Source organism: Sminthopsis crassicaudata, chromosome 1, assembly GCF_048593235.1.
Source record: "Sminthopsis crassicaudata isolate SCR6 chromosome 1, ASM4859323v1, whole genome shotgun sequence".
NCBI classification, from domain to species: domain Eukaryota; kingdom Metazoa; phylum Chordata; class Mammalia; order Dasyuromorphia; family Dasyuridae; genus Sminthopsis; species Sminthopsis crassicaudata.
Window position 1 is genome coordinate 62,912,902 of NC_133617.1, and position 51,609 is coordinate 62,964,510.

The window sequence follows — 51,609 nt, forward strand, 5'->3', positions numbered from 1 at the left end:
GTCAATTTTTGTCAAATATTCAAAGAATAGTTACCTTTTTACTTTATGTTACAAATATGGTCTTGATATCTACACATCAGCAAGAGAAACAAAACAAATTACAGCACCAATATACCTAATGAACATTGATACAAAAAGTTTAATAAAATATTAGCAAGCAGCTTATTAAAACATATTAGGACTATGCTATGACTAGGAAGACAGGGTTGGTTCAATAAAAGGAAGACTATCAATATAATAATGTTAATTATAAGTAGTAAAAAGCATTTGTATTTTATTTAAAAACTTTTAAAATGTAAGAATAAATGGATCTTTAATATATAATATGTACTATAATATACATTTAATATAACTAATAATAAATACAAGAACAAACATTATATGTGATGGAGAAAAGTTAAAAGACTTTCCGATAATAGTCAGGATAAAGTAGGAATGCCAATTATCAACATTCCAAAATGTTTATATTATTTTTGTTAAATTAAACTTTTCAATCAGAAAAAAAGTTCATCCCTCTTCTTTCCACCCATTCTTCTCTCTTCCAAAATGAATTTTTTTTTTTTTTTTTTTTTTTTTTAACAAACATGTAGTCAAACAAAACAAATTTCCCCATTGGCCACTTAAATTTTTTTTTCCTCATTCTATACTCTGAATCTTTCACCTATCAAGAGGTGGGTGACATGTTTCATCTCAAGTTCTCTGGACTGTTGTGATCAGTGTTCTCATGTTTTTCAAACTTGTTTGTCTTTAAGATATTGTCCTTGAACAAATTGTTCCCCTTATTCTGCACATTTCAGTCTCCTTCAGTTCTTAGAGGTCTTTTCAGATTTCTCTGAAACCATCCCCTTCATTTCTCACAGCACAGAAGTATTCCATTTTATAATATGTATGTCACAACTTATTCAGTTATTTACCAATTGGACAGTACCACCTTCAGTGTCTTTTTTTTTTTTTTTTGACTAAGAGTGGCTATAAATATTTTTGCACATCTTTAATTAGAATTTATTTTGCTTAGAACTAATCCCTCCCTTAATGTAACATCTCTATTATTTCTCTGTCTTCCTTCTTCCTCCTTTTTTCCTTGTACCAAATTGTGTATATAGATATTCTTCCTTCTTTTGACCAGTTTCTCCTGTCTCTTTCTCCTCCTCTGTATAGACTTTTCCTTGGGAAAAGATTAGATAAGATAATCTTCCCTAACCTTCCTTTTCCTTTTCCTTCCCAGTGTATTCCATTTCCTTCCCTTTCCCTTCTTAAAATAATTAAGACTTTACAGAACTACACTCTCTCTCAAAATCGGGACAAAGAAACCTTGTCCCTACACCGGAGAATAGTGAACATTCTATTACTAAACATACACTCTCCACTTCTGGTTGTTTGCTGTCCTTCTTCTGGAAAAGGACCAAAATGACATCACTATATTAGAGTCCAGTTACCACGTGTCCGACTGAGGTTGTTCAGACCAATAGGAGCTCTGAATGTTCCGCCACAGGTCGGACAAAATAATCCCCATGAACAGTTGGGGTAGATTCTCTAATTTTGTGTGTCTGGCGTTTCTTCTGAGCAAATTCAATTCTGCTTTGCCGGCCTCTTCACTTCCCCGGCCCCCTCCACCCTCCCCAAAATATTGCCATTCAGTTCTACTAACTCAAGCAAACATAGTTCACCTAATGAAACTGTTCCTGCTTGGGTGACTACTTTCAATTACAATATTTCAGCCCCTCACAATTCCCTAAACCAGTAAATACGCAATACAAAACAAGATTTAAAAACTGAAACCACAAAATCTAGTGGGACTCAAAGCCCTAAGGGTCAATCTGGGTTTTAATTTTATTTAGAAGAACTAGGATAGCGAAAGAAAGAAAATTATGTGGATTTACAATTATTATGTAGAAATTTTGTTTCAAATTAAACTTTAAAAAAAAAGAATATTTTGTAAATAGATTGATTTTTGCTAGAGAGTCTTTATTCTGGAAGCCATATTTTATAGTATACTTTGTCTTTACTGGTGATATTTTAGAAAGGTACTAGATAATTTAGAGGGACATTGATAAAGAAAGTATATGTGTACAGTACGTCTTACATTACTTAAGTAGCATCCAATCCCATGATTCTTTATTTCATTGCTTGTCTCAAAATAATGAACATCAGAGAGAGAGGATACAAATATATTGCTATGTATCAATCATTTCTAGGTTATGAAATGGCTAAACTAACAATCAGGGAGAAATTGATATTATTTATGCAAAGAACAACACAGTTTAGTATCCTTAAGAGTCCGTCTAATCCAAAAACTAATCATGTGACTGTGAAATTCACAGTAATGTAGTTCCTGATGAACGAATTTTCTCATCTTGCTCTTCTGCATGAATGAAACTGACGGTTCAATTTTTCAATTTCTGATTAATGCTTAATGAATTAACATTAATTAATGATGAACAGTACTGTAATAATATAATGTGCAAAGAAAAGTCTGATGTAAAAATTTATATCAGTTTGTGGTTTTAAAAAAAAGGAAATCTGGGTGACATTAATTTTAAAAATTAAATTAAAAAGAAAAAAGAAAAACTACTCTGAGATCTTTTATCTTATTAAATTCCCTTGATAACCTTGTTCATTTGTTACAATAGTGCCTGACTTTTCATGACCCCATTTGGGGTTTTCTTGGCAACAATATTAGGGAAATTTGCCATTTCCCTCTCCAGCTCATTTTAAAGATGAGGAAACAGACAAAGAGGCTTAAGTGATTATCCTAGTGTCATAAAGCTGGTCTGAAGCTATATTGAACTCAGGGAAATGACTTCCTAACTAACCTGAAAGGTGGTACTCTGCGCCCTATGGCGCCACCTAGCTGACTCCTGGAGATAGTAGCTGTATCTCCCTGTATTAAAATCTAGTTTATCTGTGGTTAGTTGTAACGAGCTGTCGTCTCCAGAAGCTGCTGGATCGCTCTCTGGGAAGAGATCTGCTGTGTCTTCTACTCAAATCTCTCCGACAGATTCTTCTTCCTGTAATGAACCGTTGTCTCCAGGCAGTTGCTGTTAACTCTTGTCCAAAGAAGTGACTTCCCTTCCTGCAGAGAGCTCCGTCAAGCCTGATGCAATTCAGAGTCTCCTCTTTCTCTGAGAGTCCTCTTCTTTTATTCTCCCAGAGAATGGGCGTGGGATAATGCAAGGGCTTCTGGGAAGAACCACCCCAGCCAATGAGCTTGCCCCCTCTGTCAAGTCAACCTGAGTTCTCACCTTGTAACTATCCAGACAACCTCAGTTCTCACTTAGTAATCCTAACATCTCCCCCTTTCTTTTGATTTAGAACATAGGACAGTCATGACCTTGAAACATAAATCCATCAATATGGGAAGTATTACAGATAATTACATAAATTACATAAGCACATAGTAACATAGTAACATAACACATGCTAGAAGTATATAACATAATCATAATCAAATAATCATAAATTGAAAATTTATAAATGTCCATAAGTCCATTGTCCATTAGTCTCATCTTGTGTGAGGAAGTCCAATGATTCCTGCTGGTTTTTAAAGTTCTTTAACAGTCTTCTTATTATCCATGATCTTTCAGTGTCAGATGTTTCTTAGATCTTCTCCTTTATTTTGAGGTCTTTCTCTTTTTTCTGTCTCTCTCTGGTGGACAAGGCGAATATGACTCGTTGGCACCCATCTGATTCCTTCTCCTGCTGAAGAAATACAAGCAAACCCTCTCCCCCAGGCAGTTAACCTATCTGGTCCCTTCCATTCACCACTTTCTGGATCTCTCCACATCACCTGGCGATTATCTAAGGACAGTGGAGCTGCTCGCACTGGACACTGCCCTTCTGGTGGGTTATAAAACCTGTCTGCTGGAGCCAGTGCATCTTTGTCAAAAATTAGAAAATTAATGGTATAGAGAACTAAATTTAGAAGTTCTCTAGGGTTACCTGTGGCTCCCCCTTTCTTTTGTTTTTGGAGGAGTGTCTTAATATCTCTGTTTCTTCTCTCTACTATTGCCTGCCCTTGAGGATTAAAGGGTATGCCCGTGGTATGTAAAATCTTATACTGTGCACAAAAGTGTGTAAAATGTTTGGACGTATATGCAGGTCCATTGTCTGTTTTTATTGCTTGTGGCACACCCATAATTGCAAAAGCTTGTATAAGGAATTCAGTGACCACTCGGGCTGTCTCTTTTGCTGCTGGCATTGCAAATGTGAATCCTGAAAAGGTGTCTACCACGACATGAATAAAAGATAGACGACCAAAAGATTTATAATGGGTCACATCCATTTGCCAGATTTCATTGGGTCTCAAACCACGAGGATTCTTCCCTGGAGGGAGTGTAGGAGCATGGAAAGGAAGACAAGCTGTACAGCTTTTTACTATGCTCCTAGCTTCCTCTCTTGTGATTCCAAATTGTAAACGTAAAGCTCGAGCAGCCTGATGATATTTAGAATGAGATTCTTGTGCTTCCTGAAATAAAGGACTACTGGCTAACATGGTTAGAAGGCTATCTGCCTTTGAATTTCCATCAAAAATGGGACCTGGAAGTCCACTATGTGAGTGGACATGCAAGATATAAATCTTGCCTGGATGTTTTCTCACTTGCTCTTGAAGTTCCTTAAAGAGCTGATAAATATTGGAGGCTGCAAATTTTATTTGGGCTGTGGCAATTCTTTGTACTACACCTACTGAATAGGCTGAATCAGTAATTATATTTACGTCTCCTGGGTAATAAGTGAGAGCTAGCATGATAGCAAATAATTCATTCTGTTGAGTGGATTGAAAAGGAGTCCTGATTACTCTCTTTATGGTTAAATCATGAGAGTATATGGCACAAATATTTTCTTTGGAGGCATCTGTAAAGATTGTTGGTCCTTTAAGAGGAACCTTAGAAACCTTTTCTTCAAAAATCCATCGCCAATTATGTAGTAGCCGGGTAATCTTTAATGGAGATCCATGTGCAAAATTTGGAGCGGTGGCCAATAAAATTTGCCATTCTGGGATGTTCTCACAGCATACATTAATCTGTGCGTTAGTATAGAATGTGTATATTTTTTCAGGACTTATCCCAAATAATTGTGTTACTCTCTTAATAGCCTTTAATAAAATCCTAGCCACAAGCACTGGGTAAGGTGTAAGGCTTTGTTCTGGTTGTGCTGGGAGGTTCACCCACTCAATCACTCTGTCTCCTTGATGAAGGACTGCTGTGGGTGCCTCTTTTGTAGCAAAAACTGATATTTCCAAGGGTTTTTGAGTGACTCTTTCAACCACATTGGATAAAGCCAGTTCAACTTCTCTCAAAGCCTTTTGTGCTTCTTTTGTAAGCTGGCGTGGTGAATTTAAAGCACTGTCTCCCCTTAAAATATCATATAGTGGTTGCAATTGACAGGTAGTCAAGCCTAGCACGGGACGCATCCATTGGATATCTCCTATCAATTTCTGGAAGTCATTTAAGGTGTTTAGCTTCTCTGTTCTTAAGGAGAGTTTTTGTACTGTAAGCACCTTAGGATATACTTCATATCCTAAATATTGAAAAGGAGCATGTCTTTGAATTTTTTCTGTAGCTATATGCAGTTTGTAGTACTTTAATGTTTCCATGGTCCTTTGTAGACATGCCTCTAACATTTGTTCCTCAGGTGCACATCCCAAAATATCATCCATATAATGTAACAATATTACTTTTGGAAAGGCTTTTCTTACTGGAGCAAGAGCAGCTGCAACATACATTTGGCACATAGTAGGGCTGTTTTTCATTCCCTGTGGCAAAACTGTCCATTCATATCTTTTATAAGGCTCAGCCAAATTAACACTAGGCACTGAAAAAGCAAATCTTTTCATATCCTCCTTATCTAGAGGAATAGAATAGAAACAATCCTTAATGTCTATAACCCATAGAGGCCATTCTCTTGGCAACTGAGTAGGAGATGGAAGTCCAGGCTGAAGAGTTCCCATAGTTTCCATCTGTTCATTTACTCTTCTTAGATCAGTTATCATCCTCCATTTTCCAGATTTCTTTTTCACCACAAATACTGGGGAATTCCAAGGACTTAGAGAAGGCCGCAAGTGTCCTTGGTCAAGTTGTTCTTGCACTATGTCTAATAAGGCCTGAATTTTATCACTTCTTAAGGGCCACTGTTCTACCCACACTGGTGAATCAGTTTTCCACTGAATAGGAACTGGTGAAAGTGCAGGTAGGCCTTCAACAGCAGCCCTGCCTAAAAAGCCGAAGTGCTTATTTGTAATCCTATCTGCTGTAAAATGTCTCTTCCCCACAGATTGATGGGGATTTTTTCAACCACAAAAGGAGTAAAAGCTCCTGTTTCTCCTTCAAATACCCATCTCAAAGGCCTAGCACTAACTTCTGCTGCTATTGATCCTCCCACCCCAGACATATAGGTGTCTGCTTTAATCTTTGGCCAGTGACCGGGCCAATTGGCACCTCTAATAACTGTACGATCTGCACCCGTGTCTACCAATCCTTCAAATGGTATTCCGTTTATATAAATAGTAAGCATAGGTCGGTCAGCTGTCACAGCTGCTGTCCAATATATTCCTGGATTTTGTTCATTGGAGTCAAAATCTAGGCGACTATCACTAGATTGCTTATTAGGGGTCCGTAACAATAAGGCTGATGCTACTACTTCTCCTGGTTGATAAATCACACGTTGTCTGCCTGTGTTAGTGACTGGGATATTAGATACACATTCTCCAGTCTCCCACATCAGTGTATGGATGGACACTGTTTTGTAGGCACTCTCAGAAGGTGAAATGGTCAAGCCTACTGTGCCTGGAGGCAAAGGATCCATAGGCTCAACAGGAACAGATTTCACTTCTCCAGGGAGTATCTCGGTAGTCTCTACTGCACACAACTCTATTTTTCCTAATTTCAATCCCTTTCTTCCATCTGATTGCCTTTTGGCTGATTGATCATGTCTTAAAATTCTCTGGATGTAACCTCGGCTGCCATCATGCCCCACTTGGGGGGCTGAAGCTGGGCCCCATCTGTCATTTCCCTGGGTCAATCTACATTCGGAGGCCCAGTGGAGGCCCTTGTGACATTTTGGACATGGAGTTTTAGGTCTTCTCTCACCCTGTCTTCTCACTGTATCTCCATATCTACACTGAGCTCTTAGATGCCCAATTTTTCCACATTGAAAACATCGCCGAGTTTCTCTAGAAGGCCCTTGCCAGGAGGGACCCTGCCTTTCCACATTCATCATTGTCCGGGTGTAAAAAGCATTTGTTCCCACTGTAGCACAGCGTCTTATGATCTCCTCTAAAGGAGCATCTTTGTCTAATCCCCATATAATTCTTTTGCAAATCTCATTGGCATTTTCCTTAGCCAGATGTCTGGTCATTATTTCTGTAGCTGAATTTTCTCCAATAGTTCTTTTGACAGCAGTTTGCAAACGTCCCACAAAATCTGCAAAAGGTTCATTGGGACCTTGCTGTATTTTAGTGAAAGCCTCTCCATGATCTTTCTGTCCAGGAAGGACACCCCAAGCTTTTATTGCAGCCTTAGCAATTTGTTCATATATTGTCATGGTATAATGAATCTGTTCCGAATTCTCTCCATACTGACCTTCACCAGCTAAGTGCTCAAAAGTGAATTGTGTGTTAACTCCTATTTCCAAATTGCATCTGACTTGAATTTTACATAATTCATGAAATTCCGCAAGCCATAATAAATTTTCTCCAGGTTCCAGACATGTCCTTGCTATGGATTTCCAATCATTCGGGGTTAGGACTTCATAAGACAAACCATCTAGTAACATTTTGACATAAGCTGATGTAGCCCCATAAAGGGTACAACCTTTTTTCAAATCCTTAATTTTATTCAAATCTAAAGGTGCATATCTTCTCCTTTTTTTACCTACAGAATCAATCTCTTCAATCACAGGATATGCATGTATAAAATCACTTATATCCTGTCCTTCTCTCTTAGCTTTAACCAATGCTTTTTCTAATCTTGTCATAGGCTTAGGCTGCTTCACAGGCAATTCTGTTTGTGTTTCTGCCTCTTCCCCTCTTTCTTCCTCCATCTCTGAAGGTGGGGTTGATGTGGGCCTGTCAATAATCTGTTCTCTAGGCAGGGTTGAAGCTTCTTCAAGAGAATCATACCATAATTCCTCATTTAAATCCTCTTGCTCTAGGGAAAGATCTTGATCTTTCCTTTTTTCCTCACACTTCCTCCTCTGTTCATTTTTAGAACTTTTCCTTCTCCTACAACTTGCTTGATAGTTTAAGGCTAATTGAACTATGTTGTAGATATAAAATACTTCTGCAGAAATTGAACGAGGCCCATTTTTTGCTTGAAATTCTTTCATTTCATATCCCACTAGCTTCCATTTATCTACATCTATCTTTTCTTCCTCTAAGAACCAAGGGGATGTGCGTCTTAATGCAGCCAAGAGTTTAGCAATCTGTACCCAGGTTACAAGTAAACTCTGCTCCTCAATTATGTTGATTATACTCTCTATAGTACCACTCCTGAATGGAGCTGAGGTTGCGTCTGGGGCTGAGGTTGAGTCGGCTGAGGTCCAGGGATTGAATATAGCTAACATCTGCCCCATTTCAGCTATAAGAGATTCCTGGTTTAGCCCTTAACAAGTTAAGTTCCTTATTTATCTATTAGCACGCTCACTTAATCTTTAACAAAGTTTCCTCGTTACTCACGGTTCTGGGTCAGAGAGACTGAGATCTAGATTGGAAGCTTTTCCACTGGAATCAGGACTGTGTCTGTCCCTGTTCGGGCACCAAATTGCGAAGGTCTGGTCTAGCTCCTCTTGTCAGGATAAGCAAAAGTCCTTGCCCCACGTGTGGACGCCAATTGTAACGAGCTGTCGTCTCCAGAAGCTGCTGGATCGCTCTCTGGGAAGAGATCTGCTGTGTCTTCTACTCAAATCTCTCCGACAGATTCTTCTTCCTGTAATGAACCGTTGTCTCCAGGCAGTTGCTGTTAACTCTTGTCCAAAGAAGTGACTTCCCTTCCTGCAGAGAGCTCCGTCAAGCCTGATGCAATTCAGAGTCTCCTCTTTCTCTGAGAGTCCTCTTCTTTTATTCTCCCAGAGAATGGGCGTGGGATAATGCAAGGGCTTCTGGGAAGAACCACCCCAGCCAATGAGCTTGCCCCCTCTGTCAAGTCAACCTGAGTTCTCACCTTGTAACTATCCAGACAACCTCAGTTCTCACTTAGTAATCCTAACAGTTAGTCTCTTGTTCATTGTGTTCATTGTGTTAGTCTCTTGTTCATTGTGTTTTTCTTTTTCTGTTTCTCTTGACTCCTGTAGATGCACTTTAGATTTCCTGGTGTGGTCTTTCCTGGCATGGAACAACACCTGGGAAATCCCCAGAGTTGGAAATTAAGTATCTTCTTTAAGGAAAAGCAAAGTGTCCAGTACCACTGGATTGCAAAGTCCTGGGGAAAAGGAAAACATGGGATAAGATTTATGAAAACTGACAAGACAAAGGGCTGTCAAACTGTGATCCAGCAGTATCTCTAGTGATCTGTACTCCAAAGCAATCATAAAAAAGGGAAAGGACCCACATGTGCAAAAATGTTTGTGGCAGCCCTTTTTGTAGTATCAAGAAACTGGAAACTGAATGGATGCCCATCAATTGGAGAACGGCTGAATAAGTTATTGTATATGAATGTTATAGAATGTTATTGTTTTTTAAGAAATGATGAATACAGGACTCTGGAGAAGCATAAGGAAGTAATCAGAAAAGGGACAACATAAGAAACTTAATAAAATTTATCCGTTTACATTTCTACATGGGAAGATGCTATTAGACCTCTTTCATTTTTATGGCAGTTAATATAGACAGTTAAGTATGGAGAAATAATATCTAATTAAAAATGGTGAAATTAAGAAGAGGAATGTACTGGGAGAAAGGGAAATGGGGATGTGGAATGGCACAAATTATCTGCCTTAAAAAAGAGGCAAGAAAAAGCTTTTATAGTGGTTGGGAAGAAGGGCAAGAAAGGGGAAGTGAGTAAATCTTACTCTCATCAGAATTGGCTCAAATAGGAAATAACAAACATACTCAATAGATATATAGAAATCTGTCTTACCTTGCAGGAAAATAAAAAGGGAATAGGATATGGAAAGGAGGGAGAAGATGATAAAAGAGAGACATATTGGGAAAGGGAGCCGTCAGTAGCAAAACACTTGAAGAGGGATAGGATGAAATAAAAGAGAAAATAAATGGGGAAAATACAATTAGCAATCATAATTGTAAAAAAAATATTTTGAAGCAAGTTTTTCTTTTCTTTTTTTTTTTTTAATAGTTTTTATTTACCAGATATATGCATGGGTAATTTTACAACATTGACAATTGCCAAACCTTTTGTTCTAATTTTTCCCCTCCTTCCCTCCACCCCTTCCCCCAGATGGCAGGTTGACTAATACATGTTAAATATGTTAAAGTAGAAATTAAATACAATATATGTATAATGTCCAAACAGTTGTACAAAAAGAATCGGACCTTGAAATAGTGTACAATTAGCCTGTGAAGGAAATAAAAAATGCAGCCGGACAAAAATAGAGGGATTGGGAATTCTATGTAGTGGTTCATAATCATCTCCCAGAGTTCTTTTGCTGGGTGTAGCTGGTTCAGTTCATTACTGCTTTATTGGAACTGATTTTGATCTCATTGTTGAAAATGGCCACATCCATCAGAATTGATCATCATACAGTATTGTTGTTGAAGTATATAATGATCTCCTGGTCCTGCTCATTTCACTCAGAATCAATTCATGTAAGTCTCTCCAGGCCTTTCTGAAATCATCCTGTTAGTCATTTCTTACAGAACAATAATATTCCATAATATTCATATACCACAATTTATTCAACCAATCTCCAATTGATGGGCATCCATGTAGTTTCCAGTTTCTGGCCACCACTAAGAGGGCTGCCACAAACATTCTTGAAGCAAGTTTTTCTGATAAGGCCTCATTTCTCAAGCACAGAGAAAACAGCCAAACTTATTTAAAAAAAATAAGACCCATACCCCAATTGATAAATGACCAAAAGATATGATCTGTGCCCAAAAGGCAATAAATTCATGCATATCCTTTGACCTAACACTACCACTACTAGGCAAGAATTCCAAAAGAGATTGGGGGAGGGGGGAAGGAAAATAACTCATATGTACAAAAAATATTCAGAGCAATTCTTAGGGGAAATTTTGGAAGTTAAGGGGATGCTCATCAATTGGGGAATGGCTCAATAAAGTGTGGTATGTGTTTGTGATGGAATATTATTGTTTGGTGAGCAGGATAGTCTCAGAGGGGGAAAAACACCTGGAAAGTCCTCCATGAACTCAAGCAAAGTGAAATGAAATTTATTAAAAGTAACAGCAATATTCTGGGATGACCAGATATAAATGTCATTGCTATTCTCTGTCTGTCTGTCTCTTTCTCTCTTGCTTTCATTCTCTCTCTCTCTATTTTTAACTTAACTTTTCTTGAGGGTTTTTATTTTCACTAGGGTGGGAGAGTTATGTTTTCTTTCACAACTTGACTTTTATGGAAATGTTTTACATAACTTCACATGTGCTTTCTTAATTGTGGGTAGAGATAAAGGAGAGAACCTAGAACTCAAAAATCTTAAAAACAAATGTAAAAAAATTGATTTGAATGTAACTGGACCAACATGTGGATATTTTTAATTGACTATACATGCCTAATGATGAGGATTGTTTTTTTTTTGTTTTTTTTGTGGGGTTGTCTTTGTTCAGGAGGGAGCAGGATGATGGATCAACATTATGAATACAGGTATTAATATTAATGCTTCTGCAAACTAATTTTTAAAGATGAAATTTAATAGAATAATTGGCTGCTTGTTTGGGGAGATTGTAATTATTCTTATTCACAGAGAGGACTTGAGGACCCTGAGATTCCTTCCACCTTGGAGATTCTATGACTGTTCTTGTGTTTTGGAAGGTATCACCCAGTCATCTTTCTCTCTTTGTTGTTCAGTTTTTTCAGTTGTATCTCTTCATGACCCTATTTGAGGTTTTCTTGGTGATTTGCCATTTTCTTTTCCGGCTCATTTTATGGAGGAGGATACTGAGGCAAAGTATTAAGTGACTAACCCAAGTCTCACAGAATGCATTTGAACTTTGTTCTACCCAACTTTAGTGCTCTATCGTGCTACTTGCTGCTCTCTTAGAATCTGTAATTTCTAAATTCTATATATAGAATTTAGAAATATATATATTTCTAAATTCTATATATAACTTTTTTTGATCCTCTATAGTTCTGAATGTCTTCTCACTCATGTCCCCAAAAGAAAAAAAGCCCTTATGTTTATGTATTTTGAACTTGTTTATATGTGTACATATTGTATCCCCCCCAATAGAATGAGAGAAGTGGCGACTTCACAGGAGTCTTTGTATCCTCCAGACAGAACACAATTCTCAAAGATATAGAGCTAGTGATTAAATATTTGTTGATTAATTAATAAGCTCAGGAAAAGCATTCTTGTGGCCTGGATTATCTGGGGTATCCAGCTATCCAGTTAGGGTGGCAGCCGAATAAGGGAAGCAGCAATTAGTAATTATATTCAACTGATAGGTAAAACTAAGGTTCCACAAGTCTCAGGGACCAGAAAGTGCCTAGAGTTGTTTTGGAAAACAGCAAAAGCATTTGGGTAAAATTCCAGTAAAGAACTTTAGAACTCTGCTGAGATGTCCAATTGTGATTTTCTCTCTTCCTGCCTCTTGTGTGGGAGGTGGTAGAGTATATCTGGAACAAAGCATCTTTGTCCAACATGCCAGCATGTTTTTAACTGCTTTATCAGCATGAGAAAGGATTTTATGGGAAGAAGGTGAGCATCAACAAAACACTGAAGCCCCAATGCCAGAGCAGTTCCCCATGCCTAGAATACTGTCTCCTCCTCATCTCTACCTCCTAGTTCCCCTGGCCTCCTTCAATACTGAAAAGAGGGAGAAAAAAAAAAAATCGCATCTCAAAATCTTAGAAAAATGAATGTTGAAAACCATGTTTACTTGTAATTGAAAAAATAATATGCTCTTAAAAAAAATAAATAAAAGACTGAGTTCACTGATAAGTGAGCTCTTAAAAGACTGTGATCTGATACTACTGCCAGAAGGGACTTTAGAACACAGAAAATAGAATTAGCAAGGAAGAATCTTGGATTGAAAAACAGAGAATTTTCTGAAAAGGACGCTTACAGGTTTCTTACTTTTCTCAGTTTCTCACTTTCAGGCTCTTCCTCCCTTTCCAGTCTTCATAAATTTACTTCCCATTTAAGCCTCCAAACGGGATCTGATCACACTGGCTTTCTTGTAGTTCCTCTTGAGTTCCACCCCTTTCCCCCACCACTTTTCCTCACCACTTCCCCATTCTCTGGTTCCTATCAAGGCTGAGTTCAAATCCCCTCTCTGCAGAGTCCTTTCCCCTGTTTTCTGCCTCTGCCATGCTAGGGTTTTGCCTTCCTAGATCACTTTTCATTCCAGGATCTAAGTGTCTTAGCAATCAATCAAAAGCTAAACACTGGTGATAAAAACGCTTTAAAAAAAAAAAAAGAAAAGAAAAAGAAAAAGAAAAAGAAATGGAGACCTCTAAATAACTGTGCACTTATGGTGAAGGGAAAGGGGACCCATTACCAGGCCCAAAGTTCAAATCTGGTCTTAGACACTTACTACCTGGGTTACCCTGAGCAAGATACTTAACCGGGCTAACTTCAATTCCCTCATCTGTCAAATGAGCTGGAGAAGGAAATGACAAAACACTTCAATATCTTTGCCAAGAAAACCCCAAGTAAGTGGGATCATTAAGAGTTGTATAGGACACTTCAACAAAGATACTGTACAAGGATGTATGCTGATGGAAGTGGATTTCTTCAACATAGAGAAGAACTAATCCAATTCCAATTGATTAATGATGGACAGAACCAGCTACATCCAGAAAAGGAACACTGGGAAATGAATGTAAACTGTTATTTTTACCTTCTGAATCCAATTCTTCCTGTGCAACAAAAAATTCGGTTCTACACATATATATTGTATCTAGAATATACTGTAATATATTTAACATATATAAGACTGCTTGCCATCTGGGGGAGGGGGTTGGGGGAGGAAGGGAAAAAATCTGAATAGAAGTAAGTGCAAGGGATAATGTTGTAAAAAATTACCCATGCATATGTACTGTCAAAAAAATGTTATAATTATAAAAATAAAATAAAAAAAATTAAAAAAAAAAAAAAAGAAAAAAAAAAAAAAGAGTTGTATAGGACTGAAAGAACAACAAAAGGATAATAAGCATTTATATAGCACCCACAGTATCTAGCAAGTATCTATATAGCATCTACACAGTGCCAATCAATTTAGGAATATCTCATTTGGCCATCAAAACAACCCTAAAATATCCTATTGGTATCTCCATTTAACAGCTGAAGAAATTGAGGCAAACAGGGATTAAGTGACTTGCCCACAGTCACATAGGTAGTGTTTGGGGCTAGATTTTAACTCAGGTGTAATGACTCTAGGCCCAACATTATCTACCAAGCCACTCAGGTATTTTTAATTTTTTTGCATTGAGTATTATCCAACTCCTTTAGACTAAGTCTCTTGAAAGCAGACATTATTTTTGCCTTTCTTTGTATTCTCAGTACTTAGCACAGTGTCTAGCATCCAATACGCATTTGATTAAATGTAGTTGACTGTCTTATAAGACACCAAAACCTTTAAAAGGAAATCTCTCCCAGGCTTTTGGAGCATTCTATTCATCATTATTGGGATTTGTCATTATAATTAACTTTATAGTTCTTTGTGATTATGAAGCCCTTTTAGCTCCTGTAATCCTCACATTATCTATCCTGTGGTTCAGGGAATTAAATTTATTTTTTTTCAGGTAACAACACTTTTATATTATGCACTGCTTTAAGGCTTACCAAAGAGAAGGAATTTGAGAGGTTAAGTAGATTTGGTCAAGATAGACAGATTTACGAATAAATGGGGATCAAACTCAGAACTACAAGAACCCAACTAGGTTCTCAGTGGTCCTGGAAGTCACCACTTGCTGCAGTGTTACCCTTAACTAGACTGAGTTCCTTTTGTCTCCATCTCATCTCTTCTTCTGGTCCAATGAGTTTCTTAGTTTCCAGGAGGAATTGGACAATCCCGTCTGCCTTCTCTAAACAGAATTGGCACCTGAATTCCTGATGTGGTTATATTAACATACAAAGCCCACATTTCTTCCAAGCCAATTCCCTAATGAATCAATAGGGATTTCTATCCCAGATTTTTTCCAGTCTTCCCATTCTTTCATTGCTGACTTGACCTTGGAAAAAACTTGCAAACTCTATGTTCCTCTTCACCAAGCTGGCATTTTTAACCTGGAATCCAGAAACTTAAGGAAAAATGAAGATGAAGTAATTCAAGTCATTTCCAATAAAATTGTGATAGAAAGTACCATTTGCATCCAGAATGGACTGTGGGGACTGAATGTGGATCATAACATAGTCTTTACATCTTTTTTGGTTGTTGTTTGCTTGTTTTTTTTTTTTCCTTGCATTTTTTTTCTTTTGAGCTTATTTTTCTTGTGCAACATGAAAATATGTTTAGAAGAATTGCACTTATTTAATCTGTATCAAATTGTTTGCTGTCTTGGGGAAGAGAGAGGGGAAAGGGAAGGAGAAAAATTTGTAACACAAGGTTTTGCAAAGGGGAATGTTGAAAACTTTCCTTGCATGTATTTGGGAGGAAAAACACTACTAAAAAGCAAAACAAAACAAAACAAAACAAAAACAACATTTTTTCTGAAGAGTCCATAGACTTCACCTCCTCTTCCCTATTAAGGTCCCCTGAAGCCTCATCTTTGGGATAAGAAAGGGGAAGAAAAGGCAGAGGAAAGGGACCTCACTTGGAACCTGACACCTTTCTCCTTTTCAGCCTATCCCAGAATCTTCAAGAAAATCCCTGGTCCGTCCCATATTCCCTGCCTAGTTCATAGTGCCCAGGACCCATTTGGGGGAACCTTCTCCGGGAGGACAAACTAATCCTGGACAAGAAGTTTGGTGTGTAGGAGCTGAGCAGGGGTGGAAGGGTGTGGGGGACATGAGAGGGTATCTGGATTCAGAGGGCCAAGGTAGGAGGATGGCTAAGGGGAGGAGAGGGGCTATCACAGACGCTGGTCTTTGTCCTACCACCCCCTCCCATATGGTCAAGCCAGTCCAGATCTAGGTGAACTTGTCTCCAATGCCCCTGTCCAAGACAGGGAAGTTGCCCAGACCAGGAGATGACATTGCACCTCCTTGTTAGCCCCTTTCTCTAGTTGTTAACTGAATTTCTTTGGGACTCTGCCTGGCAAAACTCCATTAACATCACCCCCAGGCTTCCAATGATGGAACATAGAGCCTTTGTCCTCCCACTAACTGGCGTCCCCTGTTCACAAGCCCAAATACTACTAAAGGTCTAACACTGTGGAAGGCACTTCTCCCAGGACCTTCGAGAGGAGCCAGTGTCCTCCCACTCACCCTTCCCCCCATTCTCTCTAGGACTGGTTCTTCCAGGGCACTGCCTATCCAACTGATGGGTGGGATGGAGGGGAAAAAAAGTGGGGCTGCCCAAGGGATAAACACACAGCCCCATTTGGACCCTTTAGCTATTCCCAAAAGGTCAAGCACAGACTGCTGACATGATTCTTTAAAGTGCACTCCAAATCACATTTGATCCTTACTACCCTGCCAGGTAGGTATGATCCCCATTTTACAGATGGGAAAACTTGAGGCACAGGTTATATGGGAGCTGAGCAGGGAGGAAAACTAGCACTGAGGTTGTGGGACACAGGATGCATCTGGGGAGGGAGAGGGACCAGTCACAAAGCCAGTGTGGGTGAAATCCAGGGAGATGGAGTCTAGGTTGGACCCCCCTGCATCCACACAGGATGAAGAAACCAAGAGCTTACCCTCATCTGCTGTGGCAATGTAGCTACAGTGGGACTCTTAACCTGGGATACACAGCAAAATTTCTGTCAACTTGGGTAGGGAAAAGAATGCATCTTAAATTTAACAGATCTAACTGAAATTCAGCATGTCCTTCATAGAAATGTAAGAAAACAGCTGTATCCAGCAAGGGGTCCAGTAGACTTTGCTAGACTCTCAAAGGGTCCACCATCCCTAAGTGGTTAAAACCTCAAACCCTGATCAATATGTGTTTATGCCTATGGCACACAAGCACACACACCTGGACATCTGTGGGACCCCATCAAACAGTTCTGGGTAACTTTCAGACAGAAAGCCAAAATAATGGGCTAAATCTAGCAAAATAATTAATAATAATAATAAAATAACATCTAATAGTAAATTCATTAAGGTATAAAAATGAAGCCTGACCCTTGGGCTCAGATGACCAATTACCCAAGTACAGGACGGGGCAGACGAGAGTTGGTTACAAGGCCTAGGTGGGGGTCCAGCCCCAAGCCATCAACAAGACAAAACAAAAGCCCACAGCAGCTGCTCTTTCCTGACCAGACCAAACTCTAGTGGGAGTCCCACGTTCTGCCTGGAGCTCAGTTTGGGAGGAAACCTGACAAGTGCGACTGGCCTGTGGGCAGAGACGAGTGGCTGGGATGGGGAGGGGGAAGGGAACCGTGCCCTACATGTAGAGGGACAGAGGAAAGCTCTCTGAACATCCTTCAAGGGGCAGAGGGATAAAACTTGTTTTGTGGGGCACCTGGGAGCAGAGTACAGAAACAGCTGGGGGAAGGGGAAAAACTTTCAGAGGTAGTGAGTTCCCCAAGACTGGAGGGCCTAAAGACCAGAGCTAATGGTTAACACCCAGTGCCTGAGTCTTAATCACAACATGGCAAACAGAGGCCACACAAGATCTCTCTTGGAAAGCAAAAAAAAAAAAAAGAATCCTCTCTACAAGTCCCCACAAGGGGAGTGGGCGGGGAGATCCTGCCCATTTTGCTGAAGGAAAAAAGTGAGGTCCAGAAAGAAGTTATTTTCTACAGTCAGAGTGGGTCAAGATGCAGAATCAAGTGGTCTCCCTCTGACATACCCAAGTCCAGCCACGGCAAAGGGGCATAGGACAAGAGGCCGTGATCCTCCTTCCTCCCCTTTCACACCGAGCCAATAATCCCCCGAAGCTCAGAGGTAAGGATGAGATGACAGAAGACGATCCTGGGGTCCAGGAGGCCTCTCGATCCCCCTTCAGTCCCTCCAAGTGTGCACACCAGAACAAGTGTGGGACTCCCACACTCACAGTGGGATTTTATTTGTTAGTCCAACATTCTTTGTAAATAGCTACCAGCCCAGATCCCTGGCCAGAGAAACAGGCCGGAGACACAAACAGAAGCCCCCAGGCCAGCTGGGGGTGGTCCACTGCAGAAGATTCTGGGATCTGAGTCCCGGGAGCCAGGGAGGGGAGAATGGTCCATGTGCACCTGAGATTCCCTGAGTGTTCAGTTGACGGCGATGTCCTGGAAGGTTCCTGAGTTTGATGTAGTTGCACCTTCTGTGGGGCTGGGCCCAGATGGATCATCTGGGGATGGGAGGAGACATGGGAGAGGTGGGACACAGGGGTTGGCTCAGAACTCGGGGATGCTCCCCTCCCCCTCTGAGCCCCTCAGCTCACCCCCAAGGTCCCTGGGGAAGGATGGAGACTGGAGAGAATGGGAGGGAACCTTCCTCAGTCCTCAGCAGGGCCAGGGGAAGGGAAAGCCCCTCTGCACAGGAATCACCTCCTCCTCCCTCTGTCCCACTCCCAGCTAGTGCCTAAGCATCCTAGAAGCAGGGCATAGAAAAGGATCCTGAGGACAGAGCCGAACTCTTCCCCCCCCAAATCAGTGCTCTGCTCCGAGGGGGCCAGAGGAGAATGGGAGGCTGGGAAAAGCTGTTTTGAGGCTCGTAGACAAGATTTCAGGTTCAAATTTACATAGATTTGCATCTATTTTGTGGACTTGGGGGGGGATATCCTCCCTTGGAGCCGGGTCCTAGGACCCTGCCCCCCTCCCCTGCTAACCTGGCTATGGATAATCTCCAGAAGGACAAGAGGGAGGGGAGATGGCCTGTTGGGCAGAGGCAAAGGCCTCCCTGGCTTATTGTCTCCTGGGCCCAGCCTCTTCCCCTTTCTGAGGAAGACCCTGCCCGACCCAGGGAGAAGAGATGGGCTACGCTGGGGGAGGGGCCGGGGTGACTCACAGAATCGAACTTGGATGGGCCAGAGAAAGATGCTGCAGAGACAGAGGGCGGCGACCACGGCCACGCCTCCGGTCACGGCCACCATCACCCAGTGGTAGAAGCTCACGCAGGCCGCACAGCACAGGTCTGAGCTGGAGAGAGGCCGGCCTGTGAGCTTCCCCTCCACCAACTCGCCTGCCCCGGGCAGAGCCGAGCCAGATGGGGCCCCCCAGGCCCTGGGACTGTCCCCACCACAGCCCGTCCTCCTCCCCAGACTCACGTGCAGGGGTACAGGCTCTGGATGACCATCACAGCCAGCCCATTGGCTACCTTGTCCGAGAAGCTCATGGCGCCATACACGAAGGCCCCGCTGTTCTGGAAGGGAGAAGAGGCTGTCAGTCCTCCCCCCCCCCCATCCAGGCCGTCAGTGGGCCCTCCCCTCTGCCCCCCGTCCCGGCCGCCATGGGCAAGGCGGGCAGAGGCAGCTCCCCCCCAGCCCAGCCCAGCCCAGGCTCACCGTGTGGCTACCAATGAGGTCGGCCGTCATGGACAGGGACATGACCAGGATGGTGGCGGAGCCAATGCCCAGGAGCACGGCTGCGCCGTAGACCGCGACGCCCAGAAAGTTGGCCAGCGCCACCCAGGAGGCAAAGGCCAGGATAACCAAGAGGCCAACAAAGTAGGTCAGCTGGAGAGGGCAAGGTGGGACAGAGAGGGGGCGTGGGGTGGCCTGCGTCACACACACCAAGGCCTCTCTGGGGACTGCCCCTCCTCTCCAGCTCCCCCAAGCACCAGTCACCTCTGCCAGGGACGCTCTTTCCAGGAGAAGAGAGGCAGGAAGGGCAGCCAGAAGAGCTCCACAGACCAGGCTAATTTTACGGGCCCCACAGGAGGGAGCAGTGGACAGGAAGGGGGGGCCTGAGTTCAGATCTAGCCTCCGACACCTGATGCTAGCTGCATGACAGGACCCCGACTGCCTCCCCCCAAAACAAAGAAGGGCAGGCTCCCCCCAAGGAGAGGCTGGCAACCACTTCTAATCCGGACAGCGGCTCCCCGTGGGAACTGGCTGTGATTCCCTTCTCTGGGCCAAGGGTCTCCTATAGCTGAGATAAGGTGCCAGTGGCTGGTGGGCCCCAAGCTGTGGTCCGAGGCCTCCCGGGACCTTCCATCTCCCAGGGACTCCTTCGGTTCACTCACATTTCGACCGATGCACTTATTCACTGGCTTCATGAAGAAGGAGGAGAAGAAGCCGCTGACGTACATGACGAGGGGGATGGTCGCGATGAACTTCTGTGGGGGACGCGAATGGGGCACAGGGGTCACATGGTCTCTCACAGGCCCGCGACCTCCCTCTCCCACCCTATGCCCATCTCACTGCCCTACCCTGACATCCCTGCGTCTCACCTTGGGCAGCTTGAGGGAATAGGTCAGGTACATGGCCATGTAGGTCTGGGACAGGTTCACAATGAGCCGCGTGCTCATGTACAGCATGCCCACCTGAGGAGCGGACGGACGGGTCAGAGGAGCGGACGGGTACGTGGGGGCAGCTGAGAGTAGGGCAGAGGAAGCCAAGCGGAGGGGGCAGATCTGGGGGGGTCCCGAGTGTCGTGGCGGGGAGGCAGGTGTGAGGAGGGGCCCACAGGATGCTCCTACCTGGTAGAAGGAGGGTTCCCGCAGCCAGTGCTTCCAGAGGAGCATGGGCCGGCTGGCGGGTGGGAGCAAGGGGCTGTGTTCGCTGGGCTCCTCGAGGCCCGGCCGCTGCCGGGGATGTTCCTTGGTGCCCAGATGGAAGAGCAGGGAGAAGACGGCCCCGACACCGACCACCATCAGGGAAAGGTTCTGGGGAGGAGAGGGGGGTCAGGGCCCAGCCCGGGGGGGAACTCTGTCTCCTGGCCTGGCCTGGCCTCGCTCCCCGAAGGCTGAGCCAGGGCCCAGTCAGCAGGACCCCCGCTCACCCTAAACACTGGCACGTCCTGCAGGCCCAGCTGGTCACCAGGGCCCGAATCGGGGACCTCAGAGTGGGACCCCTGGAAATGGAGAAGCAGCCAGGCGGCTCCATACACAGTAATGTTGGCCACCACGGTGAAGGCATACCTGTGACGATGGGAGGAGGAAGAAAAGAGACAGGCTTCAGTGGGGGGAGCTACTCCTGGGCAAGGCCCGCGGCTCCCCACCCCAGCCCTGCTCCTTCCTCTCCTGAGCACTCATGAGCCAGCACAGATGTCTGGCTGTCCTTGCCCTCCCCCTAAACCACAGGGTACAACCCCCCCCTCCTAGGTCTCAGGGTGAGAGCCGAGAAGGAGGCAACTCCCATCCCCCAGCCCTGCCCCTTCCCCTATCTGGGGGCCCTGCAGCCTCCCCAGGCTTATGTAATCCTGTTGCCCAATCCATGAGCCCCATGTTCCCTGGGACAGTCTGTGAGGGGAAACCTAGACCTCTGCCGAGTCAGGGCTGCAGTGGAACCCCAGTGTGGGCTGGAGTCAATCCCCAAAGCTCACACCCCTGGAAGATCAGAGGGAGGAGCCATCGGTGCTAGGAAGGAGGCATTCTGTGATCAGCCAGTCATCCAAGACCTTTGGAGGATGTGAATGTGTTTTTATATGTTTGATATATCAATTAACAATTGATTTCTTATTCTTTTCTTTTTTTTTTGCTGAGGAAATTGGGGTTAAGTGACTAAAAGGCTAAAAAATCCTACGTGTCTGAGGTCAGCGCCCCATCCAGCTGCTCCCCAAATTGATTTCTGTTGCAATTCTATGTGTTTAAGAGTACAATTGCTGGAGGGGTCCATGACATATTCAATTGCAAACTTCTTAGCCCTGGCACATGGTGGGCATTTCATGAATGCTTGGTGGGTGATCCCCTGAAAGCGGGTTGGAGTCTTCCATCGAATAGAACCCTTCACTTAGAGCTGAAACCAGGCCCCAGGAGCTGACAGGGCCAAGCCAGAACTGGATGGTGGCTTCCTTCTATTGACTGTTATATCTATCTATCTATATATATATTTTTTTAAATTAATTTTATAATTATAACATTTTTTGACAGTACATATGCATAGGTAATTTTTTTTACAACATTATCCCTTGTATTCCCTTCTGTTCTGAATTTTTCCCTCCTTCCCTCCACTCCCTCCCCTAGATAGCAGGCATTCCCATACATATTAAATGTTATAATATATATATCAATATGTTTTTTTATTTTTAACGTCTCCCAGTGTGGGTCTGTTTTGGTCTAGTTTCCTAAGAGAAAATTGAGGTCCTGAGAAGCGGAGGGAGTGCCAGAACAGGCCCGTTGCTTTTATGTGGGGCCGGTCTCTGTAGCAGGAGAAAAGGGCAGCAGCAAAAGGGCTCCGAGAACCTCTCACAAGGGGCCCAGGGCCACCTCCCACCCGAGGGCTCCCTGAGAGTGCCCAGCATTACCTGAAGGCTGTGAGCTCTACCTTCTCGTGGTCATTGGTGACCAGCTCGGGGATCAGAGACAGGTGGGAGATCTGGGTGGCTGCCCAGCCAAACTGGAAGATCACGATGAAAGGGGCGTAGTAGACGAGGGCGGCCCACTCGGCGGTGGCGGCCGTGCAGCCCAGGCAGGGGTTAAAGATGAATGGGAAGGAGAGCAGGACACAGATGGTGCCTGGGGACAGAAGGCAGATGGTTAGAGCTGGGAGTCCTCAGGAGAGAGTCCTCCCCCTCTTGTTTCACAGAGGAGGAAACAGCCCAGAGAGAGGGAAAAATCCCCAGGGCTAGGAGCTGGGCTGGATTCGGCCTTCAGGTGGCCCAGCCCTAGCTCTGCTAGGAGGAATGAAGCGGACGCGGCTGGGCTCCCCTTGGCTTCTTACCCTCAAGTTCGGGGCCAAAGCCCCTCGTGACCATCTCCGGGCCCTGCCACCTGTGCCCCAAACTCAATACAGCCTGAAGGGAATTTTTCCCCCTCTCCCAAATCTACCCCTTCCGGCCAATCCCCCACTGAGGATCGGGGTGACACCTCTTCCTTTGCCCCAGCTTGAACCAGGAGTTGGCCCAAGAGACTGGGCCTGTGATCTTTCCCAGCAGCCTGCTCTTCTCCATTCAGTCCCCAGAGACCTTCCAGACTGCTACCTCTGCTGGCCTGCGGCCTCTGTCCTCAAGGCAGGAGGCTTTACCGTCCGGCAGAAATGACTCTGACTTTGGAGGCAGAAGACCTTGCTCTGACCCAAGCAGGGAGGCTGCCAATTCTTTTGATCCTTCCCTCACACAATTGCCAAAACAATCTCTTGGAGATGTTTGTGACCATATTAACCCTTCTCTCTTGATCAAAAACCTTCAATGGCTCCCTATTACCTCCAGGATAGACAAAAGGTAAATGGTGCATAAAGCCTTGAGCAATCTGGATTCAAATGACTTCAAATGATTCTCCTTCCCATAAGCCTGACTGAAACCAAGCTGCCCAACTAGCCAGCCTTCTCACCTGGCATCTGGGAGCCTCAAAGGTCAGTCAGCAAGACCCAAGGTCAAAGCTGACCTCAGACAATGGTGATTTAGAGCCAGAATTATGACCCAAAATGTCAGAGATGGGAGGGCCCTCAGGACCCAGATTGTAAGAAGTGGGAGTCCTTTTTGTAGTGCAAGAAACTGGAAATTAAGTAGATGCCCATTAGTTGGAGAATGACTGAATAAATTGTGGTATATGAATGTTGTGGAATATTATTGTTCTGTAAGAAACAATCAGCAGGGTGATTTTAGAGAGGCCTGGAGAGACTTACATCAATTGATGCTGAATGAGATGAGCAAAACCAGGAGATTACTATACACTTAAACAACAAAACTATACGATGATCAATTCTGGTGGACAAGGCTCTTTTCAACAATAAGGTGATGCAAGCCAGCTCCAGTGATCTTGTGATGAAGAGAGCCACATACACCCAGAGAGAGGACTGTGGAAACGAGGAGCAGATCACAACATAACATTCTCACTCTTTTTTGATGTTGTTTGCTTGCATTTTATTTTTTTCTCATTTTTTTCCTTTTTGATTTAATTTTTCTTGTGCAGCAAAATAATTGTATAAATATGTATGCATATAATGGATTTAACATATATTTTAACATCTTTTAACATATATTAAATTACTTGCTATCTAGAGGAGGGGTAGGTAGAAAGGGGGGAAATTGCAACACAAGGTTTTGCAAGGGTTAATGTTGAAAAATTATCCATGCATATTTTCTGAAAATTAAGAAACTTCAATTAAAAAAAAAAAAGTGGGAGGACTCTTAGGATCCAGAATGTCAGAGGTGGGAGAGCCTTTAGGATATACAAGATGAGAAGTGGGAAGGTCCTTAGAGATTATCTAATCTAACACTTTTTCACAGATGGGCCAAATAACATCCACAATTGAAAATGGCTTGGTGAGGTCACCCCCAACTCTGTGCCAGAACCCAGGTTTCCTTACTCTTAGCTCAGAAGTTTTCCCCAGCACCATCTCACTGTGATTAGCATGGGACCCAATTGGTCCTAAGGGAGGAGGAGAGAAAGAGAGAGGGAGAGGGGGAGAGAGGGGTAGGAAAGGGAGGAGATGGGAAGAGTGTGAGTGTGTGAGTGTGTGTGTGTGTGTGTGTGTGTGTGTGTGTGTGTGTGTGTGTGTTTGTATGTATAGAAAGAAAGAGAGAAGAGGAGACAGGGGCCCAAGTGATTTAAAAAAAAACAAAACAAAACAAAACAAAAAACAAAACCCTTTCACTCTTCAGCCACCCAGCCCAAGCAAACCAAGATCATCATCAGGCTTAGGCTTCCAAATCCAGTTCAAGTCAATGACTTGGGGCACTCGCCATGTGTCTCCAAGGTCCTCCCCAACTCCAACATTTTGATTTGCTCAAGCTCTGACCTCCGGGGAAAGCGATCCTTTTGCTTCCCCCTTAAAGGGAGAGTCTACCACCTAACCTCCCTCTGCCAGAGCTTCAGACTGGTCACGGGTGACATAATCTATAGTCTTATTCCCATACTACCCACCTTCCTTCCTTTCTTCCTTCCTTCCCTCCCCTCATGACTTCAAATTTAGGAAGTGAAACCAAAATGGGCTCTCTTGGGTTTCTCAGGAACTCACTGGAGTTAAAGGACACAGGAAAGGAGGGAACCCAGTATTTCCAAACTAACTCCCTTAGGGGCAAGTCACTCCCGCCCCCCCCATGATTCAGTTTTTATGAAACAAGGTCTATACTTCTAAGGTCTGTTCCAGATCTAAATAAAACTTGATGATCCCTTAACATGTTTTATTTAACATGTTTAACATGTACTCCAGAGCCATCTGTGCCAGAACTCAAAAGAAGCCTTAGCCTTTAGATTCCTGTAGAGCTGGCAATTTTGCCCATTCTCACTCACTTCCCCTGCCAGGGTTAATGATTCCTTGGAGGCTGACGTGAGGAAGAGACACTCAGTCTTCATCACCTCCTGTAGGGAGTACTTAGATTATCTGTATTTCCCTATAAGGAAGAGGCTTCCAAGAGAGGGCTACCTCTCCTCCAAAAACTCAGTAAGGGGAAAGAGACACAGATCTGGATTTCATGCCCTTGAGGGACAAAAGACTGGCCTTTTGTCTCTACACTCAAAACAGAACTTCAGGATACAGGAGAGGAAAGAGGGGAAAAGAAAGACAGAGGAAAGGGGGAGAAAAGAGATGGAAGGAAGAAAGGAGGGAGAGAGGGAGAAACGGGAGAGAGACATATACACAGAAAGAGAGGAGAGATACAGAGGGAAAGACAGAGACAGAGAGGAGAGACAAAAATAGAGGCAGAAAAAGAGAGAGAGACAGAGACAGAGAGAGTTGTTGAGAGGGAGGAATCACTTTTCCTAGGAAACACCAGAACAAGGAATCCAAGACCATTTCTCCCTGAATCAATCTCCCCCCACCAGCACCTCAATCTGAATGTAACTAAAACCAAGCTCATCTCTTTCCCCAGCCCTGATCTCCCTCCTCCTGTCCAAGGCAGATCTTCCACGTTTGCACCCTTGGAGAGCTCTTCAGTGCCCTCTCTTGCCCCTGCCTTTTTTATTGGAGCACTGTGTTGCTCTCTGCTGTCTCTAATAAATCAAGGAAAGCTGGATTCCGATTTTTGAGCTTTCTCTCAGCTCTGAATCTTAGACCCTGTCACTCCAACAAATTCCCCAACATCCTTCCCCACCTCTGGTTATTAGTGAGACAAGGAAATCTGAAGGAGTTGTGTCTGGCATTTGGGACCCTACATTTTCCACAGTTCTCTCAAATGACTTCCCTCCAAACTTTCCGGGCTGCATCCAATCCCTGGGCATCCCCATCAGGACCTTGATTCACCCAACCTAAATGCTCCATCTGTCTTAGAACTGGAGTATCCTCCCAACAGACTTAGATAGACTGGGTTGCTTGAGGCAATTCAGTTAGAAGGTGGAGAGAAGAAGATCCCAGGAAGCAATAACTTGAGGCAGGATTGTGAGCAGTTCCTCCAAATCTCAGCAGCTAGGGAGACAACCTGGCATAGCTTCCTGTAACTTGTCTGGCCAACTAGGTGCAAAATGCAGTTGTTTCCACACTACAGATGTAATTACAGCACTGCCAGGGCCTCCTAAATTTCATTACCCTGGGAACAAAGCTATAACGGGCACATACTAATTATACCTTGGCTCCTTTGCCTCCTTTTTCCACACTGCTTCCCATTTTTAAAGCTCTCCTGACCTCCCACAGTGGGTAATGACTCGCCCCTAGACCTCAAATCGCACCTTGTTCTTCCCCTCTTTAATCTACTTAACCATAACACATCACTTTACATGACATTTGTGTTGGTGTCTTTTGTGGTTCCCAGAGAGCAACAACCCAATCAAGCACTATTCCAGCAGCCAAAGTTCAGCACATAAATGCTTGTGGAATGAATGAGTCAAGGAGATCATTGAGTGAATGAGGAAGGTGGCCAGTGAATGAATGAGGTGTCCGAACGTAGAGCACCCCTCACTTAGCCAAAGTGGGAGGAAGAGGGAAATGGCTTGGGCTGAGGAAGGGAGAAGTGTCCCTGTGTGTGGGAATGTGTGCTAAAAACGAGAGGGGAAGAAGAGCTGACCCAGACCAGTATCAATCTCGACATCTAGATATCAAGTTGTAGAGTTTATCTCCGGAAGTCAAGATCTGTCCAGCTCTTGGGCCTCGGCCACTTGCACTGGAGGCTAGATACGCTAAGCGCAAGACCCAAGACAATCTTACTTCTTTTTGCCCAGTTCTTGGCAACCAGTCTCCCCCTGCTCATACACACCTATCCCTTCCTAGGTCATCACCTGCCCCACCCCAGGAGTGAGTCTAACTCATAATGGAACAAGAAACCCCAAAGAAAGCTCTATATGAGCATCTCCTCTATAGCTTAGCTGACAAAAAGTGCCTGTCTAACCCCTCTGGTTTAAGGAGTTGTGAGGAAGGGCACTAGCTCATTCTACTTCTGAACAACTCCATTTGTTAGGAAGGCTTTCCTTACGTCGAGTCTGAATCTGTCTGCGAGTTCCATCCACAGCTTCTAGCTCTGTCCCTGCTGCTTCTGATCTCTTTTGTACCCTCAAAATTCTCGAACCTTATCATGCCAGACTCTTCCTTCATCCGGCCTAAACACGGCCAGTTCTTTTAATGCTATGCTCTAATTCAAAGCATTTCTGCTCATCCTTAAGACTCTCCACTTTATTGATGCCCTAAAATATGATACCCCAAAGCACACCTGGGGCTTCGATTTCACGTTCAGCTGCTTATTTACTCTGTAACCTGACTGGAAACTTGGTTTTCCTATCTGTCAAAGAGAAAATAATCAGCAAGGGAGGTGGAGAAAGTCACGTGAGAGAAAAGGGATGGAAAGATGTTTAGGAGAAATGTTTGAAATATGACTTCAGATTCTCTAATTTTTCAGAAATTAACATGCAATAACAGAGAAGTTGACAGACAGAGCTGGCCTTTCCTACAAACTTAAGAGAGGAATACAGTGCTCTGAACCTCCTCCTGGGGACCTGGTCACTGGTCTGACTCCATTATTGTGTGAAAAAGGTCATTTCTCTTCCAGGGGAGACAGGCATTGCAAGGACTACAGTGACCCTTCTGGAAAGGAGGAAAATGAGGGCTATGGACCCTGGACTCCTGCACAGATTTCGCCACAGCATTGCAGAGTCTCAGCAGATACCTGGTCAGCATCGGAGGTGACTCCACCCTGTGCTCAGGAAACACTAACCCAACCCTTGCACAGCAAGTGGCCTTTACCAGCGCCCCTGAAACAGCCACAAGATAGAAGTGAGGGGTAGGAGGAGGGAGATTGTACGAGGCCCCAGAGGGATCTTTCCTTTCTGTCTCTTGCAAAACAACCCTTAATAAGTCCCAGTGCCTTTGGTCCTTGCCCTGCAGGGCAAGGGGATGGGGCACATCACCTGACTTCTAGGAACCTGCTTAATCATCAGAATATATCACCCAAATTCAATCAAATGCCAGTCTGAACCGTACAAGATCCTCACATCCCAGCCGATCACAAAGATCCAAGGGGGAGAACAGGGGAAAATAAATTACATCCTCCTAAGATATTGGGTGAGGAGGTTAAAGTTCCGAAGGGTGGAGGCTCGGGCCTGGCCTTATCAGCACATCCCTTCCACATTCAAAGGCAAGGCCAACAGCGGAGGACACCCTCTAGGGCAGCCCCGAAACTCCCTTGGGTTCCTCGCACACTTGCCTCCACCCCGACCCCAACAGTTTCGCCCTTTGTCAAGCTTCCTGAACCAGGACCCAATGATCCCTCCTCCTCGCCCTTCCCCCGGCCCCCTCATGGTACAGGCTATGTAAACTGTCCCTCCTCCCCAGCAGCAGAGCCCCCAGGTTCTTTCACGGGGATGACCCCCCTCAAAGGTCACTGGACAGTGACCCCCACAATTCTCCTGACTGACTTAGGACTGTCGGACATACACAGACACAGACACAGACACAGACACACACACACACTCACACACACACACACTCACACACTGCCCCTTCCAAAGCACAGACAGGCCCGTCAGCGCTTACTTCATAGATTGACCTGCCAAGTTCATGGCCTCTCTCCCGCCAATCATCCATTTTGGAAAGATGGAGAAAAATGCTGAAGTTGGGGAAGCGCGGGACGGGACCGAGGCGCGCGCTGCGCTGCAGGGGGGACATCACAGGCAGGGCCACAGAAAGGGGGGGCCCCTCAGGCAGCAGAGGAAAAGGTGGGACACCGCGGAAGGACTAGGGGACACAAGGACGAGGGGGGGGGGGGGCCTTACCGACCAGATGCCAGGACTTTCGCGGGCCGTAGCGGCCACAGCAGCCCCCGGAGCGGTCCGCCTCGTAGCCCACGAGGGGCGTGCACACGCCGTCGGCCAGCTGGCCCAGCAGCAGCAGGACGCCGGCGCCCCAGGAGCTGTAGCTCTGCACCGAGTGCAGGTACAGCAGCAGGTAGGTGAACCACATGGAGGCGCACAGGTCGTTCAGGAAGTGGCCCACGGCATAGCTGAGCCGAGCCACCAGCGGCAGCCCCGGCTCCGCCATGGCCCGGCCCGCCCGCCCCCCGCCTCGGGCCGCCGGGCCGGCTCCCCGCGGTGCGGCCCGGAGTCCGCCGCTCGGCCGTCCTCCCTCGGCGGGGCTGCTCCGTTTCCGCCCCGATCACTCGCTCGGCCTTGCTTTGGACTGGTCACTCTCCGAGCCGGCCTCTGCCGTCCAGTCTCTCTCCGGGCCGGTCACTTCGCGGACTGTCAGTGTGCGGACGGGCCTAGCGGCTCACACGGCCCGGATCATTCCTCCGGCAGAGCTGGCTGGTCGCCGTGCCCTCTCCCGGAGCTGGCTGTCCTGAATGGGACTCTTGCCTTCCGCGGTCACGCGTGGGAGTTCCCTGGCGACACCCGGCCCTCTGACACTCTGCCCGCCGATCCCTCCTCCGCCCAGCCCCGCACGGAAAAGCCCCTTCCGCGAGCTCGGAACCAGGAGCCGGCTTCGTCGCCAATCCCACCTGAAGCACCCGGAGCAGCGGTCTCACACACTGAAGTGCCGGGGCCAACAACTCTAGGAGCAGGGGAGGGGGGGGATTCCCGGCAACTGGCGGGTGCCTTGGCCAATAGGCGCCGGGAGCCGGGAGCCGGCCGGCCTCTCAAGAGGTCAGGGGGGCGGGATCCTAAGAGGTTAGTCCCGCCCCAGTCTCCTCCCAGACCTCAGCTGGGTCCCAGAACCCTGAGGATATGCGGAGGTCTGGGCTGGCCGGAGCAGGAGCCTCAGCTGGAGCGTCCCCCCCCTTCCCGGGGCTATGGAGCGGCGGAGGGAGGAGGGACTGCCCCTCCTCGGACTCAGCCACGCCCAGGCCCCCGGCGGGACCCTGCGGTTAGCTGGCGCCTCTCCAAACTACCCCACTTTTCCGGGGCCCCGGGGCAGGAGTGGAGCGGAACGCTCCCCGCTTTCCTTCTGTCTTCCCGCTTCCCCTCTTCTCCGTTCTTCCTCCTCCCGCTCCCCTTTTCCCTTCTCTCCCTCCTCTCGCTCCCTCTCCCCTTCCCCCCCTCCCCTTTCTCTCCCTCCTTCCTCTCCTCACGCTCCCCCTCTTTTCCCCCCCTTCCTCCTCTCTCCCTCCTCTTGCTCCCCCTCCTCCTCCTTTCTCCCTTCCTCCCTTCCCCCTCCCCGGAGGCCGCCTTCTAGAAAGCAGTGCAGGCGAAGGAATGCACGCATGGACACCTAAGGACCCGAGGGAAAGGGTCAGCCTCAGACCCTGCTCCTGGAGCTGACCGACGCCGCTGGGAAGAGCGAGGAACATTCACGCCGTTCTGCACCCCACACACTTATCTAAGGCTCTTCCACAAGCGCTGCTTCGGGCGGTGCGCCCCCACCACCCCACGCTGGACGCGCACCCTTTGTGGCCGGCACCGCGTGGGGAATCCCAGCGGGCGCTTAAATGGTTAACCGCGCTAGTTGAGCCTGGCAGCTTTAAACCTCCCCCTTTCTCTTTGGCTGCCGGCTGGGGTGGTGGAGGAGTGGGGCGGACCTTCGGGCGAGGGTGGGGACTACAGATGGGCGATTACTTCTGGGAGAGAAATAAACTAGAAAAAAAAAAAAAAGAGGTCAATTCGATTAAGATTCTGATTAAACCCCTTCCAGCGGCTTCTGACCCGTTATTGACCAACCTACAAGCAATTATTAAGAGCTTGACATCTATCTACCCAATATCCTGCGCAGAGATTGTATTTTTAAGCCCGGAACTTTGCTGTGCTAAGCGAATATGGTTTCATGTCCCATAACCGTGTGTTTAGCCAGGGACGGAGAACAGGAAACAGATCTGGAAGAATCTCAGGTCCTCCATTTCCACTTTACAGTATTCCCACCATGCCTCTTCTGACGCTGCCTCCTGGACTGCACAGCCTCTCGTCCTGAGCCTCACTAGCCGGGTTCTGAGCCAGACGTAGCCGTGGGACCCCGGGCACGCCGCTGCACCTCCTTCAGTCTATTTCCTCTTCTGTTAAACGGGGATAATAATAGCACCTCTCAGGGATGTTTTGAGGATCAAATGAGATACTTGAAACACGCTCAACACAGTACCTGGGACATAGCAAAACGTGTTCCTTTGCTCCCTTCCCTTCAATGCCTCTTTTCAACTGGGACCCGCTGTTCTTAACGGTATCTTCTGGTTGCAAATGCAACTTCTTCCATGAGACTGACTTTGGAATACCTGCAGCCTGCAATCACGTCCCTCCTAAGTCTTCTGCAAACTAAATCTTCCCCGTCCCTCAGCAGATCTGCGTTCATCTTTTATGGCCTTTCACTAGCCTGGTTGGCTTTCCAGATTTTCAATGTCCTTCCCACATATGTAACCCGGAATTGAACACTAAGGTCCAGATATGCATCTTAACATCATAGATTCTGAGCTGGAAGACTTTATTAAAAATTTTTTTTAAGTCCTACCCTCTCCCTGGTAAGCCAAACTAGGAAAAGGAAGTCCATAAAAATTAAATGATTTGTCCAAGCCAACAGAGGCAATGAATGCCGGATCTGGGACCTTTCTCTCCACCCCCAGCCCAATCTTGGACGCGAGCACTCTCTTAATGCAAGAGAAAATTAGGGGATTTTACGAACAGTTGCTCACTGAGTGGGTAGTGGAGTAGGATAGTGACGCAGCTCTAACTCATTAATGATGAATCAATTGAGGAGCATTTACTATGTAGCTGCTATGTTCAGAGCACTTAAATTTATGACTGTTTATTACTGTAACATAGAAGTAATCATCCCTGCTCCTTTCTCCCTCCTAGATTGTGAAGATGAGTGAGTTTAGAGAGAATTTTGCAAAGTAAAAAGGGAAAGAAGCTTGAGTACCAAGGAACTGAAGGGTGAAATTTGAGGGTGATTAGACCTTAAAATATAGTCAGAGCTAGAAGGAAACTTAGGACATAGAACAACGTCAGAGCTGGTTTGTATCAGAACATAAAATGTTAGAGATGCAAGGAACTTATCTTACGATGAGAAAACTGAGGTGCAAGGGGGGTAAGTGGTTTCCCCCAGGTCAATGGGAGTGCCACAAGTGGAAACCAGGCATTCTGGGCTTCACAGGGAGAAGCAGATGTGAATACAAAGGAAAAAAAAAAAAACTGGAGACACGGAGAAGTTTAATATTCTAAATATCCCTCCCTATTGGCTCCCCCTTTCCCCATCTCTGCATGAGGCTGGCTCAGTAGCTAGGTTCTTTCCTAATAACTAATCTCAGCAGCTTCCCATAGAAGATCAAATATCCCTCAGACTCTTCCTGCAAATATTTCCTCTGTTCCCCCTTCAGATCTTAGCCACAATCTCTCTTGATCTTCCCGGCTCTTCAGAACCAAATCCTGCTGAATTTAGAGGTTGCCCAGATCAGATAGAAATTGCTTTAGATCTGAAAAAATGCTTCAGGAAATGGATTGGAGCCTGAATGTAGAGGTGTGGAGTAGAATAGAGACCCTGATGAAAGTCTGTCTTTTACCCCCAGCTTCGGAAAGACAGGAAACTCAAGAGTTTCATAAAGTCAAATCAAAAGAAAATTGCTTCTCTTGTGGTCAGTGGTATGGTTGTGTTCCTATTAGAACCCTTCTGAAGACACTTGGATGCCAAGGTCACTTTCCTGCTGTGGACTCAAACACATACAGATAGACCCTCCAAAAGAGTATTTTCAGACTTCTTTCTTTCACAAGACAAACCCTTACTCCTCTTATCCTCTCCTTTGGGGGGCTTTACATATATATATCAATATTCTGAATTGCAGTGGATAAGACCTGAGTTCTACTCTGCCTACCATTCGTGGAAACACTTTGTAAACCTTAAGAACTATATAAATGCTATTATTATTATTGTTATCACCTCAATCTGCTGGACCTAAAGGAACACAGAACAGAACCTTAAAGCCAAAAGAGGGACTTAGAGCATACAATTATAGAAGACCATGGTGTAGTTTCCACATGTCAGTATCCGAGTATTTCTCTGTGTGGGTCCCTGTTTAAGTCTCTTCAGAAGTCTGTGTGCATGTCAGCACATCTCTATATATCTCGAATTTTGTCTGTCCCTGACCACGACCACATTCCCCATCAGGAAAATGGCCCGAGCATCCTAGTTTTCCAGAAGGCTAGGACTCAGTTGGTTAAAAGAGTGCATAGAATATCTAATCTGGAGTTAGGAATACCTATGTTCAAACTCTGCCTTAAGCACTTATTAGCTGTTCTGGAGAAAGCATTTAACTTTTCCAGGTCTCCCTTTCTTTAAAATCAGAGAGTTGGAATTAAGAATTTCTATTATCTGCCCTTAACTATGGAGATATAGAAGAAACCCTGCCCTCGAGAGCTAATTGTTTGGTTGAGAAACATTTGGAGAATAAAAGCTATCACTAGACCAGTTGTAATCTGTGCAGATCATTGAGACAGATTGGGCTAGAGGAGATGAGTGGAAAGATTTCTCCTAGACAGGTATTGCAATGGATAGAGCAACAAGACTAGAGTGAAGAAAACCTGAGTACAAATTTGACCTCGGACAGTAGTTGTGTGATCTTAGGCAAATCATATAACCTCTGTTTGCCTCAGTTTACTCATCTGTAAAATGAGGATAATAATAGCACCTACCTTCCAGGATTGTTGTGAGGATCAAATAAGATGCTAATTATAAAGCACTTAGCTCAGTGCTAGTAAACTCAATATAAATGTTAGCTATTACTGTCTAATGAGTTGTTGCGGGGAAGGCTACTGAGATTTTGCAGAGGGAAGGAGATGACTCTTTGAAGAGTGGGTAGGATTTATGATTTCAGAAATTAGCCTTAGATAAATAGATTAGTATAAAAGGAGAAAGGTTTTATTAGAGGGTGGGTTCTATAGGCTAGATTAATGCCAAATAGGGAGGGAATTGGGCAACCAAAAGATTTAAGTTAAAATTTAGCCTTAAATTGATGTCAGAAATGGCTTCTGGGTCTGTCTTCCACCCAAGTCTGTGTCCTTGGCAGCCCTCAGAAATAGTTGAGAATGAAAAGCACGCTTATTCCTAGGCCACCTGAGTAAGAGTCTCACCTTCTAGGGATTTTTCTGACCCTCCAGTGGCCTGGTTCTGCTCCCATTCTGGACCCTTCTGGAGGAACCAGGCTTCTAGCTGGGATCATTCTCCTATCATCAAATCCTGCCCAAGACCCAGTATCTATAGAACTCATCTGTCTTTCCTGCTCCATCAATCCTTTTCCTTTGGGGCTTCACACACATGGATTTAGAAACCTTTCAACCTTGGTTTGTTGGACCTGAAGGACACAGAACAAAACAGGTCCACAATAGAAGAGACCTTAGAACACAGGATGGACCTGACATGAATGGGAGAGAGATCTGCTATCTTCATGAGGCAGTGTAGTCTCCCAGGAAGACTTCACAGACTGGGTGACTGCTACCCACTTCTGGGGATTCGTGGGGAAAAAATTGGTACTGTAGAATTGGATTTAATTTACCAAACATTTATTAAGTGCCTATACTGTGCCAGATACAAAAACAAAAAGGAAATTCTACCTGCCCACAGGCATTGAGGGGTGGGAAAGAGTGGGGAAGAAAATTAAATTTATACCCTCCACTTCCTCAGTTGATGGACTCAGTGCAGACTGAGACCACTTTTTTTTTTTTTAATGGATGTAGACAATTTGCTTATGGTTGTAACCAGGGTCTTGCTTTCTGATTTAGTGGAAGGGGGCAGCGAGAGAGAATTTGTATCAAAAAATAAGATTTAATTTTAAAAAGAGGAAAAGCATCTTATAAAACAGCCCCTGTACTTTGAAGAAAGCAACACTATGAAATATATGAAATATTAGATAAGGGAGACCACTTTGCAAAGATATGGAGATGAGAGATGGAGTATTATGCATGGAGAAGGAATTCAGAAATTATTGTCAAGGATTAAGAAGTCTTAGAAATGATACCTGTAGTCAAAATAAGAGGGAAGAGATAGCAGAGCTCTCCCAATATTCCCCTTCAAACAACTTTAAAATAGCACCTAAAATCAAATTCTAGAAAAACTAGCAAAAGATTAGATTGAAATCCTTTTCCAAGCCAAGACAACTTAGGAAGTCAAAAGAAGTCTATAATACTGGAGTGAGGGCTGACAGGGAGCATACTTGAATTAGTTGTAAGCCTTGAAGGCATCCATGGCAGTAGCTACAGCAGCTTCCAGAGCTCTCACCTCAGAGATGGCAAGGGAACTGGACAGCAGGACAGAAAGACATAACAGTGAAGCCTTACTGGCCCAGGACCAGGTACTGTTTGTTCACTTCATTACATGTATGCAATTGCAGGGTAGAGAGGAATATTTACAGTCACAAGGGAGCAACAATGTTTTTGGCTACAAGAGATCAGAGTACAGACCAGGACAGCAGTCAACATGCTTCTTCCTAAATCACATTACTTGTAAGCATCAAAAACTTTGACCCCTGAGAACTGGATGTGTAAACAGCATAGGGAAGGTGGAGAAAGAAAGAAGGGGAAGAAAGCCTGAAACTTAGGTAGGTGTCCACCCCCACCAAGGAGGATAGAGCTTAACTTTAACATAAAGTTCAAAGTCAGGAAACAGATGAGCAAATACTAAGAATCTTACCATAAAATGTTACTATGGTAACAGGAAAGATCAAGACTAGATCAGGAGAAAAAAGACAATGATGTGAAAACATCTACAAGGGGAGTCTCAAAGAAAAGCTCAAATTGGACACAAGCCCAGCAAGAATTCCTGAAAAAATGTTAAAAAAAAAAAAAAGAGGTGAAAATACATTGTAACAGTGATAGAAGAAAAATTGGGAAGAGAAATGAAAATTATTGAAAATTATTATGAAAAAATAAAAAGTTATATATAAAAAATAAGAAGAAAATTATTTTAAAAAATAACTAATAGCTTGGTAAAACAGACACAAAAAAAGAAGAAAGAAAATTGCCAGGGGAAAGAATTTGGCAACCTGGATAATATTTTAATCATTGTTTTTGATTCAAATCTAGGAGTTAAAAAGAGAAGGGGAAAATTTGAAAGGGAAGAGTTAATTAAGCAAATGGTATCTGAGAAGAAGTTTTGGATTTTCCAACCATGGCTAAATGGAAAATAAGAATGATAAGCTTTTGGTTAGGAATGGAGTGCACTTAACAAGAGCTAGTAAAGATGTATTTATCTGGTTATTTTTGCTTTAAGCTGAAAAAGAAAGGAAAGAGGAAAAAAACTGCTTCCATATGTCTATCAAACTAGTTGCCATAGAAAGTTCCTAGCTACAATGTAAGAATAAAAGTAGAGACACTCTAAAATCCTCAGAAAACAATATTCAAGATAGGAGTGTGCAATAAAGCCCCATAGCCTCAGATGTTTATACTAAATGCACCAAGTCTGAGTAACAGACAAATAAGCAGTCTGTGCATTATGGTGAGATCCCACCCCAGCAAATCCTTGATCACATTGCCAACCAGTAGTGAAGCCTTTTTCTGGGGCTGGCAAACATTGAGACCCTGCTCTTGGGATAGACAGCAGAGAGACCATGTTTCCAGCAGTGTCACTAAGGCAGACCAATAGGACTTAGATCCAGGGGAAGCTAATAGGGAGGCTCCATCCCTTCATACAAGCCAGAAGTGAACATAGCAAGTAGCTAAGCCTTGAAACCCAGTGAAAGCCCCAGCACAAAAAACTGAGAAAAAAAAGAACTTGACTATTAAAGTTACTATGGTGACAGAGAAGCTCAAGACATAAATTTAGATGAAGACAATAGTGTCAAAAAATGGCTACAGGTGAAGCCTTAAAAAAAAAAAAAAAATGTAATTTGGTCTCAGGCCCAAAAAGAATTTATGGAAGAGCCTACAAGGAATTTTTAAAAACATTTTAAAAATAGAAGAGAAATTGGGGAAATAAATGAGAATAATGCAAGAGAATCATGAAAAAAAGTCAATATCATGGTAAAAAGTATATGAAAATTTGAGGAAAATAATTTCCCCCCAAAAAAAGAACTGATCAAATGAAAAAAGAAGTACAAAAGTTCATTGAAGAGAATATTTTTAAAATTAGAATTGAACAAATGGAAGCTAATGATTCCATGAAACATCAAGATATGAAATTTTTTTTTAAAATTAGAAAAAGAAACATCAAGATATGATAAAACAAAATAAAAAAGTAAGAAGAAAATAGAAGAAAATGTAAAGTTTTTATTGAAAAAAAAAAAAAACAACTAATCTAGAAAATAGATCCAGGAAAGATAATATAAGAATTGGACTACTTGAAAACCATGATAAACCAAACCAAATTAAATTCACACAATATTCTTAGAGAAGTTATCAAAGAAAACTTCCCTGTTATATTAGAACCAGAAGGTGAAATAGAAATTGAAAGTTCCACCAATCACTGTTTGGAGGAGATACCAAAATGAAAATTTCCAGGAACATCATAGTCAAATTCCAGGACTCACCAATCAAGAAGAAAGTACTACAAGTAGCCAAAAAGAAACAATTTAAATTTCATGGAACTACAGTCAGGATTGCACAGGAATTAGCAATTTCCACAGGGGTTAGAATATGCTATATCAGAAGGCAAAGGGAATTAGAATTACAACCAAGAATCACTTACCCAGCAAAACTAAATATAATTTTTCAGGAGAAAAAATAAATATTTAATTAAATAGATGACTTTCAAGCATTTCTAATTAAAAGACCAGAATGGAATAAAAAATTTTATTTCCAAATAAAAGATTCAGGGAAAATATAAATAAAAAACAAGAAAGAGAAAACATAAGAAATTCAATGAGGTTAAACTTTATGTTGTTATATGGAAAGATAATATTTGCAACTATTAAGAATTTTATTACTCTAAGAGTATTACTATATTATATTATTATAATTTATTTATTATTATTTATTACTATATTATATATTATTATACTATATTATTTATTACTATAAGAGCAATTAGAAGGAATATGTGTAGACAAAGGGTATGGAAATAAGGTGACTTTGATGGGATGATAGCCCAAAAAACTAAAGGGGTGAGAAAGAAAATTTCACTGCAAGAAGAAGGAGGGGAGAGATTGAATGGGGTAAATTATCCCACATAAAAAAGTATGAAGGAGCTATTGTAAAGAAGGGGAAAATGTCTGGGGAATGCAGAGCAGAGGGAGAAATGGCAGGCAAAGCTTAAAACTTACTCTAATTAAAATTGACTCAAAGAGAAAATAATATACACATTCAGTTGGATAGAGAAATTGCTCTTACCCTTATATAAGGAAGGTTAAAAAGGAATGGGGATCATAGAAGGAGGAAGGATACTAATAATAGGGAAGGTATATTGCAGAAGGCAGTGTTCAGAAGTGAAACACTTATGAGGAGGGAAAGAAGCAGGGTAAATGAGAGAGGGGGATAAACAAAGGAAAAAATAGTATGGAGGAAAATAGTTATCATAACATATCATAAATGTGAATGTAATGAACTCATCCATAAAGTGGAAGCAGATGGCAAGATGAATTAAAAACCAGAATCCTACAATGTGTTGTAGGATTAAGAAACACATCTGAAACTGAAAGATATATATAGGTTAAAGATAAGGGGCTATAACATTCTTCTTCTTCTCTTCTTCCCTTTCCTCCTGCTTTCCCTTCCCCTTCTCTTCTTCTTCAACTGAAGCAAAAAATGGCAGGATAGCATTATCCTAATTAATTTATTTGGGGTTTTTAAATTAAATTAAAAGATTTTTAATTAAAGATATAAGGAAGAAAACTATCTCTTTCTGAAATGTATCAGAGACGATGAAGTCATATCAATGGTAAACACATATGCTCCAAATGATATGGCATTACATTTTTGAAGAAATTGAATGAATTACAGAAGGAAATAGATAACAAAACTATACTACTGAGGGACCTCAACTTTCCTCTCTCAGAATTAGATAAATCTAAAATAAAAATCAACAAGAAAGAAATAAAGGAGGTGAATAAAATTCTGGAAAAGTTACACATTATAGATATCTGGAAAAAATTAAAAAGAAATAGAAAAAATATATACCTTTTTTTCAGGAGTATATGACACCAATTCCAATAGACTTGTGATGTAGAAAGCCATCCAGAGAAAGGACTATAGGGACTGAAAGTAGATCACAAAATAGTATTTTCAACTTTTTTGTTGTTGCTGTTTGCTTGCTTGTTTTTTTCTTGCTCATTTTTTCTCCTTTTGATCTGGTTTTTCTGGTGTAGCATGATAAGTGTAGAAATATGTTTAGAAGAATTGCACATGTTTAACCTATAGTAGATTATTTGCTGTCTAAAAGAGGGGTGAAGTAGGGAGGAAAGAGAAAAATGTGGAACAAATAAAAAGTTTTGCAAGGGTGAATGTTGAAAAGTATCTTTGCATATATTTTGAAAAATAAAAAGCTATTATTATCACAAAAATATCATTTGTATTATAAAAAATAAAACATGTGCCGCTCTTAAAAAAAAAAAAAAAAAAAAAAAAAGAAGTATTTGGCACCTACCCAAAAATTGATCATGTGTTGGGACATTAAATCCCTACAACAAAATGCAAAAAAGCAGAAATAGCAAATGCCTTATTCTCAGATCATAATGCAATAAAAATTATATTAAATAATGTTTATGGAAAGAGAAAATAAAAATTAACTGGAAATTAAATAATCTAACCCTAAAAAAATCAAAGAACAAATCATAGAAATGCTTGATAATTTTGTTAAAGAAAATAAAACAATGAGACAATATATTAAAATTTGGGGGATGCAGCCAAAGCAGTACTTAGAGGAAAATTCATATCTCTCATATAATCATATTGACTATATCAATAAAATAAGGGAAAAGTAAATCAGTGATTTGGACATGCAACTAAAAAAACTAGAAAAAGAACTAGTTAAAAATCCCCAGTTAAACACTAAATTGGAAATCTTGAAAATCAAAGGAGAGATTAATAAAAGTGAAAGAAAACTATTGAACTAATAAATAAAACTAGAAGTTAGTTTTATGGGGGAAAAACCCAAGTAAAATAAACCATGCAGTAATTTGATTTTAAAAAGGAAAGAAGAAAACCAAATTGTAGTATCAAAAATGAAAGGAGTGATTTCTCCACCAATGAAGAGGAAAGTAAGACAATTGTTAGAAGCTGTTTTATGTAATTATATACCAATAAATTTGACAATCTAAATGAATGAATATCTACAAAAATGTAAATATCTATAAAATATCTATAAAAATATAAATCACTCCAGATTAACAGACGAAGAAATAACATATTTAATAATACAGTGTTAGAAAAAGAAATTAAATAGACTATCAATAAACTTCCTAAGAAAAAGTCATTAGAACCAGTTGGATTCAAAAGTGAATTTTACCAACATTTATACCCAATACTATAGAAACTGTTTGGAAAAAATAGGTGAAAAAGGAGTTCTGCCAAATTTCTTTTAATGATACAAATACAATGTTACCTAAACCAGGAAGAGACAAAACAGGGAAATAAAATTACAGACTAATTTCCCTAATGAAAATTGATTCAAATTTTTAAATAAAATGCTATCAAAGAAACTACAGCAATATATCTTAAGGATCATACACTATGACCAAGTGGGATTCATCCCAGGAGTGCAAGGCTGGTTCAATATTAGGAAAGCTATCAGCATAATTGACCATATCAATAACAAAACCATCAGAAATCATGTGATTAGAGTGGAACCTTGGCTCTAATCTACTTTAAAACTCATAGAATTTGGAGAGCAGTTTGGAACTATGCCCAAAGGGATACCAAACTGTGCATACCTTTGACCCAGCAGTGTTTCTACAGAGCCTGTATCCCAAAGAGATCATAAACGAGGAAGGGACCCACGTGTGCAAAAATGTTTGTGGCAGCCCTTTTCCTAGTGGCCAGAAACTGGAAACTGAGTGGATGCCCATCAATTGGAGAATGGCTGAATAAATTATGGTATATGAACATTATGGAATATTATTGTTCTGTATGAAGTGACCAACAGGTTGATTTCAGAGAGGCCTGGAGAGATTTCCATGAACTGATGCTGAGTGAAATGAGCAGAACCAGGAGATCATTATATACTTCAACAACAAGACTATATGATGATCAATTCTGATGGACACGGCTCTCTTCAACAATGAGATGATTCCGACCACTTCTAATGATCTTGTAATGAAGAGAGCCATCTACACCCAGAGAGAGACCGTGGGAAGTGAGTGGGGACCAAACATAGCAGTTTCACTCTTTTTGTTGTTGTTTGCTTTTTTTGTTTTCTCTATCATTTTTTTTTATCTGATTTTTCTTGTGTAGCATGTATTTGTGGAAATATGTATAGAGGAATTACACATGTTTAACATATATTGGATTACTTGCTGACTGGGAAGGGAGAGAGAAAATGAGAACATAGGGTTTTGTAACAGTGAATGTCAAAAATTATCCATGTATATATACTTTGAAAATAAAAAGCTATAATTAAAAAAACTCATAGAATTCAATATTTGATGCATTTTGATAAGAAAAAATGTTTCAGTACTTGAAAGGGCTGTTATTGATCTTAGTAGTGGGCAGCTCCTTTCCAGAGAAGGCAATAAAGTAGTAATTCCCAAGACTGTCAGTTGGAACCCAGGATGCTGAGGCTGTTCATGGGGAATGTCTTGGGACACTTTTGGTAGGATGATATAGCTGCAGTGTATAATCTCCCAGATCCCAAAACAGTAGTACTGGAAGGAAATGGAGTGGCCAGTGTGCTCAGCAGGCTGTGAAGTGGAGGTGTCCCTGAGCAGGGGTCGGTACAGGAAATCCTGGGATCCCCAGGCAGTAGCCAGAGCCCTGGGCAATGGAGAACACTGGGCTATAGCTTCCACTTCCACATTCAGAGCCCTGTCCCTTCCTTCCCCAGCCAAAGAAGCTTGCAGAGCTTCATTTGGGGTCGGGAAAGAGTTTAAAGGTTGTGGTTCCTCTAAGAAAGTGAGTTGGATCAGACAGAGGAGCCCACTGGGCTGGGCTGGGGGGGCTTCTCTGCAGCTGGAAGCCCCACTTGCTCCTTTGGAGAATTGGGCTGGGAGGAATGGTCAGATAGCTGATTGGAGATGTCCTCCTTATGGGAAAATTCATTCAGTACTCATTGTATTTGATGAATATTACTGTGCTATAAGAAGTGACAAGCAGGATGGCTTCAGAAAAACCTGAAAAAGCTTCCATGAACTGATGAATAATTATAAGACCAGGAGAACACTATCCATAGTAACTGCAATGTTGTTCAGTGAAGAACAGTGAATGACTGGTCTATTCTCAGTAATGACTTAAATTCTCAGTAATGCAATGACACAAGACAATCCCAAGGACTAATGAAGAAGATTACTATCTTTCTCCAAAGAAAGAATGGATATTATTTAAATATAGATTGAAGCAAGCTATTTTTCACTTCCTCTCACTTTTTTCTTTTGTTCTTTTTGTATAAAATGATTGCCTGAAAATGTTTTACATAATTGCACATGTATAACCTATATGTAATTGCTTAATATCTTGGAAGGTAGGGAAAGGGAGAGAAGTAGGGATAAAATTTGGAACTCAAAACTTTTATTTTTAAAAAACTGTTTAAAAAATCCTTTTAAAAAAAAGCCATATTGTCACTGGAACTTACCACAGACTACTTAGAAGTAGGAAATATAGATGAGCGATTTGAGAAAAAAAAAATATCACAATTACAATATTTCTGGGAGACTTCAATAACCTAAAATATTCTAAAGCTCTTTATTTGCCAAATTGCTAAACACTAAAGAGAAATCTAAAAATGACTTGGTTTGTATTAACAATTTCATCCTTCAAAGTCAGAGAAAACAACAGAAAAATGGCTATTCTGAACCTGCTTGATCCTGAATAAGAAGGACAAATTGGTTTTTGAAGTAAAAATGATAAGAACCCACTGGGGGAAAAGCCCATTTCACTTGCAGTTTCTGAGATGGGGACAATCAGACATGTGGCCTGATTTTTGGAGAGTAGATTTCAAAAGGTCTGGAGAAAGAATTGATAAAATTTCAAGGCTTAAAATTCCATAGAAAATTCAGTCTAAAAGGCCTTGGGAACTTTGGAGGATAAAATTCTGAGTCCTAAAAGAACTATTTCTAATAGAGTAGCACAACCAATACAGACTTGCTGGGAACTCATCAACCAACCTAATTTTTTTTCTTTCAGAATATAGAAGACAGAATCAAGGTTAGGTAATAGAGCATGAAGACAGAAGCACGTCATGGTTATTTCAGAATAGCATTAAGAGTGTTAAGGCTAACAATGAACTGACGCTGGCAAAGAATGCTGAGGACAAAAAAGTTTCTCTGAGTTATCTTGGAGGAAAGGGCTACCCCCTTCTAGAACCATTGCCCATTGCTCAGTGTGGATTATAGAAGGAAGACAGAATTGTTCAAATCTTGTTTTACTTTTCTTCTGTCAAGGAGAATAGAACTTAAATTTAAAAAGACAGAATGAAATCAACTATAAGGAAGCTAGCACCTAAATTAGCTTCATTAACTGCAGCAACTTTTTAACAATACATTTTTATCAATCTTTTCTTTTTCATGCTTCTTAAATTTCCCTCATCTCTTTCTCTTTCCTAGAGAGATATCTTTTTTTTCTCTCTCTCTCTCTTTGGTCCTTTAAATATTTTAATGGTAATAGTTTAAAATAAACTTGATAAAATGTTTTTACGCAAAACATTTCCATAAAAGTTATGTTCAAGAAAAATAAAGTTAAAAAAAACCTGTATTTAGATACAGTCAGTACTTTCTCTAGGTATGGATAACATTTTTCATCATAAGACCTTCAGAGTAGTTGTAGATCATTGTATTGCTGAGGGAAATATCTCTTCTAATAGAATTAAAAAAAAAAAAAAAAAAGGAAGAGAAAGAAAAACACATAGCAAAACTCATCACCATATTGGGAAAAGCCAATCCCAATTTTGAATGCAATGCTGCACACCCATTGACACCCTGCCCCCATCCCTGCAAACAAGTGAGGGTTTTTTCTTACATGGTCTTTTTGGAGACCCAAACTTGTTCTTTGTAATTTTTCATTGTTGTATCACTTTAGCAATTTGAAAGGGGATTGTTTGCATGAGTTGTAGGAGTTTTAAGATGAGGAAACAATGAGTTTCTCCAAACTTTTTCAATTTTTACATTTGGCAGCAAAGAACTTTCTAACTGAATGATTACGTGATAAACCAATGCCTATTAGGGAGAAAAGGGGAAAATCTATGTCTAAGGCCTGTGTGTCCAAATGAGATTTATTTCTTTATTTTACAAGTCACTAAATATGGTCTTCGAAGACTACATTCAGACTGGAGTGATGATGTACTAGTTCCCAAGATGGCTTTCTGCCCTTCTCTATTTGTAAAGGAAAAAGTCTCTTCTCTGATTTGTGTTAGGAATGCCCTGTAGCTCTTCGGGGTCTCCAGGGTAATTATTACTAGGTGCTATCTGTGGCCTCTGATCTAAGATCTATTATCGAGAAAAAGGAGGGAGAAAGAGAAAAAGGGAGGGGATCTGAATGATTCTTTCTTTATTCTTCTTGAGGACTTTTTTTTTTTTGCTTATTTTATTTCACAACATGACTGTTATGGAAATATTTTGCATGACTACATGTGGATAAGCTATATTGAATTGCTTGCATTGTCAATGAATGGGGAGGGAGGAAGGTAGAGAATTTGGAAATTAAAGTTTTAAAAAATTAATGTTAAAAAACTGTTTTACATGTAACTGGAGAAAAATATAAAACTAAATTTAAAAAAAAAAGAATTTAACTACTAAATTGATCTAACTTTGGACCATGGAGTAGCCTGCTGTTCAGTAGGCTTCTGTGAAATGTTCTCCTATGGTTAAAGAACTCCTACAAAGAACCAAACTGCCAAAGTTTGTTCCAAGTCTCAATTTCTGATTCTCTGTAGGAGATTGAAGGTGTTTGGCTGAGAAGAAGAAATGGATTCCCTCCCCTTTGTCTTCTCTTTCCTTTATCCCCTTTCTCTTCCTCACCCTCACTTGGTGAGCCTTTTCTCCTCCTCACCATCGCCTGGACGGAGACATTCTTTCCTAGCTTGTCCCAAGTGGCATCCCTGCGGACTTGAGAGTTCTCCTTGGTCAACAGCTTCGCAATCTCTCCCTGGGGATGGATTTCATTAAACCTACCTCAGAAGAGATAATGGAAGGAAAGGTGCCTGAGGATACTTGCTTAGCTCTGGCTAACTCCTGCTCACTTACCAAGCCTCCTCCCCTGGGAAAAACTGCTGGTTCCTTCTCTTTAGAATGATTTAGAGTCTGGCTCCAGAGAGTCACTTGTCTTTTCTCAGCTTTCACAGTATGCATCAATGTTATTATGGTTCAGGTGGAATCCCTACCTGAAAGGCTCAGGAATGGTCTTTTCCCAGGATCTGATCAGGCTCAAGTTCTCATTCTCAGTCATTCAGCAGAGCTGTACTCCTGGAACTCCTCTGATTTCTTGAGGGGATGAACAGATGAAAAACACATCTATTAATCACTTACTATGCACCTGTCACTGTGCCACGCACTAGGGATGACAAATACAAGCAAACAAGATAGTGCAAGGAACTTATATTCTAAGAAGGAAAGGTAATTCATAAAGGGAAGCTAGAGTCTGAAAGGAGGAAAGGGGAGGTCAGGCTATCCTGAAGGCAGCAGAGTTTGGAGGTGTCTTAAAGGAGTGATAAAATTTAGAATGATGGTAAGGAACTCTGAAGATTCAGAAAGATTTTACTGTCCATATACCTATTATATTGGTAATAGGTCAGAAAAGGAAAATGGCAGATTTGCAGGGAATGTGGGGGAAAATGAGACCTTTATGCATTGTTATAAAGTGATGCGACCATTCTATAGAATAATTTGGAACTATCCCCAAAGGGTTATACAACCATGCATACCTTTGACCTAGTATTCCCACTATTAAGTCTGTATCCTAAAAGAGATGGAAAAGAACCTATATGTACAAAAACTATCTGTAGCTGCTCCTTTCTGGAGGCAAAGAATTGGGAATTGAAGGGACACTCATCAGTTGGAGAATGGCTGAATAAATTGTGGTATGTGCTTATGATGGAATACCCTGTGCTATAAGAAATGATAAGCAGGATGCTTAGAAAAACCTGGAAAGACTTCCATAAGGTGATGTAAAGTGAAATGTACTGAGTACAGAGTAACAGCAATATTGGAAGATGATCAGCTGTGGATTATATAACTATTCTCCACTATACAATAATCCAAGACAACTGTGATTGACTTATGATTAAAGAACGCTATTCATCTCCAGAGAAAGAACTGGTGGAATGTGAATGCAGACTGAAGCATACTTTTTTTTTTTTTAATTCTTCTTGAGAATTTATTATTTTTTTTTTTTTTTTGCCTATTTTGTTTCACAACATGACTGTTATGGAAATATTTTGCATGACTACACGTGGATTAGTTATATTGAATTGCTTGCATTGTCAATAAAGGGTGTGGGGAGGGAAGAAGGTAGAGAATTTGGAAATTAAAGTTTTAAAAATTAATGTTAAAAAACTGTTTTTACATGTAACCGGAGGGAAAAAAAAACTAAATTTAAAAAAAAAGAAATAAAAATAATTCAACTCTGCTTTTAGCTATAGTAGAGGAAGGAAGAAGCTCAAATAAAATATAGGATCACTGCTTACTACTCAAGGTAGACCACAGAGAACTACTCTGTGACTGGGGCTGCCAGTGCATAAAGTGTGGGCCTAGAATCAGGAAGATCCAGATCTTCCTGAGTTCAAATCTGGTCTGATTAGCTGTGTGATTCTGGGCAAGTCACTTAATCCTATTTATCTCAATTTCTTCATCTGTAAAAATGAGCTGGAGAAGGAAATGGCAAGTCATTTATCAACCTGAAATAAAGATACCATCTTTAGTGGTATCCACCACATGCCATCAAAGTCCTCAAATTCTCCAGAGGTGGGACAGGACTAAATACTTTTCAACAGGGAGGGAGACACAGCCATAGGAAAGCTGTTTTATGTTATTTTACATAACAACTGAAAATCTTTAGAGAATGTTGGGAGAGCCTGGGGAATGGTAACGGGAGCTCCTTTTATTTCTTTCTTTTTTTTAAACTGGTTTCAGTTACCCTCAAGCAACTTGAAGCTCTCGGATCAGTCGAGGTCAATTTATAGTCAGCTAAATTCAACATTCCCCCTTCTTGGTAGAATATTTCCAAAGCTAAAAACAAGTCAACTGGGGGGAAAAAAAGAGTCATCAAGGGGATCAGCAAGGGTTTTTAACTATGAAGCTCACCATGATAGGAAGAGTGTGAGGGGAAGAAGAAAAGATTGATAGGAGCTTTGGGGCACAGTCCCCTTCAGCTAGTAGACCTTACAAAAAACACCACTTTCTCACATGAGAAAGAACAGAAGGGGAAGGAAAACTCACTCCTACTGATCGTTTAATGAGCCCATGGTATCTTAGAGCTCAGACCTCTCAGGGGGCTCTTTAGTTTCTGAGAGCATCTCCTCCTACAGTCGTATAGTGTTAGGTTCTTACTAGGTGGTAAGTTGGTACTTGGCAATTCTCTAGCTCAGAATTCACATCTTTAGTTCACATCTTTTAAAGGAGTCTACACCTTTAAAGGAGTTTACACCTTTGGAATACCCACAAGCCCATTCTCTTGGAGGATATAAGGAGCCACCAAGGCTGCCTCAGGAGAGATTGAGTTTGGAAGGCAATCTGGAAGGAGCAGTCTGGATTGAGTCAAAGAGAAGATTGCAAATCCAGCAATCCCACACTTTTGAAGGGCAAGGCTCCAGAAGTCTCCCAAGAAACCTGCTCACAGAGAAAAGTATTACTAGAAAAGAAACCTCCTCCCAGAGAAGGATTACAACTGAGAGATGACAGGACACATTACAGTATGGTCTTTTTCTGGGTCAGACAGAGCTTGAAATGACCAGCACTAGACTGGGCTGTTCACTTGGGAATTGGTGTCTTCTGTAAATATATATCTTTCTATATATCTATATATCTCTCTATATGACCTCTCTCTCTCTCTCTCTCTCTCTCTCTCTCTCTCTCTCTCTCTCTCTCTCTCTCTCTCTCTCTTTCTCTCTCTCTCTCTCTCTCTCTCTCTCTCTCTCTCTCTCTCTCTCTCTCTCTCTCTCTCTCTCCATATATATATATAACTGGGACTGGGTCACTGGAAAATGACTGAGAAACAAGATGGTTAAGGCCTCAAAAGTTTTGAGTGAGTTTAATAGGACAGAAAGGAAATCTTAGATGGAGTCACCACGGGATGAAAAGAGAGTTAGCTGATGCCCAGCAATAACCTCAGATGATAAAAGGGAAGACTTTCCAAAAGGGGAATCTATAAGTTTCAGGATTAAGGGAAGGACTCTTACTCAAGTTCTGAACTTCAGGTGACATTTAGGAGATTGTCTTGTGGTGTTCTTTGGGGTTTTGTTCAAATATCTGGAAGTAGGGCTAATGATTTAAATCTGAATCCCACAGTCTGACAGAGCACCTTACTGTATGCTTGATTTTCAACTATTGTAAAGTACTTAATAAAAACCTCCTGACCTATACTGTCACTACAACAGGTACATATCATCACTGGAATAATCAAGTTTTGATACTGATTAAAATTTTTATTACTGCGTTATGTTAAACTACTTTAACCCTAGTAAAAGGTACAGGAAAGAAATAATTCAGAAGTTTGGGGTGTACAATTTAAAAATCCAGCCACTGTCAAGTGTTGATATAAATAAGTTTTCATAAAAGTTCATTATCCTTTTGTGCTCAGCATGAAAGAGTAGGAAGATTCTGAATTGTGCTTAATGGATATTTGCTAAAAAATTATTTGAACATGTGACATCTCTACATTAATCCCTTTGGTAATGTACCTTAGAACAATTACAAAGGGATGGCCTTTAAATCGTCTGGCATTGGTGCATAGAGCAGTCATGAAAGTTCATCTCATTAGCCACCTTGATTTAATTAAATGGATAGCATATTTTAACAATAATCATCGAAAATTTCTTCAACAGATATATCATTATATTTCTAAGTCTGCTTATAAGCATTTCAGTATTGGACTTAGAGGAACTTAATTACCTTTTAGAGAGGAAAGAAACATAAAACTTTGACCTAGACCCAAGTATGGGCAATGAAAAGGTCCTGCCCCTAGTGTCAGCAAAGGGACCCCTGTAATCTCCTTCTGACCAGTTGTCTGTGGGCTGAGAGGTCTGGAAACTGCCACTGTCACCACTATGTCTGTTACCAATCCTAATCAGACTCACTGTTCCTTCCTGTTCAGAAACAGCTTAAACATTAAATTTTTAGGACATTGTTAGAAACTTGTTTACACCCAGCGTGATGAATACCAGTGGACAAAACTAGACAAAAAAGAAGACAGTTTATGTAAAATACTTTTAAAAATATCAACACTCATGTAACTTTCCAGAATGTTTATTAGCCTTGCAGTATTGAACTACAGGGGAAATTAATTTACCATGAACCCTTATCGATCGACTTTCTCAGATCTCTTTGTATATACATCTGATGAACCTCTTTCTTTTCCTTCCTTTCCTCAATGCCTTATCTTTACAGTGGGAGGGCTGGTAAAGTTTGGATTCTGGCTAGCAATTGCATGTTTTCAGCAAATACAGCCCTCTTGGGGGAGTCTGATTCAATCCAGTTCACTAGCTCTGCTGGGACTGGGTTATGAGAATTCTCTCAACCCTGATGGCTCTGCCATTAGTCCTGACCAGAACTTATAGTAAAAATAGACGAGCGTTAATATTGCTACTGAATAACATGATTTTCATCTTCTTTAGAGTGTAGAGATGGATCATTTAAAAAAAACAAAACTCCCCTATGTCACTGCTGAATAAACAAATTGTGCATACATTACATCTATAAATACCAAACCTCCATACAGACTAGAGGGCATCAAATTGTAGGCTATACCAGGCTTCAGTACAACCATGCATTTTCTTGTTATACATGGATTATACATTGATAGAATCAGTGAAGTTCTGAACAACAGCCACTTTCACCATAATGAAAAGAATAAAAGTCCTCAGAGAAAAAGAGCAAGGCATGTGACAGTCTTTCAAGTATATTTAAGAGTAGGAGATTAAAAGCTTCATCATATAAATAGAGACTTCCATCCAAATCTCTTGTTGCTCCATACTTAATTTGGCTTTGGAAATTTAGATATGTGACTTTAGCTTAAAGAAACTGCTTAATAGGGCTATTGAGAAAAATTGTCAAATATAGCACCAGGAACAAAAGTTCCCTGGGCCTATTATGGCCTCCAGTTTTTAGGATATTTTTTCAGAAATTTTCTTGTTATTTACACTGAAAGGCCATTGATTTGGCCAAGGTCACACAGTCATTACGTCAAGGGAATTATCCCAGAGAACAGACTTGAACCCCCAGTGTTCCAGGGTTTAAGATCACTTCTCTATCCAATACTTCATTAAGCCTCTCCAGACTCCAAGCTCAGCAGGCTTCTAATTCACCCAGCAAGCTTGACAAGGTTTGTTTTTCTCAGATTCCCAGATTTTGATTCTACCTAGAAACCATTCAGCTTAGTTTTTCTTGGATCAAGGCTTTAGTACTTTAAATTATCACCTAAAAGAGAAATAAACTAGGGCTGTGAAGTATAGTTTTCCCTTCCACATAAGACTCTTCAATATATCTTGTGATGACACACAAAATTTAATAGAAATTTTTCGAGTTTTGCAGAAGCTGCAGATGACACATGAAAGCCAGCAGACAAGAGAAAATGTTTAGAAGCTCAGAAATGCATAAAATATATGTATAGTATCATATGATATCAACACATTTGATCTTTTAATGCCATAACTCCAGACTTATCTGATATGGATATGGTCAAAAATCTTTGCTCAGATTTTCCATATCAAGGATGGTGTGAAGGGGTAATTTCATTCCTAGCCTAGTAGCTCTCCTCCTCTCTAGAACCATTCAAGAAGGTAAATACACTAAG

At 42.1% G+C, this 51,609-nt stretch overlaps 1 protein-coding gene across 1 annotated transcript; it reads right to left on the reverse strand.

Moving 5' to 3' along the window:
- Window positions 1-18,212: 18,212 nt before the first annotated feature.
- On the reverse strand, window positions 18,213-29,773 carry MFSD12 (major facilitator superfamily domain containing 12). Its single transcript, XM_074307466.1, has 10 exons — window positions 29,401-29,773; window positions 22,569-22,779; window positions 21,105-21,243; window positions 20,803-20,988; window positions 20,554-20,646; window positions 20,347-20,439; window positions 19,667-19,837; window positions 19,430-19,524; window positions 19,171-19,301; window positions 18,213-18,511 (listed from the first exon to the last, which is right to left on the reverse strand). The coding sequence occupies exons 1-10, from the start codon at window positions 29,663-29,665 to the stop codon at window positions 18,432-18,434; spliced, it is 1,464 nt and encodes a 487-aa protein (XP_074163567.1). The 5' UTR covers window positions 29,666-29,773; the 3' UTR covers window positions 18,213-18,431.
- Window positions 29,774-51,609: the final 21,836 nt, after the last annotated feature.

Excerpts from the sequence above, each read along its gene's own strand:
- MFSD12 (XM_074307466.1), bottom strand. The coding sequence starts at position 29,665 with ATGGCGGAGCCGGGGCTGCCGCTGGTGGCTCGGCTCAGCTATGCCGTG. Across the intron at positions 22,780-29,400 it reads AAAGTCCTGGCATCTGGTCG|GCACCATCTGTGTCCTGCTC; the intron begins GTAAGGCCCCCC and ends TTCTGTCCCCAG. Across the intron at positions 18,512-19,170 it reads GCCCATCCAAGTTCGATTCT|ATGATCCATCTGGGCCCAGC; the intron begins GTGAGTCACCCC and ends TCCCATCCCCAG.